The sequence below is a fragment of the Humulus lupulus genome, chromosome 5 (assembly GCF_963169125.1).
Source record: "Humulus lupulus chromosome 5, drHumLupu1.1, whole genome shotgun sequence".
In the NCBI taxonomy this organism is placed as follows: Eukaryota; Viridiplantae; Streptophyta; class Magnoliopsida; order Rosales; family Cannabaceae; genus Humulus; species Humulus lupulus.
The window spans coordinates 16,706,057-16,778,145 of record NC_084797.1 but is presented as its reverse complement, the minus strand read 5'-3'; the positions used below and the strand labels follow the sequence as shown (position 1 = coordinate 16,778,145).

Here is a 72,089-nt window from a genome sequence, read left to right as displayed (position 1 = left end):
ATGCTTAAAGAAAACAAATAATTTGTTATATGTACTCATTTATATACTTAAACCCGAAATAATTTTTTTTTTTTAAAAAAAAAAAAGTTAACAAATCACATAAATAAAAATCGACTATAAATATCCTAACTAAATCAATAATAAAATATAACTTAAAAAAACAAACAATTTTAATATATACCTATTTAACCAATTAAACCCAAAATTTAAAAAGTTAACAAAATATGAACAAAAATTTACTAATAATAATCAAACTAAACAATTAATAAAACGAAACTTATACAAAATATATACATTAATATATATATATACTCATTTACATAAGTAAATTCGAAATTAAATTAAATTTAAAAAAAGTTAATAAAAAATAAATAAATTATAATAAAATAATTCTAAAAAAATAAAATATTAAAATGAAAAGTTTAAACCTAAAACAATTTCATAATCATTAATATAAAACTATCTAAAAGTTAAAAATCCGAAATATAGTCAATTTATAAAAAAAAAATTACAAAAATTAAATTTAAATCATAAAAATTAATAAAATTACACTTACTTGTGGTAATTGAGCAATGTGGGTTCTTGAAGTAGAAAATCCCAAAAAACCAATAAAGATTTTGGGTTTTCAAATTATAATCTTCAAAAAACAAAATCTATACAAAAAATTAAAAAAAAACTATATATAAGTTTCATAAACATATATAAACCATTATTTTGACATTAAAATTGAAAAAAAGGGATAAAAACGTACTTAAATAAGTAGAAGTTGGTTGGGGCGCCGCTGGTTTGTGAAGGAATCGTTTCTAAATTTTTTTGAGGGAAATGGGGTCTCGGTTGGGACAATGAGGGTTTTGGTGAAAAGGTGGCCCAGTTGCGTCAGTGGCCCACTGACGCCGTTAACAGCCTGTTTGCGTCAGTGGGGCACTGGCGCAAACGGTCCCATTAAACAACGTCAGTGTATGTTATGACACAATTGGAACCTCATTTGTGGCAGTGCCCAACTGCCACAAATGCTAATTCTTGGTCAACAGCGTCAGTCAACTGCGTTGACTGACGCGTTTGACTGACACAATTGCCCTTTTTTGTAGTAATGATAGGCAAGCATAGTGAATCATGAAATCAAGCAGTTCCCTTGAGCTTCTTAGCAATGCCAGCAAAGTACTTCCCCTGATGAAAAGCTTGATATAACTCTAGCTCAGATGGTTGTCTAGTGCCATCCCCAACAACAATAAACACCAAACTTAATTACACCTGAGAGAGAGAGAGAGAGAGAGAGAGAGAGAGAGAGAGAGAGAGAGAGAGAGAGAGAGAGAGAGAGAGAGAGAGAGAGAGAGAGAGAGAATATATTTTGGATTTTTAATAATATATATTCATTATGACAAAACAAGTTCACCCTTAGCAATTAATGAAAATTGAGTAAGACTAATTATATATTTATATATATGCATGTATATTAAAGTGTGATATAGATATAGTAGTGGTCACACTGTTGATACTCATCAACAACTTTGGCATTAACTTTTTTGATAAATTAAATGTAGGGTAAAGTGTGTGTAGAGAGCCTTGCTTTGCTGTGCATTTTTAATAAAGTTATAATGTGGAGTGAGTGACTATATGGCTAGCTAGTTGGGAAGCAAAGAAAGAAAGAAATAAATAAATATGGCTAGCTCAACTCCATAATTCCTCAGCTAGGCCACCATGGTTTCACTCCTAACCACCATGACCACCATTCGACCACCACAACCACCACCCTCACCACCATTGGCCTCCATCTGTGACCACTCATAGTGGCACCTCCATACACGACCAACCACCATTCTCAATCTTTAACCACCACCAAACCATCTCAAATCTTAAGACCACATATATTAAACTATCCCCGACCCCTTAATGTATGTTTCTAGTTCAAAAACACTAATTAAATCCATACAAAACAGGCCACAAATTCATAGCCAACCTAAGAACATAAATGAAAAATAATTGGTACCGTAAACTATGAAGGAAGGTCACGGATTTGTACCGACCTATTGTGCCTGGTTTCTTGTGGTTCCTTCTTCTTCTTCCCAATTTAGTCCACACTGCTATGAACGTAACCAAACCATTCCACATGAATTTCGTACTCAGAATCTAAGAGAAAAATCACCGCAAAATAGGTTCAGAATTAAGTTTTTCCTTCAAGAATACTCTACAATTTATACCCATGATACAACGTGGTGTGTGAGAATAATATATAATATTTTTATTATGTTTATTGTTTTAAAATATTTTTTGTTTTGCTAAAAATAATAGTAGTAAGAATTTTCAAAATTTAGTACAAAGTTTATTTTTTGCTACCAAATAATTAGTAGCTAAAATTTCTTATTTTGCTACCAAAATAAAATGGTAGCCGGTAATATAAAAAGAAGCAGTTTTATATTTTGATCTCAATAAATTTAGCTACTAAATTAAAATTGGGAGCTAAAAATGTTACTTAGCTACAAAAAATTTGGTAGTAAAAATATTTGGTCATATTTTATTTTTATTTATCAACTAAATTATTTTGTTACTATAATTTGGTAGGAAAATATGATTAATTGCTACCAATTATATTTGGTAGCTAAAAACTTAGTAGCTAAAACTCTATTTTCTTATAGTGACAGTAATACAAAACATGTTCATGCTTGACTCTCTTTTTATATATAATAGATATATATAATCTGACGATGCTTAACTAATGTATCATTAATCGTAATGTTCCTGCAGGCTCTAGTTAGAGTGATGATGTTAGAGTGACACAAAATAGCGGTGTATGTATTGTTGCAAAAACTCTTCAATTTGCTTCAGCTCGCGATAAGAAACCATTTTGCGGAGTCATTGAAGAAATATGAGAGCTTGATTATCGTGATTTTAGGATGGCAATGTTAAAATGCAATTGGGTAGAAGACAAGTATGTTATATCAGATGAGTTAGGATGTACTTTAGTGGATCTCAATAAAATAGGCCATAAAGAAGAATCATTTATATTAGCAAGTCAAGCAAAACAAATATTCTATACTCAAGATCCATTAGATTCAAGATGGTCAATTGTACTTGCATCACAACCAAAATTCATAGGTGAAGATGATGATGATTATGAGATTGGCGAACTTCAAACTTTTGAGAAAGAAATTGGAGATATCAATGAATTGAGGGAATCGAATCAATAGTTGGACCATATGTTCGAAGAGATTGTGATGGAATTTGGATTGTAAGTTTGTATTAAAAATATATTTTCTTTTATAATTGGCACACTTGGTGCCTAATTGAGACTAAAAGCCTCAATAACAAGAGATCCTAGGTTCGAACCTTCGAAGCTGGGTCTCACCCCAATTCCCAACCCCCATAACCACTAGACCAAACCTAGTGGCTTTGTATTTAAAATATTCTTATCATTTGTTTATTTTATCTACTAATCTTTATACTTGTTTTTTCTTAATAGGATCATGGAAAAAGTTTACATAATTAACAAACCAAATTTCATCATTAAAAGGAAGTGAAGTGAGTTTGCCTACGATAGTTTCACCAACAAGTGTGACCCATACGCCAATGGAGGTGGTAAATGAGTCTTTAGTTTCTTCAAAGGTATTTTATTCTTCACCTATTCATATTATTATTGAAGAAAATATCTATTATAACATAAATATTATTTTTTCCTCATCTTGAACTTGTAGGATAATCAGAAGTCTAAATTATTGGCAGAAAATGGTGATACTGTTGCTATTGGACGAATAATGGCAACGAGCGGAAAAATTCATTGTGCTGACTTAAGAAAGGGTAACTATCTTGTGCAAGTGCATGAGTGCTGCAATGATGATGCTAAACTTATTTTTCCTATTAGGGATGAAATTTCTTTAGTACGTCAAGCTGTTGGCCACTATGTTGAGTGGCCATCTCATATGATCATTCCTTACGATTCAGATTTGGTAAGATATTGAGAAGCAACTATATTTAGTGATTAAATTATTTTTCATGACTAACATGTGTTACTTTCATGTTGAAGCTACCTAAGAAGAAAAAGAAGAAAAAAAGGAATGGTTCACCAATACCTAATGCCCCAATGACACAAGAGAAGTCTCATCCTTCCCAAAGACTTCCTAGTCAAAATGAAGTAGTGTCAAGTAAAGCTAGTGCCCCGATACTCTTCAAGATTTCTAGTGGGGTTCCTATATTTATCAAGTGTCTATTAACTACCGTGAAGTATGTGGAACCAAGTTTCATGGTCAAAGTTCTGATGGATTTCGAGATATTAGGCCATGAGAATGATTTATATATATATCTCACAAGAAAATATAGTCCATGTTGGCTTAATGGAAAAGATTGGAGCATCATGTGTATCATTATATATCAGGTATTAAAGATTTTTAAAATAATTATAAGTTTGTAGATGACGTATTTTATAAATTTAACAAAGATATATATATTTTTTATGTAGAATTTTATACTTCCAATTAGTGAAAAGAGAGATCAGTCACTTTTTTCGTTTTTTTGAGCCAATTTGGTTATCAAATGTTGGATCCACTGAAGAAGAACGAGTTGAATGGGTATCAAAGCGTATGATTGATTCAAATTCGGGTTAGATGTGGTTGTTGCCTTATCATAAGGGGTAAGTTTTTCACTTTTAGTATTTTGTTAGTGAATATATATAATATTAATAATGATTTTTTTGTGTGTTTTTGTTAGAAAGCATTGGATGCTTATAATAATTTATTTTGATCACCAATTGTGCTATTTCCTGGATTCTCTTCACAATTTTCCACCAGATGAAATCAAATCTCTCATTTCTCGGTAAAAATCTAACCAATTAACTACATACTCTTAAATTCATTTAAAAATTAACAACATCTAAATGTTTATGTTTTTATTGCTTAGTGTCTTTCAACATTTACGCACAAATAATACGAAAACTAAGGAAGTCACGTGGAGAACTATTAAGTGTCCTCGTCAACCATTATAATGAGTACAATGTAGATTCTATGTTATGAGGATAATGAAAGATTTCGTGACAAATGAGTTTTCAATGCGATGGCTAACTAGTAACGTAAGTGAAAATATTCATTATTAAAGTTCTAGCTTTACCTTAATATTAAGTATATTAATTCAACTCAAGCAATGAATTTTGTTTTAGTGTGGCGGGAAGAACTCTTACACAAAGGACGAGATCAATGGCGTACGTGAAGAATGAGAACAATGCGTCATGGATTTGATGAGTACTACATAGGTCCACTCACTTTTGTTAACTTAGACTTTTAATGAGAAATACTTACAATGTTAACCAAGACTTTCTTGAAGATATACACACTTTTATTGCCTAACTATATTTTACAATGCTTATATGAGTAATTTTGTAATTAACTTAAGACTCATTATTTTGGATACTTAGTTCAAATTCTAGCATTTTATATTACTGTGATATATGTTTTGTTTTGTTTTGTTCAGTTAGTTTGTATAAAAAACAAGATTTTTTTTCGGCATAATACACTTTTTAATAAAAAAACACCATAAGCCGGTTCTACTAAAACCAACAACAGATGTCTACACTATAAGTCGGCTATGAACCGACTTATCATGTTTTACACTAAAGGTCGGTGTGCCACACCGACCTACCATAATTTACACCAGAGGTCGGTGTGCAACCGACCTACCATGGTTTACACCAGAGGTCGGTGTGCAACCGACCTACCAGAGGTCAGTTGGCGCCAAACCGACCTACCATGGTTTATACCATAGGTGGTTGGCGCCAAACCGACCTACCATGTCTTACACCAGAGGTCAGTTTGGCACCAACCGACCTACCATGTTTTTACATCATAAGTCATTGTATGGGAAGTCAGTTTCCAACCGACTTATGAACATTCAGAAGTCGGTTTTTAACCAACTTATCGTGTAATTTTTGTAGTAGTATCATAGTAAAGATTTATTTTTTAAATTGAAAAATAATTTTAGATGCATTTTAAAAATACTACTAAACTATATTAAGTACATTTAGAAAGCTATTACCAGTAATAAATAACCATTGTATTCTTGCAAGGACTATCTCACCAAAATGTTCAAGGGCATTTTATATATATATATACCTCTAAATAAAAAAAACTAACTTAATAATACAAAATATTATAATTACATTTATGCCATACAAAACATAACTAAAGTAAATATTCATCACTAATAAATGCCACTAATCTTCCAATTTCCACTTATAAATAATGACAATCGATTATGTTAATCAATAGATGTATTATATTTGCATCCAAAAAATATATATAGATACCCCATTAATTAAAAAATTTTTTTTTAAAATTATTTCTAATACATTTTCTCAATATTTTTTTTTTCACATTCTTTAACTTTTTTTGTTAATTTCAATCATTTTATTTTATCTGGTTTTTATAATATTTTTTTAGAAAAAAACTCTTATTTTAACAAGTTTTTATATATTTTTTGTTTTAATTTTTTATTTAAATATTTAAAGATATATTATTTATATGTATTTTTTAGAATATCAAAAAGAAAGAAAATTAGAATAATGTAAGCACAAGTAGAATATATATAATATATATTAATTTTTAATAAAAATAGGGTGTACTAATAATATCCTGTTTAATATCATGCATATTAATTAACAAATATTTGATACGCCTTTCACATCGATAACCCATCATTTACGGTTTGCCACTTTTCCCTTCTCTTGAACACCATTTTTTTTTGGCAAGACATTATAAGTTTCAATCCTAAATATAAACAAAAACATTTATAAACTTCATAAACACTAAAGATATTGACTCAAATTAAATAAACCAAAAGATATTTATTATTAAAAAGATTTATAACAAACACAAAATAACAAACAAAATCCCAAAACAAATTAACAAAACAGTTTGTAACGGATATATAACAAATATAATGTAATGAAAATAAAGAAAACAATTTATGTGCTATAAACATTAAACAATACAAAAAAACAAACCTAAAGTGTTTATCAACATCATAAACATTAAACATATTGATTCAAAATAAATAAGCAAAATGGCTGATTCTTAGAAAGACTTATAACATTAAAAAATTAACAATAAAAAACCCATAAAAAAATCAACAAAATAGTTTATAGCAGAATGAATAACAAAAGTTATATAATGAAATAAACAAAACAATTTATAACGTATAAAGATTAAACAATAAAAAAACAAACCTAAAATATTTATTAACATCATAAACACTAAATATATTGATTTAAAATAGATAAATAGAATGATCGATTCATAAAAGACTTGTAACATGGCATTGTCAAGTGGGCCTCATGGGCCCTCAAAAGAGGTCAAGGCCCAGCGAATACTGAGCTACTAGGGGCTCGGAGGTCCAGACCCGTCTTAGGCTCAGCGACTGGTGAATAACCGTATAGTAAGAGCCCGGACCTGAGACATAAGCCCGAACCAATTTCGTGGGCTCACCAAATCTCGGCCCTCCGGGGTTTAGACCATTGTGGTAGACTATCCATTCCAAGGAATGGATCCCACCATGTGGGATCCGGATGAAGTGTCAAGGTTCATCCTCTCGATCCAACTTGTTACGAAGGATCTTTCCTTTGATCCGTCATCGTTAGCCAATGTCCGTCTTGGTAAAAGAACCTGGACCTTGGTAAATGACCCCGAACCTGGGTAAATGAACTTGAACCTCGGTAAATGGACCCGGACCATACATCCGGGTAGAACAAGACCAGTTCTTTGTACAACTGGCGTGTCCCCGAAAAATCCGGCAGTTGGTCTCCATAACTAACCTATAGAAATGGATACACACGGTATGTACGATGTTCCTAGGACAGTACTACCACTACTCTGGCAGATCTTGTCCCCAGGATCTCCCTGGTAGCCCACGCGGATCAGTCAGTGCCAACGTACAAATGGCAGCTGTAAGGCTTTACTATACTTAAGCCGGCTCAATAGGCCTAGAATAACAACTTGTAATCATGTTACACTCTTGTATTATAGCTCCGTTAGAGAGCACTTATGATTATATCCTTATTGGGCCCGAGTTAGTCCGGACCAAGCTACATGACCACCTATAAATAGGGTCATTTGTGCACTGTAGCAAGGATATGATTTTCTCTTGTATGCAGAAATGCTGCTGAACTTTGAAGAAAACCTCAATTGTTAAACTCTCTAAAACTCAATACTATTGGCTCGTGGACTAAGGTTCATTAACGCCCCGACCACGTAAAAACTGCGATCTTGTTCATTTCTTTGCCTTTCTTTCTAGCTCTTATTTCTCAATATATTTTTAGTTTATGAAAAACTCGGTAAACATTTTGGTACTTTCATTGAGAGCTGAAAAAAGCTTGAACCAGTCCTTGTCATCTACAAAGATGGTGAATACTAGACATACTGTGTTTAATCGCGCTCAACAGCAGCAGCAACAAGATAATGGAGAACCATTGCAAAACTAGCAACTTCCTCAAGACCAACCAAAGGATGTGCCTTATCACGGGCCCTTGCCTGACGACTCCCAGAACTTTGAAGAAGGGGGTGAATATGACAAAGAATACTACGAGGAAGACGGAGAGAGGTACGAAGACCATGAGGCTGAGAATCCCATCAACCTGGAGAAAATGATGTGGAACTTGAATAGGAGGACCTGGAAGTAGTTTGTCTGAGACAACAAGTCCTCGATCAAGAAGCAAGGATGGAAGAACAACAAGAGACCACCCTCCAAATGCAAGAGCCCCTCCTGGCTCTTCAAGCAGTTATTGCCGCTCAGGGATTTACAGTTAATTCCACATCCATTCCTCCCCCAGGAACTCAACCGCCTGTCCCACCTACAGGGACTGACGCTCCCAACAACGCTACAACCCCTATTCCTGCTCTGGGACGATCCATTCATCCCGGTGCTGGTTGTTCCAACCTAGCTTAAGAAACAGGGAATGCCAAAGTGGCCAATCCCATTGAAAAATCAAACCCCCAAAAGAAGACTCCTCCCGCTCCAAAAACTGGGGTTAACCCAGGGCATTTCCCTAGGAAAGAACGGGTGAATCCTGTCCCAGGACGGAATCACCTGAACAATCTATAGGGAAACGCCCGTAGGGCACTAAGCCCCAGAATGTCCCGAGACATGATGACCAAGGAAGGCGTTTTTATCCCAGGGCATCCGTGAATAAGGATCTTTGAGGGCACAAACGTGGGGATGAGCCGGAAGCTGTTAGTTTGGGAGATGACACATCTCGCGTAGATTTGCGAGACGGCCTCAATGCTCGAAATGAGCAGGAGTGTAAAGAAAAGAATTGCCCTCGAGGAGGAGACTTGAGGAATAACCTTAACGACAGAAGGTACGAGAGAGTTCCCATTGATGATGGAATGGCTAGGCAGTTCATGGAGCAACTAGCCGTTCTCAAAAAGTTCACGGACCGCTTAGTCTGAAAGCAAGAAGGCAGAGGTTCCGATTCGGAAGAGGAAGAAAAGAAACTGTGTGCAAAACACATCCTCGATGTCGTGTTACCCAAGGGGTTCAAGATGTCAAATATACCCACCTATACTGGAAACACTGACCCTAGAGACCATCTTGTTGGTATTAAATGATTAAATCAAAGGTACACATCAGAATATATGGACCCATTTTAATAAAAATTAATACAAACCAGAATCATATACATATATAAATATTAAATCACATACAAATAGACCAGGGATTACCTCTTGTAGCCTATCAAGTGTCCTTGAGTCTTTTTGTATAAATCATCGATCTTCCTATCCAATGTTGTGATATCTCACACCCTGATATTTCGAACCAATCCTCAAATACAAAAGGACGTGTGTGGGCACGTAGGATTCAAAATGTTGATTTATGTGACTCCCTAGATGTACTCAACACATGAGATCTAGAGAGTTTTGACAGAGAGAAAGTTTTGAATAGTTTTCAGGTTTAGAGAAAACTATCGCTTTAGAAAGAGAGTCTGATCATCCATTCTTTTCTGAATATCACGTATATCAGATTTATAAAGTGTTACACCTAGATTTCGAGACAAGAGGTTATGACCCCAAAAATTGGGCTCGTCAGGTGTGAGCTCGAAATGTATGAAAACATCATAAAATCTCTGAAGTAAAACAACGACCTCGAAGATGTGTAACCTCGGGATACTTTCTGAGTTCGAAATGGCACGACACTAGGATACATCTGTTACTGATTGTCTTCAGATAAAACAGTCCGAGCTTGGGAAGTGCAAGCTCGGGTGAGATAGCTTCGACAGTATCTACCTATCCCGAGCATGGTTTGAAGTTGGGTGGAGAGTTCGTAACAGTTCCATAAGTCTTGACAGTCACAATGCCGATTGATGATCTTGAAGACCTGATGAGTCACCTAGGATAGCCCATTACGTATGAACATATTTATTGTTGTGTAATCCCAATATTTAAGGGATACCATTTAGTCTGTTATCTATTCCCGATTATTATGGGACGTTTCCATGTACATAGGAGATATTGCATTTAATGTCATTATTTGAATTGATATACAGAATATCTTCCCGAAATATGTGGGAATGAACTCTGTAACCTTCCCTATAAATAGAGGAGGAATGCCCACTTGTAAAGGATCGATTTTTGATTTATGGAGAGAAAGCTCTGGGTAATTCATCTCTGAAGAATTTCCAGAAAACTCTAAGTCTTAATAACATAGACTTGTGGAATAGGCAGAATTAACTGCTGAACCACGTAAAACTCTTCTTGTTTCTCTTCATCATCCATTCACTTCATATTTTACATTGTTTAATCGCTCTACGATTTAAGTTGAAGAAAAACGGCGTCAACAGTTTGCTGCTCTCGTTGAGAGCATTAAGCAGTACGTGCGTGAGTCTATTCAGTCGAAGAAGCCTCCTTGAATCAACTATGGCCGCGAATGATCCCAATGTTCCTGAGGAGGAAATCTTAGAGGAAGTTGACTACCCCTGGCGCCCTGGGAAGCAGCCTATGGTAAATTCGGACCCTGATGAGAGGAGTGGGTCCTATAACTCTCGAGGACCACTGACACCACCAGCCCCCAGGGACGACGAGGACATGTACTATAATCCAGAACGATATGTCCCAATAGTGGAGCTAAAAAATTGTCAATTGTGAAAGCAGTTGGCAGAAGCCAAGAAACGTAATGAAGAGCTGGCCAGACTGGCTGCTGAGGCCCAGGCGGCTCAGCCCCCGCCTCTGCCAGAGGCCCAAGCTCCGCCTCCACGAGATGTTCATGTTCCACCACGCAGGCCTAGTGGGCGACCTCGAAAAAATGCTGCCACCCGAAGAAATGAGCAACCTCTGCCACCTGCAGAACAGCTTGCTCCCTTAAGGACCCGGAGAAGTACCTGGGCTAGAGCTCCTGCTAACTCAACTGCAGAGGTATCGGTCGAGATAGGGAATAACCGAGCCCCCATGGAGGCTCGGACCCAAAATCCTGGTAACATGCAGAACGTTCCTAAACCAGCTCATGCAAACTCGGGACCTTCCAGGCCCTGTAATGGATGGCAGCCACCATCACCCATAAGGCACCCACCATCACCAATAAGGTATCCCTCACCAACTCGGAGAAATGCACAACTGACTCGGGGTGATAGGGAAAGGCGAGCTGGGAAAAAACATGGGAATGGGGAGACTGCTAGGGAGCATTGAGGTACCCAACCCACGAGAAGCCAAATGTCTCGGTCTCAAGATATTGAGATGAGGAAACCAGAAAGGAACTCATCTCAAAACAACCACACGACGAGCCATGTCAGTGAAGGCTCGAGAGACACTAGATCGGTCAGTATGTATGACTAGGGATGCAGAAATACTGGGAATCGAAGGGATCACCCAGATTTACGAGAACACCTGAACCATAATCGGGGTAATGATAGCCCCTCGAACCTAGATCTGAGGGATCACCTTAATGGATGCAAGAATCCTATGCGGAGGCGCGAAGTTGGGATTGTGATCAACGATAACCAGTTTCAAGTCAGACCCTCCGTGGATCCAGTCCAAGAAAGGATTGAACAACTGGAAAGAGCATTCAGGCTCTTACAAAATGAATGAGGTAGGGATCGGGACGAAGAGTTCGACGAGGAACTCGAGCCCTTCGCCCTCCATATTTCCAACACCCCGTTTCCTAAAGGATTCCGAATTCCTTATGTTCCACCATTTGATGGGATTCCGACCCATACAGTCATTTGAGTACGTTCAATACAATTATGAGAGCGAGTAATGTGGGCTACGAGCTCAGATGCATGCTGTTTCCAGCCTCACTCACAGGACCAGCAAAAAACTGGTTTGAAAAATATAAGAGGCATTCGATTGCTTCTTGGGATCAATTGTCTAGAGATTTCAAGAAGCAATTCAGAGCCATGATTGGAATAAGGTCCGAGGCGTCTGCCTTGACCAATGTCCGTCAGCAGCCGAATGAAACATTGAAAAGTTACCTTACAAGGTTCAATTTGGAAGTCTCCCAAGCTCGTGACGTAGATGACAGCGACCATTTAATGGTTGTCCGAGCCGGAGTAATGCCTGGAAGCCCTCTCTGGGAAGATATGCAGAGGAAACCTATGAGGTCCTTAACTAAGTTCAATCGACGAGCTCAGAGGTTTGTTAATGTAGAAGAGGCAAGGTCAACATTGAATATGGCCTCTCAGCTTGTAACTACAACAACAAACGTAAACTCTGCCTCGACCTCGGCGGATCCTACAGCCTCAAAAACCCCTGTGGATAACCCTTCTAAAAGAAAGAAGAATGAAGGGAATAATCCCGAGGCGGAAGGGGGAAAGAAGAAAAAAAGGGAAAGATATTTCTCCGTGTACAAAGTGTATACCGAGCTCAATGAGTCTCAAGAAAATATCTACCTAGCTAATGAAAACCAGGTCCCTTTCATGCGTCCGGACCCCATGAGGAACCAGAAAGCAAAGAGAGACTCCAACAAATACTGCAGATTCCATAGAGATATCAGACATACAACCAATGAATGCAAGCAACTAAAAGATGAGATTGAAGGCCTGATCTCGAGAGGGTATTTCAGGCAATATGTAAGGAACCAAAACCCCAATCAGGCTTCTACTAGCCAGAGGGCAGCTATAGCACCGCCTGCCCAAAACAGTAACTCCCGAACAAGGGAGGACGAGCGACCCCCTCCGATTGATGGAGAAGATGTCGCAACCATCTCTGGGGGTCCTCATACTGCGGGATCGGGTAGGAATGCCCAAAAACGATACGTGAATGAGTAGAAAACTGGTGACGGGTCCCCTTACGAACCCAAACCCAGAGCTCCAAAACACTAGAGGGTTGAATCTCAACCTATAACTTTTACTGAGGACGACGCGTCTCATGTGCAGTTTCCTCACAATGACCCGCTGGTCATCATCTTTCAGCTCGCGAACAAGAGGGTTCACCGAGTCCTGGTTGATAAAGAGAGCTCAGTGAATATCCTCTATAAGGCCACCTTAGAAAAGATGGGACTCACGTTTAGTGACCTAAAGGCTTGTGCAATGACATTGTACGTCTTTTCAGGAGAAGTGATTGCCTGTATGGGATCCATCGAACTCCCTGTAACATTGGGTGACTTCCCGGTCTTGACAACCAAGATGATGGAATTCGTAGTAGTGGATCTACCATCGGCCTACAACGTACTGCTCGGGAGACCCGCCCTAGTAGGGCTGGGGGCAGTTTCGTCTATGAGGCATTTGGCCATCAAGTTCCCGACTTCTAGTGGCATCGAGACACTGAAAGGAGACCACCTCGCAGGAAGGGAACGCTATAGCATTTCCACTAGAGGAAAGAAACAGACAAGTGCACAAACACTTGTCATAATTCAGAATAAGGATGGGACAGTCTTCGAGATAGACGAAGAAATTGATTCTAGAATAGAGGAAATAGCTGACCTCGAGCCATTAGAAGAGCTCGAAGAGGTCAAGCTCGAAGAAGTAGACCCCCCGAAGACAGTGAAGGTAGGGAAAAACCTTCCAGAAGAAACGAAATAACAATTAATTTGCTTTTTGAAAAAGAACCAGGATGTTTTCTCATGGTCACATTCGGACATGGTAGGGATAAATCCGAATGTGGTAAGCCACACTCTAAATATTGACAAGAGCTTCCCCCCGAAGCAGCAAAAGTGAAGACTCCTGGACGACGATAGGAAGAAGGCCCTAAAGGAAGAGGTCGACCGGTTAAAGGCAAACCGATTCATACAGGATGCCTTCTACCCCAATTGGGTCGCCAACCCGGTGCTAGTTCCGAAACCTAATGGGACATGGCGAACCTGTATCGATTATTCAGACCTCAATAAAGCTTGTCTTAAGGACTGCTTCCCCTACCTCATATCGACCAGCTCGTAGATGCCATAGCTGGGCACGGGCTTATGTCGTTTATGGACGCTTATTCTGGATATAACCAGATTACCATGCATGCCCCAGACCAAGAGCATACGAGTTTTGTGACAAATAAAGGACTATATTACTACAATGTCATGCCATTCAGACTCAAGAATGCTGGAGCAACTTACCAACGACTCATAAACATGATGTTCTCCGAACAGATAGGTAATAACATGGAAGTTTATGTTGATGATGTGTTAGTTAAATCTAAACATAACAATAACCATGTGGACGACCTTGAAGAGTGCTTTGCCGTGTTACAGAGGTACAATATGAAGCTTAACCCCCAGAAGTGCTCTTTTGGAGTGTCATCAGGGAAATTCCTAGGTTTCATAGTGAATGCCCAGGGAATAAAAGCTAATCCTGACAAGATCCAGGCTCTAATTGGCATGCCCTCACCTCGAAAGCATAAGGATGTCCAAAGTTTGACTGGACGGATGGCGGCATTGAGTAGATTTATCTCGAAATCTACAAACCGTTGTCTTCCATTCTTCAACCTTTTGAGTGGAGGCAAAAAATTCTAGTGGACGGAGGAATGCGAGCTAGCTTTTCTGGAGCTCAAGAAGCACCTCGCGGAACCCCCTATCTTGTCGAAACCTATCACATGAGAGATTTTGTACCTATATCTTGCTACGACCGAGCACGCTATTAACGCTGTGCTCGTTTGAGAAGAACAGAAGGTGCAAAAACCAGTATACTATGTCAGCAAAAGGTTACTGGGGGCAGAATCGAGATACCCCTTAATGGAAAAGTTGGCTCTCAGCCTAATTCACTCATCTTGAAAGCTCCGACCTTACTTCCAGGTGCACCCCATCCATGTGTTGACCGATCAACCACTAAGACAAGTCTTTTCCAAGCCAGAAGCCTCGGGCCGATTACTAAAATGGGCCATTGAACTCGGACAATTCAAGATCACCTACCATCTGAGGACAACCATAAGAGGACAGGCCTTGGAAGACTTCATAGTGGAATGCACTGGAATGATTAACGATGAAGTTATAACCCTAGCCCGCGAGCTGTGGAAACTTTATGTTGATGGGTCTTCCAATGAAAATGGGTCGGGGGCAGGAATAATACTGATCACCCCAACAGGAAGTCGATTTCACTCCGCTTTGAGATTTGACTTCGAAGCATCAAATAACGAGGTTGAATACGAAGCTCTACTGGCAGGACTTCAATTAGCCAAAGAACTCAAGACTAAGGCGATACATTGCTACAGTGACTCCCAGTTGGTGGTCAACCAAATCTTAGGGGAATACCAGGCTCGTGGGATGAAAATGGCTGCATATTTAGAAAAAGCAAAGGAAGCACTCGAGCATTTCAAATTTTACACGATAGTGCAGGTTCCCTGAGAGAAAAATTCCAATGTAGACGCCTTGGCCAAGCTCGCTACATCCACTGAGTTCGACGAGCTGAATGTCGTGCCAATCGAACATCTATCGACACCCAGTATAAGCGAGCCTGAACAAGAAGATGTCTGCATGATTAACTCCGAGCCAACCTGGATGACCCCGATAATTGAGTACCTTGAAACCGACATTCTCCCAGAAGAACGGACCAAGGCTCGAAAACTGATGTATCAGATTCCCAAGTACACCATTGTGGATGGAAGGCTATATAGAAGAGGATACTTTATGCCATTACTCTGATGTGTGACTCCACCCGAGGCTTAGAAGATCTTAGAAGAGATTCATGAAGGATTCTGTGGAGACCACACTGGGGGGCATAACCTATCTAAGAAAATCATACGCCAAGGGTACTTCTGGCCTACCATCAAATCAGATTCGTTTGATTACGTCAAGAAATGCGATAAGTGTCAATGGTTCTCCACAATCCCTCGAGCTCCACCTTCCGAGTTGACTTTGATGACCTCCCCATGGCCATTTGCGGTCTGGGGAATCGACCTCATAGGCTCACTGCCAACTGGCAAAGGCAGAGTCAAGTACGTAGTAGTCGCAGTAGATTACTTTACAAAGTGGACCGAGGTTGAACCTCTGGCGACAATTACCTCAAAAAAAGTCTTGGACTTCGTGGTAAAGAACATCATCTGCCGATATGGGACGCCAAGGAAGATAGTGTCCGATAACGATACTCAATTTGATAGCGACTTGTTTACCAGCTTTTGCGAGAAAAATGGGATAATAAAAAGCTTCTCCTCCATGGGCCATCCCCAAGTGAATGGCCAAGTCGAGGCTATAAATAAAACCCCGAAGAGTTCTCTGAAGAAAAAGTTGGAAGAAGCTAAAGGGAAATGGCCCGAAGAGTTGCCCCTAGTTTTGTGGGCATAACGAACCACTGCCCGTACTTCAACGGGACATGCCCCTTTTTCTCTGGCATATGGATGCGAGGCTATGATACCAATCGAGGTTGAAATACCCACCATTCATACCCACGTTTATGATCAAGCCTCGAACCAATCCCAGCTCGAAGTAAGTCTGGACCTGATTGAGGAAAGACAGGTCGAGGCTCAACTAAAAAATGCAGCATATCAGCAGCGAGCTACCCGGTATTTCAATAAAAAGGTTCGAGATAGAAAATTTGGTTTGGGAGACTTGGTGCTAAGGCGTGTGTTCTTAGCTACGCGGGACCTGGATGCTGGCGTACTCGAGCCTAATTGGGAAGGACCTTATCAGATCAAATCAGTTATCTGACCTGGCGTTTACAAATTGGCAAGATTGAATGGGAATTTGGTACCACGAGCATGGAATGGTGAACATCTGCAACCTTACAATCAATAGTGTAGGAACAATGACACCTGTAACTATGCTTGTTTATCTTTGCTATGTTTCTGTTAGTAAATTGTTCAATTCTGAATAAACTTTATTTTCATTTCAATATGCTGTATTTTTTGCAAACTCACTTGATTTAATAACCTATGGTCACACTCATAGGATATTAAGGGGGCATTAGTGGTATATATACCGTCAGCTTGAAAAAATAAAATAGCATATACGAAAAGCATAAAGTGTTTGGATATAACCAAATACGCGAGCTAAGATAATTTGGACATAACCAAATTAGTGTTTGGATATAACCAAATACGTGAGCTAAGATAATTTGGACATAACCAAATTATTAAAAATAAAAGTATTTGGATATAACCAAATACGCGAGCTAAGATAGTTTGGACATAACCAAAGTGTTTGGATATAACGAAATACATGAGCTAAGATAGTTTGGACATAACCAAATTATTAAAAATGAAAGTGTTTGGATATAACCAAATGCGCAAAGCGAAGTAATTTGGATAAAATCAAATGCACGATCTAAGACATAACTAAAAGTGTATGGACTACGAACCAAAAACACGACCTGAATAGGTTTGGAGCAAACCAGCTAAAACTAATCAACAGTAAGTTGGAACATAAATAAACCTACTTCAAGTGGAGTTGAGATCGAAGCTAAAATATCTTGCAAAAAGATAGTTTGGACCTCATAACCTTGGGGAGCTACCCAAGGACGAGGAAAAGTAACTAAAAAAGCAAGATATAACTAAACCACCTACGTTACACGCTATATAAGTACTTTCGGGTGCATGGTAAAAGTAAGTTTCGACCTTGACAAATAACGAGATCGGACACGGATATGTCGAGTAAACTATGCATGAATGCATCGAAGCTCGAGCTTAAAATCCACCACATGTTTGTATGAATAAACAAACATAAGGACTCTTTAATATAAATTGCTTGAAATGTTTCATCTTAGGAAATGTAAAGCAATATTAAAGTAAAGTAAAAAATGGTATCATAAATATCGTGCACAAAAGAAAAAATAGCTCTTAAACGAGCTATAAATTGTCTTGGCCACAAGTGGCATAAAAAAGAAAATAAAAACTATTACAAAAGGTTCAAAGGGACGTAGCCTTGGGTCGAGATTTAGGAAGGAGGAGAATCCTCCTTAGCCTTCTCAGCATCCTCCTTGGGCCTCTTTGCCTCCTCCCGAGCAGCTTCCTCCGCGTCGAGTCGAGCCGAGCCTGCCATTTGGCCACGAGTTCTGCCTCGAAAGAGCCTAGGAAGCTGGTATCGAGATCGGCATTACTGGCCCAGATCCTATACATGGCCAGGTCGACCGCCCGATCCTTCTTCTCCTTAAACTCTACAAGGAGACGAGCTTTTTCGCCCTCCACTATCTCGAAAGTGGCCATTTTCTCCTCCTCAAGCTCAGCGAGCCGGGCATTCACCTTCTTGAGCTTGGTTGTCTTGGCCTTCATTTGTTCAGCTTCAACCTCCATCTTTTCCTTTGCGGCCTTGAGCTCGTCAGTAAGCTTAAGTTGGAGATTCTTCGACTCCTGAGCATAGGACATGCTCGAATGGACCTCATTGTTCTACTTATAATTAAGCTGAGCAGAGATAGCAAGAGCCTGACACACAAAGAAATCAAGTTAGGACATACACTAAGCACAAGTACAACTAAAAAAAAAAAGAGTTGGTGGTTACTCAAAAAGTGATATTTTTGGGAAATGTGCAATTTAAAAACCCTAATTTTGTACCCAATATCTTGGTGTACAAGATATGTCATCCGAAATTCAAAAACTCAGTAAAAGAACTACATTTGGGTCTTATACACAGAATCTGGGTTTGGAATCGATGATATTAGAACTTAAGACTAATATTTATTAGCTGAAACACTCTAGTGTGCAAAACTAGTGAGTGAACCAACAGTGCAACAATATAAACGTGCATGAAAACAATGTATATACATGGGCATACAAAGCTATGAACAGAGACTTACACAATGCAGTCGGTGAAAACATAGAGATTGATGACCAAATAAGCGGTTGCAAAAACGATCTCACAGAGTTGAAGAGGCCAACGTTGCTTTGTCTTCTCGGCTAGGAGAACATGCAAGAGCTGGGCAAAGAAATCTTTGATTTTTTCTTCTTTTCTCTCTCTGAAAGCTTGAACGTGAAAGTAAAGTGGGGAAGACGAATGGGGATATATTTATAGACCCATGGGAATGTTAAAAGCCAAACTAATCTGGGCCATTGGCCAGATTTCCTATCCGATCTGACGGTCAGGGACCAATGAAATGATAGTACCATAAAGTTGGCAGGCGGATGAACGTGAGCAGGGTTCCAAGGCACTCAAGTACTTTGATTGGTCAATGCCTGGTTGACGCGTGTCTGCACTCAAGTTTATTTGATGGTACAGTTTCCAAGAGGAGCAGTTCCAAAGTTTCCTTCTCATATGATTCAAACTGATACTTTTGTGGGGGCAAAATGTTACACCCAGATTTCGAGACAAGAGGTTATGACCTCGAAAACTGGGCTCGTTAGGTGTGAGCTCGAAATGTATGAAAACATCATAAATCTCTGAAGTAAAACAACGACCTCGAAGATGTGTAACTTCGGGATACTTTCTGAGTTCGAAATGGCATGACACTAGGATACATCTGTTATCGATTGTCTTCAGATAAAACAATCCGAGCTTGGGAAGTGCAAGCTCAGGTGTGATAGCTTCGATAGTATCTACCTATCCTGAGCATGGTCTGAAGTTGGGTGGCGAGTTCGTAACAGTTCCATAAGTCTTGACAGTCACAATGCCGATTGCTGATCTCGAAGACCTGATGAGTCACCTGGGATAGCCCATTACGTGTGAACATATTTATTGTTATGTAATCCCAATATTTAAGGGATACCATTTAGTTTGTTATCTGTTCCCGATTATTATGGGACGTTTCCATGTACATAGGAGATATTGCATTTAATGTTATTATTTGAATTGATATACATAATATCTTCTCAAAATATGTGGGAATGAACTATGTAACCTTCCCTATATATAGAGGAGGAATGATCACTTGTAAGGGATCGATTTCTGATTTCTAGAGAGAAAGCTCTGGGTAATTCATCTCTGAAGAATTTATAGAAAACTCTAAGTCTTAATAACATAGACTCGTGGACTAGGCAGAATTAATTGCTGAACCACGTAAAAATCTTCTTGTTTCTCTTCATCATCCATTCGTTTCATAGTTTACATTGTATAATCGCTCTAGGCGTCAACATAAAGACATTTAATCTAATTAAATAATCTTTATTTAATTAAAATATAATTCAAATTAAAACTGATTAGATATTTTCATTTAATTATCTATTTAAATAATATTTAAAAAGAATAATTAAATAACCGATTAAACAAATTTATTTGAAATTCGAAATTCAAAATTCAAATCCCAGGGATAAAATCCCTCATGCTAGGCACCACACACTGTACTATACAGTGTGTGTTACCCAGCCTTATTAGGGTTGCCCTAATTTTCTCATTTGTTTATTTAATCAATTTTTAAGACAAGATATTTATTCCAACATAAATTTCAGTTAACTCAAAATTAACATTATCTTAAAATATCATTTTTGAATTAAATAAATAAATATCATATTATAAATAAGATATTTATTATTTTATCTCTTTATATTAATCCAAACAAGATTAATATTAATTTTAACCTATAGTTTTTCAAAATAAAAACTATATTTTTAATTAATTAATTAATTCACAATCAATAAATTACCCATAATTATCAAATAACTATTTCTTTGCCCTGGAAAATTAATTCCTTTGCAATTTAATGCTTTCGCTTAACAAATCTTTTTTTTGACATCCTTACCCTTGACACTATAGCACAGAGGTGATATAGGGACCATGTACCTATAATACGAAGCTCTAATAAACCCGATAATTAAACTCTTTAATCTAATAATCTTATTTATTAATTCCATGATTACTCCACTATAAATATGGAATTGCACTCTAAGTATTTATAGAATTATATTTAAAGAGTTTTCTCTAGTAGTCCATTGATATAATCAATATATGTAGTGTTGTCCTCCATTATTGGTTCGTTAATTAGAGCTGGTCAAAATTAGCGTTTTACCCTTCTAATTACATCTTGATCCTTAAGTACCATTAATTCACTAGAAAATAATTAATTTATAATCTAATTATAGATTTGAGCTCAATAACTATTAAGTTCCAGAATCAACCCTTAAGGGAACCAATATTCGATCTGTTAGGATAACATGGATTCCAATATTGTAATTCATGTTCCCAGCCATCCATGATATTGAATCTCCAAAACAAAAGTCATTAGCCTCATTATTCTAAGAGACCTTACCGAGTAAATCAAAAGATCCAATAAACATAAACAAGAGTTCATGAATACTCAGGATTTAGACTGATCTACAAATGATCATTTATTATGACAAGAATTAAATCTTTTCGTCAAAAGACAAGTTTATAAAGATAATTAATTCTCATCGGTCCTGTCATATATAATCTCTATTATATACAACACCTTTACTAAGATGTCTATCTACATCAGTAATCTGAATCTAGATCACTTGCATCTCGTATGCTTAGCAAACCGTACTAGTAACCATTCAGTAAAGATTCCTTATTTTAATATGTTACTGACTATTTTTTTCATTATATATGATCTTAATTCTCTCGTACTAATACAAGATCATATTCTCATGAATGAATAGGGAATTTTCTTAATATTATTATATAATTAATTCAAACAATAATTATAACATTCAAATATAATAAAATTGTACTTTTATTTAAAACAAATAAAATGTCTTTACATGCTTTTAGGGCATTAATCCTAACACATCTATCCCGCTACAATCACCTGATGACTGTAGCCCAAGACAATGGAAAATGCCTATGCTTTTCGATCACTTTGTCCGGACTCGCGCGAAGAGTGGTGGAAAAGGCTCAGACTGGATCTATCCAATCTTGGTCTGGATTGCGGTCGGATTTCTGTAAACAATTCATAGTCGCCCAGAAACTAGACATGGAGGTCAGTGCGCTGGCCAACATTAAGCCCTTAGAGCTTACATCCAATGCTTCACGAAGGAAGCTTCAAAGACTAAGGTGGAAGATGGCCAACGCTTAGTAGCTCTCCACTCCGGGATCAGAGCTGGATCCCCTCTCTGGGATGACATGCAACACAGTCATGCGGCCACTCTTGAAGAGTTTATAAGGAGGGCTCAAGGCTTCATCAATTGGGAAGTAGCTCGAATCCAAGCTTTTGGTTGGCATCTAGCGCTGCAACCAACAACCCAGACCATTACCGGGTACGGGGCACAATACCCAGAAAATCCCTATCTGGCACCTTCAGCAATATCCAGGATGCAGTTCATGACCCCGACTGTCTATGCGCCCACTGTTGGTTTTTATGTTCTAAATCAGAGAACAACAGAAGCAATTTAATATTATTCAATTAACCTAATAAAGAAAATCCAAAATTACGGGATCCCATTGTTTATACGTAAAATCATAAAGAAAATTAAACCTTTATTTTAAATGTTCAAATACTAAATGCAGAAATCATAAATACATAATTAAAAGGCTCAAATGTCAACGTCATCCTCGATCGATCCCATTAGTCCATTCCTTTAGTCCTCACCCAACACACATGCCAAAGCCACCTCAGATCCGTTATTCCTTCCATGTTTGTTGACGGTGAGAACTCGTGAACAAAGTTAAGTTAGAAAAATAGAAATGTAGAGATTATCAAATGAAAAAACTTCAACGATCTAATTGGAAACTCAAAGAACAGTTGCAGAAAGAAAATGGTGAAATGAACTTGTATTTCTTATGGTGTAGTGCTACAATGTTTTTTCCAACCCCCTTCCATGTGGAAGTGTGGTTCCTTTTATAGTGGGCTCTAATGGCCCCTGATACATTGTGGTTCAGGGGACCAGATGGTACACAAGTACACTGTCAGGAGAGTGGTCTCAGGGGTACTGGTGTTGGAAGAGTGGGGGTTTGCTCTAGTACGTGTCAGGGGTCTGCAAAAGTACTCCTGTCTTGGTACCATATTATGCCTCCACTACTTGTTGGGTACGGATCTCATAAGCATGTTGAGGGAATCCTGACCATGTACCATTCTTGTACTATCACTACCTGTCTAGCATGGACACCGTACCATCCGTATTCTAACTCTTCTTGCTCCCTGGTCATCACATGGACACCCCTAAGGACGAGGCTGGTGTGTGAGAGGAGGCCACCACGAGGACCACGGCGTGACTGTTGCGCGTGGCGTCTTGGGGGCCACGAGATGCTTGTCTCCTGGTGGTGTTGCGAGGCGCGAGGGGCGCACGGGATGCCTGGGTTCTTTACCAGTGTCCGAGGTGGAGTGGTCATTTGGAGTAGGGTCGATTTTAGCACTAATTTGAGGGATCAAATGGACTTCAAACATGGTTGCTTTGGACCTTCCAGGGACCTTAGGCATGAGATGTGGGTTCTTTACCGGTGTTGAATTTTTAGTATTCACACTTGCCCCCCAGTCTATGAGAGAGTTTTCAGGCTTTCTTGTAGACTTTTCTCTTTGATTTTTATAAATAGGCCTTCATGCCTAGCCTATTATTTACACCTTACTTCCTTAGCTTAGTGGTTTTGAGATTCCTTCTTCTGTCAAGAGGTGAGGGGTTCAATCCCCCACTATATCATTTTTGTCATTGTTTCCTCCTTTTTTTTATATATATTTGAGCTAATTTTTGGTATGTTTATATCCCTTCACATATTGAAGGCTAACACATCTTTTCTGTTTATTTTTGCAGACACGTACTTTCGACCACTTGCCTCTATTTGACCGTGACGACGCTTTTGGCCCTCGACCTCCTTTTGACCATGTCAGCGCCCAATTTTACTTGCTTGAGGTATACTTTCTTTCTCCCTTATGTTTATTGGGTCCAAATTAGCACCACTCGGAATGGGGTACTTTGGCCTGAGCTCGTCGTGAGTTAGCCTTGATGCTTGCCCCTTTATTCATACCCCGTAGTGGGTCATTTAGAGCATTTGTGCCTAGAGGTTTTGAGCCCATTCCTTTGTGTTTTGTAGCAATCCTCCAATTCATACGTGAACCCTTTTTGCTTTCGGGATGAGTTCTCATGGCAAGTGAAGGTTCGTTCGACATTCCTTCGGGGGTTGAGTTTGTTGACTTGTCTTCAGACTTAGAGCCCCCTGAGGAAAATCCTTACCGTGACCATGTCACCTTAAGGCAGGCCCGTATTCGTCATCTCGAGCACATGGCTAAACTTAGGCGTAAAATTTGGGTGGTAGAGAGCGAAATTGACTCGGTGTTGAGGGGAGACGGAGTACCTTTCCCTCCTGACCTTAGTGACCATGTAGCGAACCTTAGGGTGACCTTTTTAGATTTGTAGGTGGAGTTGGAGTTTATGGAGGGACATCTTCCACCTGAGCCTCCTAGCCCGTTCTTGCTTGATGACTGTCATGGGGCCGCCCCGTCTTCTCTTCAGCCCTTATTTTTGATCTTCCTTAGTTTAGCGCTTTCGCAACCGGTGCCCCGGTGGAAGACTCTTGCTAGGAAGAAAAAATGGAGGGTAAAGTGTTCTATCTCCTCCTCACCTTAATCTATTGGTTTTGCAGATATGCCAAAGAGAGGACGACGACAGGTGTCCGTTGATGACCGGGAAGATGCCCCCTATTGGCATCCACCCTAGTGTCCTACATGTCCGAAAATAAATTGATGGAAATTGTAGAGCACTACCGTGTTCCCTCGGAGTACGCATTATACACCCCTTCGGACAAGTGCCGGGATGACTGCCCTAATACTGGCTTCATGGCCCTTAGCGAGCATATCCTCAAGGCGAATGGTACAATCCCATTACACCCGTTCTTCGTTGTGGTTCTCAACTATTTTGACCTCGCTCCACTTCAGCTGGCACCCAACAGTTGACTGACCTTGAGCTACCTCTTTATCACGTTTATGGAACTTGTTTGTCGTGCTCCTACAGCCCAAGAGGTGCATTTTCTGTACAATCTCATGCCCTCTCCCAAATCCAAGGGCTTTTATTTCCTGCAAAAAGACAGTACTGCAGTCCCCTTGATAGATGGCGCAGTGTCCAACCCGGGGTCCTGGAAGCAGGACTTTTTCTTTGTGTAAGGCCCCCTTTCTGTTAGTGAGCACTTTCATTATGCTCCCAGTAAGAATTTCGAGCCACCCCTTTTTTTTCTTTTTGAAACTTATTGTTTTATAACTTATGTTTGTGTCGACAATGGTGTGAATCGTGCAGGGCAGTTTTCCATACCTGTAGTTATTGGATCGGAGGCGGATGCTATGAACACATTCCTCAGTGTTGACCGCATCGTGAGAAAGGCTACATACCTCTTCACTGTGGAAAAACTCCAACTTCACAAGCATTCCCCAATTTCAGATCCCGGGTTGCTGTGGACTCTTCCTGGGTCAAAGAAGATGAAGGATGCCTCGGCTGAGCCTTGCCCGGGTGAAGGTGAGGCCGAGTGTGTGCTGGACGGAGTCTCCCTTGGACACGGGCAACCTCACCAGCCATCTCCGTCCCCTGGGGAATGCCCTCCCTTTGCTCCATTCGACCCTGACATGGCTTCCCAATCTTAGGACCTACAGGCCATGCTGGGGTATTTTGTTTGCCTCGATCCTGCGGACTTTGACGGTTTTCCTCAGGCTCCCCTCGACCCCGGTCCATCGAGGGCTTACTTTCCCAATCTTTCTGCACCCCCTCCTGATCTACCCGGGGCTCATTTTTTCGATCTTCTTGCGCCCTCTCCTGTTTTGGCGAGCAGGTCGTTTGTCCTCACCCAGCCAGGTACCCTTGGCTCAGAAGGGGCGCCCTGGGTTGGCCACATGGCAACCTCTTACGGGCGGCGGTATATCCAGATCGCCTCAGGCCTCCCCGAAGCTGATTGGAGTGGTCTTGGGAGTTTCACTATGTCAGACCTTGGGGAGACTCTTACGCGCTCTACTGCCTGGGTGAGTTCAGGCATCTTATGTCGGCCTTATATCTCTTTATTCCCTTCTTTTTTTTTTTGTTACGTATCACTGTTGTTGTTATTTTTCTTGTGCAGGTCTATACCGTGGCTTAGCGGTTTGCCGACTCGGCTCACAACCTTTCCACGTCGAATGCCGAGAGGGACTGTCTTGCGGTTCGAGTCCAGGAGCTCGAGGGGAAGCTTGCTGAAACCAGGTCTAGGTTAGAAAAGGCTTTGGCGAAAACTTTTGCCTCATTGAAAAAGAAGAAGAGGGCGATTGCCAAGGCCACGATGTTGCAGGAAAGAGTCACCAGCCTAGAGGCCGAACTCCAGGGTGCCAAGGCTACCGCGGCTTCGTTGTAAGAGAGGGTCACTTCCTTGGAGAGAAAACTTGAGGGTGCTAAGGCTGCTGCAGTCACGTCGCAGGAGAGGGTCACTTCCTTAGAGCCAGACAGGGCAGCTATTGAGTATTGGTCCATAGAGCGCGCCCTTTACGGTGTATGGAGGCAGGATCCAAACTTCGATTTCTCCTCCTTTGGCGAGCACGCCGTTGCCCGGGTGGCTGGGTGGAACGCCTGTAGCAGGAGGCCTTGAGATCATCACTTCATAATTTTTTCCAGTTAGTTCGTTGTGAATGTATGCTCGTTCGAGCCTTATTGTGCTTGTAATAATTTTTTTTAAAAAATCTTGCCATGTTACCAAGACTCTCTTTTAATATATACATATGCGATTATTCATCTCTTATTCTTCTGTGTTTGAGGTCTTTTTGAGCTCGTATGATGGGGTTTGGTAGGTTCCCCTCTTTTATTTATCAGGCTAGAGATCCTTTGGAGCCCATGTGAAAGGGTTCAATGGGTCCTTTTTTGGTACCTCTTGATTATTCTTATAAGGATATATTGACCCCTTGGGTTCTAGCTATCCTTTTATATATTTTTGCGCGCGCTTATTATTTCTTGCGAGAAGCGTCCTTCTCATCATTATTCATAGTACTATTTTTGCAAGGGTCTCTTTTAGGACCCTTTTTGGCTAGACGGCTTGGTGGCCGCTCTAGGCTTATTGGCGGGTGCTCTTTCTGGGGCTTCTCCCTTTGAGAGAGTATCTGCCTTTATTTGGAAGCTTGTTTTTGTTTTTTTTTTATAAGACCTTTTGGCCTCCTTGATGTTCGTAAGGGTAGCTAATCCTTGTGAACTTCAAGAGATGCCTTGCAAGCTCTTCTCCCTGTTTGTTAGGGTTCACCAAGCACTTTTTTTTTTTTAAAGAATTCGTTTAAGGCCCTAATACAAGGGGTCCTTTTGGGTTCCTCCTGATAGAGGGTCGTTTTTAGGATCCTCCTTTTTAGGAGCTCTTTTTAGGATACGAGGAGTCCTTTTAAGGAACTCGTTTAAGGCCCTGATATAAGGGGTCCTTTTGGGTTCCTCCTGTTAGAGGGTCCTTTTTAGGATCCTCCTGATACGAGGAGTCCTTTTTAGGATCCTCCTTTTTAGGAGCTCTTTTTAGGATACGAGGAGTCCCTCTAAGGAATTTGTTTAAGGCCCTGATATAAGGGGTCCTTTTGGGTTCCTCCTTTTTAGGAACCTCCTGATACGAGGAGTCCTTTTTAGGATCCCCCTGCTTGCTGTATGCTTTGCCTCCTGTCCTACCCCCCAAGTGTCTGGTGAAATTTATTTTGGTAGGCACTTTGGTTGATGCTCGCATAGAGAAGAAAAATAACATGCGAAGTTGTGAACAGTTTCATTCATAGTAGGCAGGTTACAACGATATATATATATATAAAGTTTACATCTACTTGGGAGGTTATCTAGGCAACCTCTTTGATTCTTGTCTACTAAGCTAACATAACACGCAACGAACTAAGCATAGATACTGCTTGCATTAGATGTGGAAGTCTCACTGGTAGTACTTCTTGAGGTGTTCTGCATTCCATGCTCGAGGCACGATGGTGTCGTCCGTGTGCGCCAGCTTATAGGTGTTTGGTGGTATGCACTGAGAGACCTGGTAGGGTCCTTCCCAGTTCGCCCCCAGTATCCCCGCCCCCAGGTTTCGTGTGTTGGGGAGTACCTTCCTCAATACTAAGTCTCCTACCCTGAACTTTCTCTCTCGCACCCTTGAATTGTAATACCTCGCTGCCCGTTGCTGATATGTGGCTAGCCTTAGTTGTGTCCTTTCTCTCTTGGCTTCCAGCAGGTCCAAGTTCCTGACCAACGCTGTGATGTTTGCCTGATCATCGTATGCTTGCGTGCGGAAGGAGTTAACCTTCATTTCTACTGGAAGGATTGCTTCACAGTCGTAGGCCAAGGCGAAAGGTGTCTCCCCAGTGGTGGAACGGGGGGTGGTCCTGTAGGCCCAGAGCACATTTGGGAGTTCCTCGACCCAGGCCCCTTTCAACTTTTCCAACTTAGTTTTTAAGTTCCTTTTCAGGATCTTGTTGATGGCCTCTACTTGCCCATTGGCTTAGAGGTGTACTACTGTGGAGAAACTCCTCCTGATTCCTTTTGCCTTGCAGTAGTCCTCGAACACCCCTCCTTCAAATTACGTTCCATTGTTGGAGATGATCTTGTAAGGTACTCCGAACCTGCAAACAATATATTTGTTGACGAAGGTGGTGATCTGCTTAGCCGTTATGTTGACTAAAGGCTCCGCTTCCACCCACTTAGTGAAATAGTCGACTGCTACCACCGCATACTTAACTCCTCCTCTTTCGGTTGGCATTCCCCTATCAAATCAATCCCCCACACAACGAAGGGCCACGGGCTGGTCATGGTCACCAGCTCAATTGGTGACTGTCGTGGGTAAGTTGCCTGCCTCTGGCACTTGTCACACCTTCTCGCGAAGTCACTTGCGTCGTTCTCCATGGTAGGCCAATAATATCCCTGGCGGATGACCTTTTTTGCCGTGGACTGCCTCCCAGCATGGTTTCCACATTCCCCTTCGTGTATCTCTTGTAAAACTTTTGATGCCACTCCCTTATCAATGCACCACAGGAGTGGGGTAGGAAAGCCTCTCTTATACAAGATTCCATCTACTAGGGTGTACTGGGTGGCTCTGTAAACTAGTCTGCGGGCCTCTTTCTTATCCAAGGGCGAGGTCCCGTCATTTAAGTACCTCCTAATGGGTGCAAAAAATGGCTCCTTGAAGCTCTTGACCGTGTTGATCCTCTCTTTGGCTATGCTTGGCTTGGGGAGATATTCGATCGGTATAGACTCAAGCGTATCTTCATCTCGTGTGGAGGCGAGTTTCCCGAGTGCATCGACGTTCACGTTCTGCTCCTTGGGGATATGTTCCATCGTGTATTTTTCGAACTGATCCAAATACTTCTTCACCTTGGTAAGGTATGCAGCCATTTTTGGACCTCTAGCTTGGTATTCGCCCTTCACCTGAAACACTACCAGCTGTGAGTCACTAAAGACATGCAAGTGGGATACCTTTAACTCCTTTGCTAGCCACAGCCCAGCCAACAGCGCCTCATATTCTGCCTCATTATTGGAAGCCTCGAATCCAAATCTCAAGGCACAATACATCTTGCGCCCTTCAGGTCCCGTCATCACTATGCCAGTGCCAGCTCCCCCTTCGTTAGACGCCCCATCTACATGGAGGCTCCATTTTTCGGGGTGCCTTTCCTCTTCGTGCACCGGTTCATTCTCCTCTATTTCCCCCTCCTCTTAGGGTCAGTAGGCGAACTCGTCTATAAAGTCTGCAAGTACCTGCCCGTTGATTGAGGTCCTTGGGGTGTAAGTGATGTCAAACTGACTCAATTCAATCGACCACTTTAACAATCTCCCTGAAGTTTCTGGCTTGTGTAAGACTTGACGTAGGGGGGGGGGGGGTGTTGGTGAGCACCTCAATCGCATGAGCATGAAAATAGGGCCTCAATTTTTGACAAGCCACTATCAGGGCATATGATAACTTCTCTATTTCTGGGTACCGGGTTTCTGCGTCTACCAACTGCTTACTCACATAGTAGACAGGTTGCTGGTGCTTCTTTTCCCCCTTGACCAAGGCGACGCTTATGGCATGCTCTGATACAACTAGATACAGGTACAACTTCTCCCCTTTTTCTGGCTTGGCCAAAAGAGGTGGCCTTCCAAGGTGTTCCTTTAGTTTGGTGAATGCATCCTATCATTCGTCATCCTAAGCGAACTTTTTGTTCCCTTTTAGGATGTTGAAGAAAGGGAGGCATTTGTCAGTCGACCTAGAGATGAATCTATTGAGGGCTACCACTCTCACCGTCAGGCATTGCACCTCTTTTTTTCTTCGTGGTGGGCTCATTTCCAACAAGGCCTTGATTTTTTTTAGGATTAGCCTCGATACCTCAGGAATTCACCATGAAACCCAGGAATTTTCCTAACGAAACTCCGAAGGTGCATTTGAGTGGATTCAGCTTCATTCTATACCTGCGAAGGGTGTTAAACATCTCCATGAGGTCACTAGTGAGCTCTTCCGCTTTCTTTGTCTTAACCAGCATATCGTCCACGTACACTTCCATGTTCCTTCCTATTTGATTCGCAAACATTTTGTTCACCAACCTCTGATAAGTGGCACCAGCGTTTTTTAAACCAAAGGGCATCACTTTGTAGCAGTACAACCCCTTGTCCGTTATGAACGAAGTGTGCTCCTCGTTAGCAGGGTTCATGGGTATTTGGTTATACCCTAAATATGCGTCCATGAAGCTAAGTAGCTCGTGTCCCGCTGTGGCATCTACCAACTGGTCTATCCTAGGAAGCGGGAAGCTGTCCTTAGGGCAGGCCTTGTTAAGGCTGGTAAAATCCACACAAGTCCTCCATTTTCCGTTGGGCTTCGGGACCAGCACTGGGTTTGACACCCATAGTTGGTTAAATGCCTCTCGAATGATCCCGTTTGCCTTCAGCTTGTCAACCTCCTCTTTTAGGGTCGCGTATCTCTTTGAGTCTAGTGCTCTCCTTTTCTGCCTCACCGGCCTTGCTTTCGGGTCGATGTTCAGATGGTGGCACATGAGTGCTGGGTCTATCCCTACCATATCCTCATGACTCCAGGCGAATACATCGAGGTTTGCTTTTAAGAACTCTACTAGTTTCTCCTTCATGTCACCGGCCAAGTTTTTTCCTACCTTCAACTTCCTCAACAGCTCATTCATGACCATTATTTCCTCAAATTCCTCTACCGGTTCAGCTCTGGGCTCTTCTGTGACTCGTGGGTCCAACTTGCTTGGGTTCGCGCCTTCATGCACAACCATCGCCATAGGTGCTGTCGACTTTGTGGCTGTGAGGAGGGATGTGTTATAGCATTCCCTCGCTTCCTTCTGCTCTCCTTTCATGCATGCTATTCCCTCGGGAGTTAGGAATTTCATAGCTAAATGGTATACAAAAGTTATCACCTTCAATTCTCTTAGGGAAGGTCTCCCTAATACCGCGTTGAAGGCTGAGGCGCAATCTACCACAACGAAGTTTTCCATTATGGTGGTTTGTCTGGGCTACTCTCCCATAGTAAGGGCTAACTCGATTGCCCCCAGGGGCTGTATTGAATCTCCCGTAAATCCACACAAAGAAGTAGTGCAAGGCTTTAGGTGGCAGAGGCTTAGTCCCATCTTCTCCAGCGCTGGGCGATACAAGATGTCCACAGAGCTTCTGTTATCCACCAAGACCCGATGCACCCTCATGTTAGCAAGCTGGACAGTCAACACTAGGGGGTCATTGTGGGGGAAGTGTACACCTGAAAGTCTTCTTCGGTGAAGGTTATTGAGTCATTTTCACCCTTGAAAATCTTCGGGGGGCGCTGCTCCAGACTTAGGACGCACGATGGTGGACTTTGTCTGGCCTCCTTGACATATCTTTCTCGTCCCTTCCTTGATTCGCCCTCGAATCCTGGTCCTCCAAAGATGGTCCTGACCCTTCCTTGCATTTCTGGGGCTACTTCTTGCGCCCGCAGTGATGATGCTCCTTACTCTGGCCTATGGTTCTCCTTGCACACATATCTTCCCAAATGCCCCCTGCGGATGAGCTCCTTAATTTCCACCTTCAAATGGTTGCATTCCGCAGTTGTGTGGCCTATATCTTTGTGATACTGGCAATACTTGCTGGGGTCTCTTTTAGACCGGTCTTTTTTCATTGGCGGGGGCCTTCTGAAAGGGACCTGGTTTTCGTTTGTAACTAAAATATGCTCTCTCGCATGGGTGAGGTCAGTATAAAAGGTGTAGGGGCCTTGTCTACGCTCGTCAGAGCGCTGATGCTTCCTGGGTTGATCATCTCTTGCCCCCTCATAAACCCTCTTTTTCTTTGCATTGCCTTGGCTCTCCCAGATTGAGGGCTTCAGTGAATTCTGGCCTTTTCTGGCCTTGAGGCTCTCGTGACCATCTTCCACTCAAATATACTTTTGCGCCTGCTCATAGAAATCATCCAAGTTCGTGACCTCCCTCTTGAGCATGTTATCCCATAACTTTGTTCCTGGGCGCACTCCAGCTGTGATGGCCATTTTCAGCTCTCTGCTGGTCAAGCTCCCTACTTTAGCTGCCTCCATATTGAACCTGTGAATGTAGCTCTTTAGACTCTCATTTTCTCCTTGCTTTACATTGGCGAGGCTGGTGCCTGGCATCGTGTAGTCCCGCACGGCATGGTGCTGCTGGAGGAATTCATCAGAAAACTATTGCCAAGATCTGATGGACCCCGGTCTAAGTCTTTTGAACCATTTGTACACAGGTCCTTTCAATGTGACAACGAAGCAATGACATCTGACCCCGCTACTAATTCCCCTTAGCTTCATCAGGTCGTTAAATGCATCCAGATGGTATTTCAGATCTGTGCTTCCTTCGTAGGGGGTCATATGGGGCTCCTTGAAGTTGGTCGGGAGCTGGATGGCTTGGATCTCCTTGATGAAGGGTGACTCATGATCAAACTCATCCTCAAAGGCTTGACCTCCGGAGGCGGTGATGATTTTTCTTCGTAGGATCCTCATTTTGGTGTCCAGGTTTTGCCTCCTCTTGCTTAGGGAGTCTCTTAGAGCGGATGGGTTAGGATCCCTCTTTCCTTTGCCCTCCCGGGGCGCAATAGGGGGTGTGGTCCTTTTACCCGGCCTCTTTTTGTTGAGTTCTTCTCGTAAATCTGAGGGTGTTCTCCTTGAGGTGACCTCGTCATCGTTACGAGGGGCAGCATTGGCCTTCGGCTCTGGCTTCTGGGGCTGTTTCGGTGGTCCGAGATGTTCACATTGCTTCGTCTGGGGGGTGTTACTAGTGGAGAGTCGGGTACTTCCGTCATCTACTAGGACGGTGGTTTCTACCCCCCTCTGGTCTTCCTCTTTCCGCTTAGGGAGTGTCACGTTTGATCTCCCTTGCAATAGCCCATTTAGCACCTCTTGCATGTTTTCCAGGGTGGTTTCTAGCTTCTGATTCTTGCGGTGAAGTTCTCGTATCTCGTCTTCGTAGAATTGAGACTTCGAACTCGAGCTGACGGAGTGGACCCGAGGGTGCTTGTCAGCCTGACGCTTCGACGGGCCTGGATCCTTCCGACCGGGGTTTGGCACCTGTGACGGCCTTGGAGGCAAGAACTCATCGGCACCTCTTGCTGGGGCAGCCACCGACCTTGGGCGATCCTCCTTAGGTGGGACTGCTGGGGACGAGGCCTCCCTTTTGTCTCTGGGAACCTCAGGCTCCCTTGGGGCCTCCATGTTTTCAGGTTGAGGAGGATCCTTCATGGAGGCTTTTAGCTGATCTCCGTCAAGATGGACCTCCACCTCGCGCGACTCTCTCAACCGTTTCGAACATTGTGGCATTTTTTCCTATCAGAATCGATGGAAGAACAGTGACTTGCAATCTATCCTTCCCACAGACGGCGCCAAACTGTTGACAGTGAGAACTCGTCAACCAAGTTAAGTTAGAAAAATAGAAATGTAGAGATTATCAAATGAAAATACTTCAACGATCTAATTGGAAACTCAAAGAACAGTTGCAGAAAGAAAATGGTGAAATGAACTTGTATTTCTTATGGTGTAGTGCTACAGTGTTTTTTCCAACCCCCTTCCATGTGGAAGTGTGGTTCCTTTTATAGTGGGCTCTAATGGCCCCTGATACATTGTGGTCCAGGGGACCAGATGGTATGCAAGTACATTGTCAAGAGAGTGGTCTCAGGGGTAGTGGTGTTGGAAGAGTGGGGGTTTGCTCTAATACGTGTCAGGGTCTGCAAAAGTACTCCTATCTTGGTACCATATTATGCCTCCACTACTTGTTGGGTATGGATCTTATAAGCATGTTGAGGGAATCCTGTCATTTGGAGTAGGGTCGATTTTAGCACTAATTTGAGGGATCAAGTGGACTTCAAACATGGTTGCTTTGGACCTTCCAGGGACCTTAGGCATGAGATGTGGGTTCTTTACCGGTGTTGAATTTTTAGTATCCACAATGTTCATTTACCTGAACAATCTAAATAAAAATGAATGAGCCTAATGCCATTAAGGAAAAACTACTAAAGCATAAACATAAAACATAAAAATGGACTACAATATTAATGGCCAGTAACTCATTACCGTCGTATGTGATAGAAACCGCTATAGTCCTCTTGCTACTATTTAGAGGTAGGTTTAGACACAACTATAGTCTACAATAATGACAAAAATCTTGGGATTTTCTATCTAAGCAACCATATTTCCCAAGCGATTAAAAGACATAACAAAAACATACAAATAAACACATAGCACATAAATCTAACTTATTATCCTTACCAAAAATCGGGGTATTGGAGACAAGTGCGTGATTGGAAACTCCTAAAACCAAACAGTAAAACCATAAGTTTTCTAGAGAAAAGAAGATCAAAACCATCAAGATAATAACTTACCGAAAACCTTAAGTTTCAAGGAATCAAGCACCTAACCAAAAGCCTTTATAACGAGTTAGAATTTGAAGTAAAAGAAAAGAATAAGAGGAATAGAAATGGACTAAACCTGAGGATTAATAATACCTTAGATAGCTTAGAGCTTCGATCTATACCTCAATACTGAAATCACATTATAACTTACTTCCCAAGTGTTTAGAGAAGCTTAGATTTGAAAGCTTTTAAACCCAAAACCCTAGTGTTTCTCTCTAGAATGAAATTGGTATCTTGGAGGCTCTGAGAAGTGTTTAAAAGATGATGAAAATGGCTAAGTGAAGGGTCCTATTTATAGAGTTCAAGGAGTGAAACTAACTCCCTTTAAAATGAATAAATAAATTAATAAAATGGAATTTTCTGCTCAACAGATGCCCATAACTCGATCAAAATTGTTCAAGAGCAAGTCCAAGATGTTGAGGACTGTTTCTAGTTTCGGATTCCGCGGATTTTCAAAATAGGATGATGGAGCCGATATATCGCCCCCTGTAGGAAATATATCGCCTACCCCATTTTCCCGAGGCTCCATGGTTTCTTTCGTGTGAAGTCGACGTGTTTTCTGTATCAGTATAATCGATATATCTTTAAAGCCCCACGTCATTGTGGCTGCTTCCTGGAATGACAACTAGCCCTACAAACCAACACGAGTCTTTCCAGTATGCTTTGTCCTCACTTGCACGCTTCCTGGGAAAACTTCCCAGGAGGTCACCCATTATGAGACTACTCCAGGCCAAGCACGCTTAACATTGAAGTTCTCAAGTGATGGGCTACCGAAAAGAAGATGCATCTTGTTGGTATAGGTAGTACCCATCAATCCATTTAAGCCCTCTTCAACTGTGTAGTCCCATACCTACACAGTCTTAAAATCATCACACTTGACCTTCCCCAGGCGATGTGGGATTGCACAGCTTTACCCGGTCTTTCCCCCTACGGATCATGGGATACTAAATGTCACAATCACCCCCCCCCCCCCCCCCCCTTAGGAGTCTGACGTCCCCGTCAGCCACACTTCCGGCTAGGTTAAGGCTCTTATACTATTTATGGCTGCTTCCTTGAATGACGACTGGCCTTACAAACCAACACGATTCTTTCCAGCATGCTTTGTCCTTACTCGCATGCTTCCTGGGAAAACTTCCAAGGACGTCACCCATCATGAGACTACTCCTGGTCAAGCACGCTTAACTTTGGAGTTCTCAAGTGATGGGCTACCGAAAAGAAGATGCATCTTGTTGATATAGGTGGTACCCATCAATCCATTTAAGCCTTCTTCAACTGTGTAGTCCCATACCTACACAGTATTAGAATCATCACACTTGACCTTCCCCAGGCGATGTGGGATTGCATAACTTTACCCGGTCTTTCCCCCTACGGATCACGGGATGCTGACTGTCACAATATCAACCCCTATAGCTGCGATATATCGACTTATGCTGATATATTAAAGCATGCTTTTGCACTTTTTAAGCACACTTAAGACTGTTTAAACCACTTTGACTGAGTAATATGAAATCCTAGCATCTGAGGGAATGTTCTACACTTCCTAGGTTTATTCTTAATTATTTTATTCATCTAAAATCCTAAAATCCTTAATAAACATACATGTGACAATTGTCACCTTCTTAATTATTCTATCTAAACCTTAGGTTATAATAAATAATATTTATAGGACCAGCTTCAATAATTAAACCTTATGATAAAATTAATATTTCTAAACTATAGGCTAAACTTACAAAATCAATAACTATCTCTATGAGTTTCCAAATAATTCCCGGCTTGAACCAATATCCACGAAAACTAAAATACAACATAAGATACTACTATCTAACTAAGTAAAATTTCGAGGCACTACATTGGCTTTTCTTTAGCAGTTTTTCTGATGTATTTCTCTACTTGTTTCTTAATTGCAGGGGAAATTAGTATATGTAACGTCAAGGCTTGGAGCCACTAGTACCTATTGATCTTGAAATTGAAAAGACCTAGAAGAGAAATAGAAGGAAGAAACGGTTAGAGAGAATGGCTCAAATGCCGAATATTGGGGTAAATAATGCTGTTGAAGCTGATCCACCATTAAGAAACTATGTACTCCCATTGTTACAGGGATACATTCATGCATTCGTCTGCCTACTATAGAGGCAAACACTTTTGAGATAAAGCCTTCTATTATTCAGATGGTTCATAATTGTGTGCAATTTGGGGGGCTGCCTAATGAAGATCCTAACCTACACAATACCAACTTCTTGGAATTATGTGCTACATTCAATATGAATGGGGTGAGTAATAATGCAGTCAGGTTGAGACTATTCCTGCTCTCTTTAAGGGACAAAGCTAAGAGTTGGTTGATCTCATTACAAGCCAACTCGATTACTACATGGGAGGACCTTGCCCAAATGTTTCTTACCAAATATTTTCCTCCTGCTAAGTCCGCCCGTTATTGTGGGGAAATTAATAACTTCCATCAGCTGGATGGAGAATTACTGTATGATGCTTGAGAAAGGTTTAAGGAATTACTTCGAAAGTTCCCACATCATGGTATTGAGAAATGGATGTTGGTGCACACTTTTTATAATGGTTTGGGGGGAAATACAAGGACTATTATAGATGCAGCAGCGGGATGAGCCTTTATGAGTAAAAGTGCCAATGAGGCTCATAATCTACTAGAAGAAATGGCCACGAACAATTACAAATGGCCAACTGAACGTGAAAATAAGAAGGTAGTTGGAGTTCTTGAGGTTGATCTGATTGCTATGCTTACTGCACAAGTGGCGTCGTTAACAAAACAACTACAACAGAATAATATATCCGCTCAGGCTATGCAACTGCAAAATAAGTTTGTATGTGAGATGTGTGGAGGTCCGCATCCTTATGATCAATGTCCCACTGCTGCCAGTTGCTTTGCTGATGTCAACAATATGCCTTTAGAGCAGGCACATGCGATTGGGAATTTTCCAAGACCATCAAACAGCCTGTATTCCTTGTCTTGGAATACATGGAATACAAAACCATCCTAACATGTCTTGGAAAAATAATCAAGGAGCACAACTGCCATACGCACAAAACCAGCTTCGATATCCACCGTTCAACCAACATATGGGCTAAATTCTCAACCGTATTATGATCCTCACCAAGCAATGCCACAAAATCCTCAAGTGAACCCACCTAAAGCACAGTCATACACGTTGAACAAATTTATGACTAAAACAAGGTCTTCAATAAGGAGTTTGGAGACACAAATTGTTCAACTAGCGAAGTTAATGTCTAACAGGGCTTAAGGGAATTTACCAAGCTCTACTGAGGCAAATCCTAAAGAGCAATGTCAAGCGGTCACATTGAGGTGTGGTACTAAGTATGAAGGGCCTACAATTCTAGAGGAAGTGGAGAAGCCACATGATCACAAGGTAGCTAATCCAGAGCAAGAGAATGTTACTGAAGATCTTCAGAAAAAAGGGAAAGACAAGCCTATAACAGTGGATCATTCCTCAAAAATACCGTATCCTCAAAGGTTTCGAAAGGTGAATCTTGACAAGCAATTTTCTAAATTTCTCGAGGTATTCAAGAAACTTAACATCAACATATTGTTTGTAGAGGCTCTAGAACAAATGCCTAGTTATGTGAAGTTCATGAAGGATATACTATCTAAGAAGATGATAATGGACGATTATGAGACAATAGCCTTGACTGAAAAGTGCAGTTCCATATTACAGCGAAAGCTTCCTCAGAAGTTAAGGAATCCAAGGAGCTTTACAATACCTTGCACCATTGGTAATTTTGAATGTGAAAGAGTGTTATATATTTTGGGTGCAATTATTAATCTGATGTCGCTCTCTATATTTTGAAGATTGGGACTAGGAGAAGCTCGCCCCACCATAGTCACACTTCAATTGGCAGACAGATCAGTCAAGCATCCTCAAGGTATTATTGAAGATGTTCTTGTGAAGGTGGACACATTTATCTTCCGTGCATATTTTATAGTACTTGACATGGAGGAAGATGAGGATGTTCCTATTATCTTAGGGAGGCCATTTTTAGCCATTGGGCAAGCATTGCTAGATTTACAGAAGGGGGAGTTGAAGTTAGGGGTTCAAGGTGAAGAGGTGGTCTTCAATGTGTTCAAGGCCTTGACTTATCCTCAGGCAAGTTACAGTTATTGCAGTGTGAATGTTTTAGATGAAGATTGTTCAAAGGGGAAGCCTACAGAAGATCCTCTTGAGTTGAGTCTGATATCGAGTCTAGAAGAATGTGATGGCACTAAGGGCATTGAGTATGTGAAATGGTTGAATGCAGTTTGGCAAATTTACAAGAAAAAGTATGAAGAATTGGGTCAAGGGTCTGAGCTACCACTTCCATCCATAGAGAAGCCACCAGCTCTAGAGATGAAGTCTCTACCTGAGCACCTTTGCTATGCTTATTTGGGTGAGAAAGAGACGTTGCCTGTCATTATTTCTGCTTCTTTATCTACTATGGAAGAAGAGAAATTACTCAGAATATTAAGGGCTCATAAGTCAGCCACTGGATGGACGCTAGCTTAAAGGAGGCTGAATCCCTCAATGAAGGAGGTGGTAAGAAAGGAAATCTTGAAGTGGTTGGATGCGTGAGTGATATACCCAATTTTGGACAATGCATGGGTTAGTCCGGTTCAAGAGTTTCCTAAGAAAGGAGGAATGACGATGGTCAAGAATGATAACAATGTGGTCATTCCAACTCGTACTATGACGGGGTGGAGAATATGAATTGACTCCCAGAAGCTTAATAAGGCAATAAGGAAAGATCATTTTCCTTTGCCTTTTGTGGACCACATAATGGATAGATTAGTGGGCCATCCTTACTACTACTTTTTAGATGGGTACTCTAGTTATCACCAAACTTCGATAGCTCTCGAAGACTAAGAGAAAACTAAATTTACTTGTCCCTACGATACATTTTCCTTTTGAAGAATGTCGTTTGGATTATGTAACGCTCCAACCACGTTTCAACGCTGTATGATGTCCATGTTCTCTAACATGGTGGAAAAAGGTATAGAGATTTTTATGGATGATTTTTCAGTCATTGGTTATTCATTTGATGGATGTCTAAAAAAGTTGGAGATGGTGTTGAGAAGATGTGAAGAGTATAATTTGGTCTTGAACTAAGAGAAATATCATTTCATGGTGGCTGAGGGAATTGTGTTAGGGTAGAAAATATCTAGCAAGGGCATTGAGGTAGACCGTGCAAATATCTCCACTATAGAGAACCTACCTCCACCAGTTTCTGTAAAAGGTGTTCAAAGTTTTTTGGGTCATGGTGGGTTTTATAGAAGATTTATTAAGGACTTCTCTAAGATCTCAAAGCCTTTATCAACACTACTTATGAATGAGGTGACCTTCAACTTTGATGATGACTGCTTGAGAGCGTTTAACACCTTGAATGAGAGATTGATCACTGCACCGATTGTGGTATCATCAAATTGGGATTTCACTTTTGAACTTATGTGTGATGCGAGTGATTATGCAGTGGGGGCAGTGCTTGGGCAACGAGTTGACAAGGTAGTCCGCATGACTTATTATGTTAGTCGAATATTGAATGATGCTCAACTAAATTATTTAACTAGAGAAAAAGGAACTTCTTGCTATTGTGTTTGCTTTTGACAAGTTTCGACCATATTTAATTGACAATAAGGAAAAAGTTTACACTGACCATTATGCTATTAAATATCCTATGACCAAGAAAGATGCCAAGCCACGCCTTATTCGATGGGTCTTACTGTTGCAAGAATTTGATATGGAGATTTGGGATAAAAAGGGGAATGAGAACTTAGTGGCGGATCACTTATCAAGATTAGAAACTACGGAAGGGCACAACGAGAGAGAAATATAGATTGATGATGACTTTCCAGATGAGCAACTATTTACCGTGAGTGATAAAGCAGTGGTACCATGGTTTACGAATTATGTAAACTTTTTAATGGCCAAGGTTGCACCTCCAGACATGTCAAGACGACAATTAAAAAAGTTTTATTCAGATGTTAAACACTATTATTAGGAGGAGCCCATCCTTTATCAGCATTGTGCAGACCAGGTGATTCGTAGAAGTATGCCTGAAGAAGAGATGAACTCCATTTTAACTCACTATCATACTCTTCAGTGTGGTGGTCATTTGGGGCAACCAGAACAGTGGCAAAAGTATTTGTAACGCCCTAGATAACCAAGGCCGTTACACTGTGTATTTGAAATAGTGCAGGACTTGCTAATAAAGTCATTTGGACAAAAACGTGATCCTAAAGTCAATAATCAGGTTAGGGTTAAAAGATTTTGATCATAAACGGTTATTTTTCATTAAAATTGATTTTTGGTACATGGGATCCCAAAAATAGGGTTTAAGAGACAAGTTACAGTTTTCAAAAGTTATATACAACCAGTGGCCATTCTAATGGCAAAATACAAGTTTCAGGCTTCTGTCCCTGTACTTTTCCTCGGTCGTGGTGGTCGAGCGGCTGACTATGTACACCTCGCCCCCAGAGCTCTCCAACTCATGGTTGTTCCAACTTACCCTAGCCTTTATCTGCACCACGTAGCACCCGTGAGCCAAGGCCCAACAAGAAAACCAAAAACAACAAACACATGAAGCAGTAAGAACATTCAATCAAGTTTATCCAATTCAAACATAAATCAGAACATCAATATTCAACTAATCAATAGTAAACACATAATCTCAGGTTCTCAAATAATTGGGGTTGGCACACTTAGGTCGAGCCCCTGTTGCACTAGCTGGCCCCGGCTCGCTTAGGTCGGGTCGCGCTCAGTACGCTTACCATTAGCTTCGACTCCCTTAGGTCGGTCATTATTGTATGTCACATCAATCTTATAAGCACATAGTACAAGAGATCTATAATTGGGAAACTCAGTCCCGTTCATAACCACACAAGGGTTTAGTTTTCTTACCTTGAATTCTGAGTGGAAGATACATAACGGTCCTGAGCATGATCCTCAGTCCTGAGCCTTGGCGATAAACCTAGTCACAGTGGCCAATGGATAATCATCAATTTCTAATCTAAATAAATACTTAGGAGACAAAAGCTAGCCTCTGGGACCTTGATTTCCACTAAACCAGGTAGTAGAAATCGTCTTGAGCACCTAGGTTCAAACCCCCGAGCCTCACTATCCTTAAGAACCAATCTAAGGCAAAAATCCCAAGGTGGGTCGTGACCTGGCCCTAAGGGTCGCGACTTGCCCCCAAGTCACAAACCAAAAACCCCAAGCCTCAGGGGAGGTGGGTCGCGAATTGCCCTTTAGGGCCACGTCACCCCCCAGGTCAGAGAGCACTCCCATGCGTTTTGGGCACGCAGGCAGCGGCGCCCACAAGCTGGATCGCGGCGCGCCCTCTTTTGCCCAGAATTTTCTGGGTTTCTACAACATTCTTCCCAGCTAATTTTCCCAGGATTTCACCTTAACAAACCTCCCAATGAAAAGCAAGTTAGCTATTAATTTAACACCTTAACTCACATATTTTAGGCACAATATAACCCAGCAAACTCTACTGAAATTGCTTACAATTCATCACTTAGAAACCTCAATCAACCAATTCTATAAACCTAAATTCTTTACTGAAGCTAAACAAAATTCTTACCTTAAATAGATGCTAAACCTTAAGTTCCAACCTTCAATCTTTGAGCTTAAGTCCTAGCCTCTTTTCCTTCAGTAGCTCAAGCGCTTCTCCTTTAATTCCCTTCCAAAAATTCTTAGCTTATCGCCTAAATTCCTTATGTTTTCCTTATTCCTTAGCTTCAGTTAAGAATTTAGGGAGAGTGGGAGAGAGAGAGAGTACGTGAGAAAGAGAGAGGTGAGAGTTCTAGGTGATTTCGGCTAAGTTTGGAATCCTACAGAATATTACCTTTAACCTCTAAAAAGACCATTTTGCCCTTCTAAGCTTATTAATCTTCCAAAGGTACTAAGGGGTAAAATGGTCATTCCGCTCCCAGTTCCTACTAATTCCTCAAGTATTCATACTATTAAATAATCAACCCCGTCGTGTCCAATTAATTACCAAATACTTATTCAATATCTATAAATCCCAAAATATCCTCTAAATTCCCAAAAATACCCCCAGGCTCCCACCGAGCTGGGTATTAAACCCCGCTGTGACTATTTCGCTAATCCTCTCACTAGGACCGTCTCGAGCCAAATACTACAGTTATATCCACATAATAATGTGGTCTCAACCATTTATCACATTTAATCACGTTTATGCCCTTAATAGGCCAAAATTACAAATATGCCCTTATAAGCTATAAAGGGCCCACATGCATATCTAATACTCATAAACATGCATATAATCATGCATGCCACATAGTCACACATTTAACCGTTTAAACATACACATACCAATTATGCCCTCCCGGCACGATAATCAATGCCTTTATGCCTTATAAGTGATTTTGGGTCATTATAGTATTGCGGTTGGGGGTTTATTGGCGTACCTTGTTCAAGGATGCCAATTTATTTGTTAAAATATGTGATCGCTGTCAGTGGACCATAAATATATGTAGAAGGGATCAAATGCCTATGACTGGAGTTATAGAAGTGAAATTCACTACAAGAAAAAATGCTTTTAATAACACCAAAAATGTGTTATCAAAACATACCATGACACTTTTTGATATGTTAAGACCGACTATGTTATCGTAGGTCAGGGTACTTCACATAACACTTTATCATTGTTATACAGATGTGTTATTATACTGTCAACGACAACACACTTTCTGTGTTATTTTAATAAATAGATAAGTGTTTAATTATATTATTTATAATCGATTATATAACACATTTCAATACTTATAAATTTGTGTTATACTACACTTTAGTATAACACATTTTTTGTGTTATACTACACTTTAGTATAACACAGTTTTTGTGTTATATAATGAAGTTTGCATAACAAAATTCTTTACTTATAAAAAAGTGTTATTGTAATAGATATTATAATACATTTTTCATATTATTTTAATATTTAGATAAGTTTAAATTCTCATTATATATTCATTTATATAACACTCATTTATTCTATTATATTTTTATTTTTTATTTATATAATTAAAATTAGTTTTCTAATATATACTAGCATCATCAAATGAACTTGATTTTCAAATAACAAAAAGTAAAAAGCATTCAACATTGTATTAACAATCCACAAATTAGTTCAAAACATTCAACATTGTCATCAAATTATATTATAGCTCCTAGGAGACAAAGACCCGAAAACTTAAACCAATAAATCTTAAATCACATGGTAAAACTAACATGCTATACAATTTCCAACCAACATACAAAACAATGAGTATCTATCCTAATAACCACCAATCTAGTGCTAAATATTTGATACTGTCGACTTCCCCAAATATCATATTTATCCAGATAATGAGATTTCAGGCAACATTGCACCCATGGTGGATATCTAGCATCTTCCTCCACTTGCTTTCCATCATCATTTGTAGCCACTCCAAGCAATGCATTTTGCTTCTTCGTCAGTACATCAATGGCAGGTTGATCACCAAGTTGAAAATAATACAATCAATTGAAGATAACAATGGTAAGGGTGTAAAATAAGAGTAATGCATGTGACATTTTACATAATAATAATAAAATTGCACAGCCAGCCATATGACTTCAAATGACAGGTTCTATTTCGAAAAGGAAATATATATATATACATATATATATATGTGCAACATTATGTGGTGCAAGATTTTGGTATGAAACATGTGTCCCTAGAAAATTCTAGAAAATAAATAAATAAATAAAATAACATAGAATGCAGTGTGACAAAGAGAAGAATAAGTTTTTCTAATGGCAAAATCATTTTTCAATGCACTAGAAGTTCCAAATTTTATTTTTTCAGTCCTAAGACAGTAACTGTCATAGGGTCAATTTTTTAAAACTAAAATACCACCATGTTATGTTGATGGCCAAAGCTTTAAACATAGGTCAGCTAACCCAACAATAAAAACAAAATGCATAACCAAGTTTCAGTTCAATCAAATAGATATCTGAGATGATGGCCAAAATGCATAATGTGTAGCAGTAGGCTTGCAAGTTTTGAAAGTGTGTATGCATATGTATAGATAATGATGACACTAAAGAAAACTCAAGGTTATCCAGGTCGAATTTCCAAGACTGGCAGGATGAGGGGTAAAAAGGCCAAGAACTCCAAGCTAAAGCTCCAAATAAATAGTGGTGTTACAATAACAATGTGGATATGGACAGGAAAGAATAGAAATCAAAAAATTAAATCTAGAAACTCCTGAAAGAGTAACTGTGTAGCTACATCACTAAGGTAAGCACATTAGTTTTCATAAAGATTTCCTAGGCAAGCAACTTAAAACTGAATAGTTAAGAAAAGGGTAATCTCAAAAGGCATTATTTATTTGTCAATCATGTGCAGCCAGTAACAAAGGTGGATTATTTTGTTAGCATAAAAGTTCGCATTACAACTAGTGTGCAGCAGGACTAGTAAATAACCATTGAGAAGAGAGTTTAAAGCCATAGACATTCTTTAACCTACCCTCATTTCAGTAGGCATGAACATATAACGAAGAACAACAGTAGCTGGAATAGACAACTTTGCATCATCACGACCACCTGTCATACAGATGATGGTTTAATGGTTGATGAAACCAAGAAAGAATATAACATAGTTTATAAAAAGACTACTTCCAAGTATATATCATGAGCAACTTAAAAGACGATAGTGTTTCACTAAAATTTAGGGAAGTCCAAAAGGCAACTCAAATTGAAGCAATTCAGCACTTATGAAAGAGAAATTAACTTGCAAGCCAATATGCACAAGGATCTGAAGCACTAAAATTTGACTCTAAAACAATATTGACCAACACTGGAAAATTTTCAACAGTATCGTATCAATATTAAGAAAGGAAACAGAGTGAGAACGTAAACAACATGCAATATAAGGTCACTGAACTATTAAATAGAGCATTTAAGAGTACCATAAAAAGCTTACCCCATCCAAGCATCTTATCTTCCACCTTCTTAAGTTTCTTTTTCTTCTTGTTGTCAACTTTCTTGGAAATAAACGTATTCCCTGTGTTAAGAAAAAAATGAGATTACATTAATGAGTCACTGTAAGCCCCATAAGGACAACAAAACTAGTCATTTAAAGACATCTCAAGCAACAAAGTTCCTTTCTAAAACACTATGTTTGGTGTACAATGATGCATTATCATCGAATACAGAAGATGGAAAATGAAGCATCTTCAAAGATTAATGAAAGAACTAGTCCTTGGTCCCAAAAATCTATCAGCAACTATAAATTCCATCAGAAAATAAAACCAAGCAAAATCTGATAGTTACACAATGCACCCATCAGAAACTGATCACAAATTTTAAAGTTAAAGCAAAATAAATAAATAAATAAAAAATAAGGTGAAACCAAATGATCCTTCACTGAATACCATGGAGTAATAATGATTCCTTTTCTTTTCAATAAAAAGAAAAGCATGCAAGTAAAAAACTGTGTTTTTTTTAATAAAGTAAAAAAATAAGCAGCTGAATTCAACTGGGGGTCAGAAACTCTGAATTTGGTAGATTAATTAGAGACCAAAATACAACAAAACTCAACAACTATTATATATATTTTTTAGAAAAAACAAGATATGGAATCATGCATTACCTCTCAAGAATAAGGCAAAAGACATAACATTTATGGGCTAACCAGTTTAACAATGAACTAAACTACTCATGAAAATCTATTTATTAAAAAGAGCAGAGCAACGAGACCACAACAAGGTAAAACTAATGAAATAATATTTAATCAATTAAAAATAGAATCTAAAGTCATTCTTCCAAGAACTAGCAATCAAAATAATATATCAATACTAACAGTATCATTTTAAAGCCAACTAATTTTTTTTGGATAAAACTAATAAGTAACTAAATGAAATAATAGAACAAAAATAAAAAATCAAGTAAAAGAATAAATAAAACAAAGTGGTATGTTACAAAGAGTGCCAAAGTACATACCTGATTAGCAGTTGAAGCAAAGACAACAAAAACATGACTTGCAGTATCTATATATAGCTCCTTTCCAAGACACAAAATACTCGGTACAATCTTTTGATTCAATCTACAATCATTTTTCAATATAAGAAGTTAAAAGTAATTCAGATATAGAAACCATAGTTTATGCATGAATGTATATCTTTAATTGGGACATTGTTACAAACAATAAAAACAATGCAGAAACAAAGACATGACTTAATAACTTATAGTTTAGATCATGATGCACAGACCATAACATGACTCAATCTCTCTGCTTCTTGTCATTGTTCTTTTCTCAACAAACCATAACCTTCCAATCATCAGTCTGAAAAAAGAAAAGTGATATACTCTCTAGAAGAACAAAAATAACTTTAAAGCAAGGTAAAAAAACGGAGCTGAAATGAAATGACTAAAAATAAATCAAAAGAAAACAGAGTTATACACAGTTATCCATGTATATTATATGTACTAGAAACCTAAGAACTGGGCAACATGGTAGTGCTTTAATATTAACTAAAAGAGAGCGGTATTAATTGGTAAATTATTTAAAAATAATAATAACAAAATATCTAAATAACAGCAAATTAAATTTAATTACTTTCTGTGTAAGTTAATCGTCTAGAATATAGATAGATATAGATGATTAGCACATACTCACATACTATCACTTGGATAAAGCTTTCTATACTTTAAAGGCTGCATACAAGATTCTCACTCAAAAATAGGGGACCATGCTGTAAAATGTAAGATGGCCTCTAAGCTCTTGATGTAATTAATTCTAAACCACATATGACCTACAATTCCAATGGCTGAGAACCATTATTTTTGATACAGAAGTTTGTGCCTAAAGCTAGTCTAGATGGCTTCTGTTGCCAGCCTAAAGTAATAATTGTAAGATATACTTTATAAATTTAAACTAAAAGCATCTTCCCTTAGGTACATTTTGAAGGGGCTCCCAATGACCATGATATAAAAAGAGTACCAAAAAATAAAATTGAAAATCAAAGATGCACAAGTTTATCCACCATCCAGAAATAAATAATCTTGATATATTACTCTTATCACAAACAAAAGTCAACTCATCTAATCCCACTATGAACCTAATTCCATTAGCAAGCAAATACAAGAGTGAGTAAAAAACATTCACAACAAGTGAGTTGGAGTATGTTATCATTTATTTATTAAATCTATTTCAAATCAACACTTACAAAGCAGAATTGTTTAAACAGAAATAAAAACATAACAAGTAAAAAAATTGCCATATTTTACTCACAAGTTTATATAGTGATAACCCTCAGAAAATTATATCTAAATTACAACTAAGTAACAATTAAAGTTAAATACAACTAGCAGCTAATAACTAAATTACAGACTAATTGACTAATTGATTACATCAGAAAGGCTGAATACTTTATAGATTGGAAAAGAAAAAGTTATATACAAGAGGAAAAGGTATCATCATACATAATTACATAATTATAGCCATGGTTACTTTTTGAAATTAAACAACTTACCTCAGTTTTAGAATTGTACATCTGTTTTAGTTGTCCTGAGGTAGACAAAAAGGTCAGCTTTAAATCTCTAGGTCCAACTTCAATGGTATCATTTTGTGGATTCTTTATCTTGGAGAGTAAATTCCTGTTTACTGCAATAGTTTGGAAAAGATACCAGAGAAATTAAACAATTAATGCCTCTTTATGCATACTGTATGATAAGATATAAATAAAAAAACAAAATCATAGATAAATGAATAACTTCAAAAGGCTGGAAAAATGTGATAAGAATCTGAAGTAGATGACTCTAGAGTGAATCAAAAGAATGCTTCTCCACAAATTTTTACTTTTTGGAAAAAAGGATCACTATACAGATAGGAAAGAGAAGAGCTGACCTGAAAAAGAAAAAATGTGTGAGCAACAAGGTAAACAACAGCCATACCATGAGATAAGCGCCAAATTGCTGGATGCGGTCTAATCAGAATCCTGTATGAATTTATGTCAGAAAACAACATACAGGATTCAACTGAATACCCCTTGAAACTCTAGGATAAACCAGACATAAAATAGTTCACATAAAATAGTGAATAAGAATTTTGAGCTCATCATAGTGAAGACTTTTTTTTCCTACAAAAATTGAAAATGATAACTCAAAACGGGTCTATTTCATAAGAGGATTATATTTTAATATTAAAAAAAATTGGCAGTAAGAATAGCCAATTAAAAATATATAGCTTCCCTAGAGTATTTTAGTGGCAAACTTAAATGTAGTCAAAGCTCAAAGGCCTCCAAAGATAGGGAATATCACCACAAATAGAATATAGATTAATATGAGGAACACATCAAAGGATTTAAACAAAAATTGGGTCACGGCTTGATTATCACAATTTCCAAGTCCAAGAGCTAAAACTAAGAAATAAGCAAAACAAAAGCCCAAAGCTGGAGGTCAGCCAAAGCCACATTCAAGATGCTAAGATATATTAGAGCTTTGTTTTGTTTGAAGAAAAACAAGAATTCACTATATACTTATCGATGAAGTAAGAACAAGAATTGCCAAAAAAAAAAAGCCTCTACCTTTGATTTTGGCATACTGTAAAGGAAGATTATCTGAAGTTATATTTATGTACTAGGATGGGTCATCTTTAGTTGCTAACTCTAAATATTTCCTAACAAGCGAAAAGGAGCTGGAGTGGTATTATAAAATAAAAAACCCATGTCCTAAGATCTAAACAAACCCCAAAAAATTTTGACGCAACTTAGAGACCTTCCAAATATCACATTTATGTGGTTTTCTTAAAAAGTCAGATCACTCTCAAATTTATTTCAAAAATATAAATAATTTACTAAGAAAAACAACATAATGAGATTATTACCACAAATGTATCATCATGTTCTAAGAAGCAACTCTAAATAGTTTTTAAGATGAAAATGCAAAGACATAATCAAACTTTAAAAAGCAAGTCTTTACCAACATTAACTGGTTACAAGGGGTTCTTCATTGAGTCACTAGTATCCCCAAACAATGCCAAAGTGCATAATTAAAGCACTGTAAAAAATCAAAAACCAGAACAGAAACCTACAAAGCAACTTAACTGCAAAAATGGGATGAGGAAACACTGGAAAAAAAATCATTAACTCACTAAGAGCAACTTAATTTTATTAGTATAACAACACAAAACCAGAACATAAACCTACAGAGAACTACTTTACTATAACCAAAAAGTGGAATTTATGGAGAACTTTTCGAGCCCTTAACATGTAGAGTCCAAGAACTTTACTTAGCTAAGATAGATAGTAGTATTATAGTAATTATAGTATTATCTTTATAACTGTGGATTTTTTGTTCAGACCAGGATTTATTTGGACACTCATAGTAGTACTTGTAGATTTTCTAAGTTTAACCTATAGTTTAAGAATATTAATTTTAACCTATGGTTTGATTAATATGGCTGATGTTGAGGATAATATTTATTATACTATAAGGTTTAGATAAGAACCAATAGGATTTTAAGCACATGTTATGTATGGGTGATTAAGGATTAAGTATTTTGAGGATTAAATTTAATAAGGGTAAAGTTTGAATGCTCTAAGGTCAGTCAGCAGCTTTGAATACGTTTGAGGGCTTAGTCAAGGCTGTTTACCCAATTTGAATTAAGCTAAAAATGTGTAATTTCGTGTTTAAATAATCAGCGAATGCCGATATATCGCAGCTATAGGGGGCGATATATCGCAGCACGTAGATACGGAAAACACGAAACGATGCACGTTTGCCTCGGGCATAGTGGTCCAGGCGATATATCGCCTATAGGGGGCGATATATCGCCTCCTTCAACATATTTTGAATATTTTTGAAATCATTTTCCATTCAACCCTTCAACCTCTTGATAAGTCCAGCACCTTTCTGAACGAGTCTTCAGCCTCTGCTGAACTATAATTCAAATTATTTTCACTTAAAAAGCCATTATTTTTATTCAAGTTAAATTAAGATCCTTTCATTCCTAAACTCTATAAATAGGACCTAGTACCCAGCCATTATTCACCTTTTGCTCTAAGTTCAAATGCTACAAGTTGCTAGGTGAGTGTGAGGGTGTAAACACTTGGGTGGGGAAATCATAAGCTTGATAATTATAAGCTTATCAAACACTTGGGAAGTAAGGTTCTATAGCATTTTCGGTTCAAGGTTTAGATTGGTCTTACAAGTCTTCAAGGTATTTCCACACTCTAGTTCATTGGTATTATTTTCTTTAAGTTCTCATAATCTTTTACCAGCCTTCTAACCTTATTCTTATTTTGGTTAGGAAATCTAAGAACTTGCACATAAGTTTTTGGTAAGTATTTTTCTCAATGGTTTAGTCCTTCCATTCCTTTCATTTCTCTTCTTCACTATACTCACTCTTTTTCAAAATGGTTCTTAGGAGTGTTCCAAAGTCCCAACTCTGTCCTCTTATCCCGGTATTTTTGGTAAGGAAAATAGGATAGAATTCATATGTTATATGTTTTATATGTTATCTTATGTTTTTATGTTATGAAATGTGTTTTGATATGTATGTATGTAGGCTTGGGCATATGACCCATATGACTAACAAGCCCCAAATAGATTATGGGCATATAACCTGCTTAGCTAGTAGGACCCCACTAATCTAGTGGGCATATGACTTGTTTAGTCTATGGGACCCCAAGTAATAATGGCCATTATAGTATGTGTATGATATAAGTGTTATGTTATGTTTTATGTTTCTTATGAAATTTATGTATATGAACTATGTGTTAGATTTTTCCTTGCTGGGCATTAGGCTCATTCCTTTTTGTTTATATGTGCAGGAAAATAGTCTTAGTGGCGGGAAAGGTTCTTGGAAGCTTGGAGAATGTGTATTGAGGCGGAATGGATTCAAGAGCCGAGAGTTATTCGATTCGAGGATGTAGTTTTGTCTTTATGTTTTTTTTTACATGTATTTTTCCGCACTTGTTATGTAATCCCTTTTTATTCTAAATAATGTTATGTTATGTTTTGTTTTTAAAACAATGGGATCCCATATCCTACTTGATATTTTATGTAAGTAACTCTTATTTTTACAAGTTTCCTAATAAAGTTATGGTATTTTCACTTGTAAGTTTTATTAAGGATTAGTATGTATAGTTTTTGTTAATGGTCCAAAAGTCTAGAGTAGTTGGGTCATTACATAACAAAAACCATAACAAACTTCAACCATCAATAGAGGAAAACTCATGAAGCAAAAACTAAGATGCTACAGTATTAGTGAACTTCTAACTTGAATAAAAAAAATTCAGACAAATAATCACAAACAAATTGCACTATAGATACGATAGAGAAGTTAAACAAAATTTATATATGTACCATATATACGATAAGGCAAGGAACATCTATATCTTCACGCCAATTCAAACACACAGCTCAATGAATGAGGAAAGACTCATCCTAGTCTTTCCTGTTATTTCATGCAGTGCCAACGACTCTGAATTCGAAAAACAAGGCTAGTATCAATACCTAGCACACATTCATCAAGAGAACAAGTTACCCCAACTTGAAGCCAAACTCAACCATTTGAAGCAAAAACATAGATAGATAAAAACATAAACAACACAACAAAATCATTTGATTAGGGGTTAGTTGGATAGAGTATTTTCTGATTAAGAAATTGCGTGAAAAACTGAAATGAATGACCCTCTAATCAAGACTAAAACAATTTTTTTTTTTTAAAAAAAAATACCAAATCTAAGTCTCCTATAAGACCTTTGGGTGGTGATAGAGATGTACAAAGTTATTTTACAGGCAAACCACCATAAATAGTTTGAAGAAAACAAATATTAATTCAAATATGGTATCATATATATAAAAATATGTGTAGCTTACTGGCCAGGTCAGTCAACTAAAGGCTACTGTATTAACATGTGGCACAATATATGTAGTCTAAGCTAAACCCATGATATTCCTCCACGAGAAAATAGTTTATTGACAAAGTTATACATATTCTTATTCATTTCCATTTATAAAAATAATATGACCATATTAATAAGGAAAGCATCTCAGAAGATTAGAACCAAAGTTACATATATATATATAATATAATATCCTTTCCTCTCAACAATGGCCTAGATAGATACCATGCAAGAATAAGCAACAAGTTTTGCTGTTCTATTGATATGAATCATGATTTTTTAAATACCATTTAGCAGAGGTTTATTATAGTATTAGTATAATATATATACATACATATAGATATATGGTATGTCATTAAAAGGGTTTTTTTAATACCTTGGTGATGGTCGGCCACCATTTTGTGAGTGACCTTATGCAAAGTGATGCAGCAAAGGCAAGTCTTTTCAGCTAAGTAACATCATAGGCCCCTCCCAGCTTTGGATCAATCAGTTTTTCAATTTCTCCTTGTTTCAATATTGGTTTGGCCTGTTCAATTCATAATTAACAATTATTAAATTCAGTTCAATTACATGTGCTAAAATATTTTGTTACCAAGACTAAGTAAAGTCTAACACCAATAGAAAACTCCAATATTAGACATTTACCAAAAGAATATGGCAAATTAGAAATATAATAAATCAAGTGGCAACTTTTTTATTGTATAATCATAAGGAAAAAATGGGACTTTCTTTCATTACCCAAGTGTGTAAGCTCTGGTGAGAACCATCTTTAATATGTCTCTAGTGTTTACTTGTATCACAGAAACACCACTGAAATTTTTTGCAAGTGTCTCGCTGAGCTTCTCCCGTTCATAGTCATGCTCTGCAGCTTGTAAGATAAAATACAAATAAATTAAGCTAAAACCACTCACACAATATCAATAGCCAAGAACAAGAAAATTACAACTAATCAACTAACCGAGAATAAAATTTAGTCAACTTAATACTAACAAATACAACTACTGTTATATATAATAAATATACCTTAACTATCCATTATTATTTGGAGACACATATTAAAAATGAGAGAATAATGAGAAATTGATTTTTATTATTGAAAATGAACCAAGTGATGAGTACAATTGGGTTAGCCAATTAGCTTTATTTATAAGCTGGCTATTTAAAGTTCCTTCCTTTTCTCCTTACCTGATTGAAGTCTGTAGATATTTAAAGTATTTTTTATTAATGCAACCAATTAAAATACCAAAATGCTTTTTAGTGGCAAAAGAGTAAGCATACTTTATTATAATTATAATGAAGAAATAATCAAAGAGTAAACATATATATATATACATATTAGATCCCAACACCACTTAAAGACAGACCTGCAGTTCTAGAGTTCAATTTGATTGTAAGTGTTCTAGAGTTCAATCTGATTGTAAGTGTTCCAGAATCAAACTGATTGTAAGATGTTAGAATAAATGAGAGGGGTGTGTGTGTGGGCAGGCCGATTATCTCACTGAGATTTAGCATGGCCCTAGGAGAGAATCAGGTGTCTCGAATTACCTGAGTGAGTTTATCAATAAAAAAAATCACTCTCTAATTTCACTATTTTACTGTTATTTATATGTTGAGTTTATGACTTACTTTTTGACATGATAAAGTTTTAAGATCCTATCACAAACTTGGGTTTTCTAGTGCTACAGTGCTAGAGAGCATTATGCGTGGCCCTAGAGAGCATTATGCACCAAAAACACCCTGTTATCAAAATAAAATAAGAACACGTAATCTACCGAACATATCTTATACTAACATCAATATTAAAAAAAATCAATCTTACCTTGTTGAACTATCGCATATCACTTGTCATTATCTCAAGTCATGGAAATGGACATTTAACCAACAAAAATCAATACACTAAATTCAAAAATCATTTGAGCACTATTATCAAACGAGTGGTGTGCGGTTTTCTATACTAAACAGAAGAACAAAAATTAAAGCAATTACCAAAACTTGTTCTTGAAAAATGAGATTGAAGAACATAAAACTAAATTTCAGATTGCATATCCAAAATGATCATCAAATATTGTGATTAATCTCGAAATCTTAAAGGAATCTATAAAGATTTAGGGTAAAGATTTTTACCCAACTCAATCAAATATCACTCACAAATCCAAAATTAGCTTAAATCAAAATAAGGCGATGAATTAGGAGATTAAAAGATTGGTTGAGTTTTATAATGGTAAAACAAAACAATCATAAATAAAATTAATAAAATCTCAAACAACATACAGACCTACATACCTTACTGAGAGCATTAGGGCTTCGTCGAGGAGGGAGAGAGAGGCAGAGGAATGAAAGTGACGAAAGAGAGAGGGGGTCGAGGCGAAAGAGTGGCGTGGAGATGAAGAGAAAGAAAGTGAATGAGAACTGAAGAGGTGGAAGAGTGAAAGAGAAAGTAGTGTATATCTAGATAGAGAAGATGGAGATGGAGAGAAACAAAGGCTATGATGGAGGTGGATGTTGACTATCGGGCTGTTTTTGGCGAGAGAAAAGAATGAGAGATAATGAATTTTTTTTTCAATTGCCCCTTAAAATTTTTAGTTTCCCACCTTTCATTTTCAGAAATCCAATTTTACCCTTTTGTTTCTAATATGACTTATTATAATACTTTTTGAAAAAGCTTATCTTCATGTGTTGTGGAAGGGTAATTTGTTGTAGTGATTGTTCGATGTGTGGGGAATCGACTTCATGAGACCTTTTTCGTCATCCTTAAGCAATAGGTACATTTTGCTGGCTGTGGACTATGTGTCTATATGGGTAGAGGCAGGAGCAACTCCTACTAATGATGGAAAGGTAGTTTTAAATTTTCTTCACAAACACATTTTCACCTGGTTCGGAACACCTTGAGCAATCATTAGCGATGAAGGGAGTCATTTTTGTAATAAGAGCTTCTTCGCTCTTTGTGCTCAGTATGGAGTTCATCATCGTATTGTTTTGGCCTACCACCCTCAAGCTAATGGGAACGCGGAAGTATCAAACTGAGAAATCAAAAGCATCCTCGAAAAGATTGTCGATACTTCAAGGAAAGATTGGTCAAAGAGGCTCGACGATTCCCTCTGGGCTTATCGGACAACATTTAAAGCTACAATAGAGATGTCACCCTATCTGTTGGTATTCGGGAAACCATGTCATTTTCCAATGAAATTAGAGCATCAGGCATACTGGACTATTAAGAAGTTAACTATAGATTTGTTTATGGCAGGACAAAATAGACTCATGGAATTAAATGAGTTGGATGAATTCTGCAATGAGGCTTATGAGAATGCGAAGATATATTAGGAGAAGACAAAGGGTTTTCATGAAAAACAAATTCTTTGCAAGGAATTTCAACCAGAAGACAAGGTGCTTTTATTTAATTCACATATGAAGTTGTTTCCGGTCAAGCTGAAGTCGAGGTGGTCGGGACCATTCACAGTGGTTGCATTATTCCTGTATGGCGCAGTACAAGTTCACAGTGAAAAGACGGGACATTTTAAGGTGAAAGGTCAACGATTAAAGCATTACATAGATGGTTAGGTGGATCAAGTCAAGTTCGTTGTGATACTTAGTCCCATTTAAGTGGGAAGGCAACGTCCGGCTAAATGACGTTAACGACAACGCTGTAGGAGGCATTCCTATAATTTATTTTTGCTTTTGTTTTAATTTTTTCAGCTGAACAATTTTATTTAATTTCATTTTGGAGTTGTAAAGATTCATTTTTATTTTAGTTTTATAGTAAGTTGTATTTAGGAACCGTGCAAATCGTGCAAAATGACTGAGAAAAAAATCGCTTAGGGGGCCAAGTCACGACTTTCTTAAGTTGAGTCGCGACTCCTGGGAGTTACAAAATAATAGGAAAAATTAGGAGTTTCTGAAGGAATTAAGGTCGTGACTTGCCTTTATAAGTCACGACCCTTGCAAAATTCAGAGAGCACGGATTAGGAATGGGTAGAGGTGGGTCACGACTTGCCCTTATAGGTCGCAGTGCGCTTAGAAGTCAGAGCCAATATGCTTTTGGAAAAAAAGAGGTGCACCGTGACTTGCTAAAGCTGAGTCACGACCCCTGAGAGTTATACAATCGTAGAAATTTTTTGGAATTTTTGTAGGAATTAGGTCGCGACCTGCCCTTAAAAGTCACGACCCTTGCAAAAGTCAGAGAAAATCCCCTTTTGAATGGGAAGATGCGGGTTGCAACTTGCCCTTATAAGTCGCGACGCGCTTGGAAGTCAGAGACAATCCCCTTTTGGATGAAAGAGGCGGGCCACGACTTGCTACAACTGAGTTGCGGGCCTGCAATTAGGAATTCGAAAAAAGAGAGGCGGGTCGGGACTTGCTATAGTTGGGTTACGGCGAGCCTCCATCAGGAAAAGAAAATTCAGTATAAACCCAATTTTTCTTAAAACACAACCCATATTCCAAACATTTCCTCCTTCCAAACAATTTTTTTTTCTTTCAAATTTTCTTCCATTCTCTCATCTTCATCCTCCCTAAAACAACCATAAATGGAAACCCCAAACCTTCATAGATTCATCTTCCATTCCATTCCTTTTTCTAATCAAAACCCTAGATAGCCTCACATGTGGCATTGAATAAATGAGGAGTATTTGAAGATTGTGAGCAATATCAACAAATCAAAGGCAAGTAAGTCTCTAATTTTCTATGTTCTACAATTTCTGGGATTGAATTAGTTTGGTGATTGGTTGAAAAGAGATTTCATTGGAATTTTGGGACAAATTGCTAGTATATACTGTGTTCTTTAAGTTGGTGTTGTGATTTGCCTATTTCTGGGGTGTTCTTCATTTGAGGGAAGAAATTTAAGGGGATGTGTTGCTGGATTTTGCTTAAAAACAAGAATGAAAAAAAATTAATTGTCATGGGGCTCAGGAAGAACCCAACTAGAGCCGCTTCATCAAAAAAAGCCTCACGACCCTCTTCATCTAGTACCCCATCACCACCAGAAGCACAACCACCTCCACCACCACAGGAATATGACCCGACTAAGTTTATTAGTAAGGATGCTTTTGAATAAGAGGTTATGTTTACAGTCGATGGTTTAGGAGAGAGGGATGGAGTACCAGGATACCCCATACCCTCAATATCCCTATGACCTAATTCGCGCTGAAATTCAACGAAGAAATTGGAAAAGTTTTGTAGATAGGAATATGACGAAGGCCAATTTTTCTTTGGTATATAAATTTTATGCTAACTTCCCGGGCCAAGTGGATAGGAAAGTGTTTGTGAGACAGGTAACGGAGGAATGCGACATTGACAACATCGACGGATTATATTGGGTACCCATGTTGAGAATCGAAGATGATGAATATTATCAGTTGGCTTTTTGTAGTGAGGTTGATTGGGATGATGTGGCTGAAACCTTAGGCATTCCTGGCTCACGGTTTGTTTTCAATGAAGGTGAGCCTAAGTATTTAAAGAGGTATCAAATGAACCAAATGGATAAGGCTTGGACTTTATTTGTGAATGCTCGCTTAATGCCTAAAACTCATCTTTCTGAGGTTGGCCCCGATCGATGTCTTTTAGTATATGCGATAATGAAAGGTCTTACGATAGACATTGTTCGGGTGATCCGCACGAGTATCAAGGATTTGTGTAAACTCACCACCACAGCAGGCTTGGGGCATGGTTCCATGATAATTGATTTATGTAAGGTGTGGGAAGTACTCATATACCCTAGTGATATATGTAGGAAAGCCACGAATCCTATATCTAGAGCTACTTTACATAATTTTCAGCCACTCTCATTGTCGACACAATGAGAAGACCCCGTGAGGCCAGAGAGGCAGGCGATGACGACCAAGACCATGGGCAAGCAAATGTTCAACCAGATGAGCCTCAAAAAGAAGGGCAAAGGAAAGTAGAGGAGGGGAGGAGAGAAGCTTACCCTCAATTTCTGGCAATTGAGGCACCACCGGATCCAAACTTGGCAAAGTTGGATTACATTATCCGGCAAAACCAACACACTGATAACTATTTGGGGAAACTTCACAATTATCATCGAGCCCAAGTAGACCGAGAAAATGAATTGGTTTACCAATGGTCTAACCAAGAAGCAAACAAACACTATTTTCCGTATCCACCACCATGGCATCCTTTCCAAGACCCGCCTCCATTTTGACATTCATAGCAAGGTATATTTTTTTTTTCTTTCACTTTTATTGTAACATTGGGGACAATGACTAGTCTTAGTTTGGGGGGGAGAGAGTTAAATTTTCTTACAATTTAGTCGTATTAGTTTAATTGGTTTTGTGTTATATTTTGTGTTTGTTAGTATTGAGTATAACGTGAATCTATTTTGACAATGATTGCCGAAAAAGATAAAATGAATGTTAAGTTGTATAATCCAAAGAAAATGAATTCATTAAAACCTATGTTCTTGGTTAGACTCCTTTTGTATTCCATTTTAGTTAGTCAATATCTTTGAATACCTTTTTCATGATCTTTAAATATTGCACTTGAGTTGTTTATGCATATTGAATAGGTTTGTGGACTGTTTTGGTAGAAATTTATAAATTCTAGATCTTGCTTACTTGTTGTTTGAAGCGAAATAATATATTATGATTGCTCAGAAAAATGATTTAGGCCATCAATTGGATCACTTGCCTTTCTAGCCGACCTTGCATTTGTTTATCCTTTAATTACCCTTTTTGAGCCGAAAAATTAAGACCTTTTTATTCTTTGTCATTATCTAAGCCTAAATGAAAATATTGTTAATATATCCATCCCTAATGTATTATAAGCATATGATTTCAAAATACTTGGTTGAAGAAAAAAAAAAGAATGGAGAGAGTATATAAAAAAAATGAAAGAAAAAAGTTCACTCAAGAACTACACTCCCAATTTGAATATCGAAAAGAAATGAGTTTGGGGGAGTGTAGCTACTATTATATATATATATATATATATATATCTAAAATAAAGAATAAAATAGGAAATTATTGGGTTGCATATTTCAGGATTGAAGTCGGGAGTAGTTTGGTCTTATGGTATTTTTGAGCTAAATATAATTCTTCTCATCTACCTTTACCTAAGGCTAACATTATGATTTTTAAGCATGTTTTTTATTTATATTAGTGGAGAATGACAAGTAAGTGAGCATATGGAAGAATTGGTCAGTTTGGTTTGTTGGACGAAAATTTGGTATGCATAAATGAGTTAAGTGTTTTATTTGTTGAGCATGACTAGGTAATCTTGGATGTGAATAGTTTAAAGTGGTTTAGAGGAGTAGTTTATTGAAATTCTGGGTTGTGCATAATGTTTAGTAGTTTTCTAAGAATTATGTGACCTACATTCATGATTTGGCAGTATTTTTTGTTCATTGGGTTCATGTTAAAAGTGTTGTGCAATTTTTGTGTCATGTGAGTTTATGTTATTTGCTCAAGGGAGAACAAGGATTGAGTTTTGAGGAATTTGATAAGTCTAGTTTAGGGTAGTTTTAGAGTATGCTTTAGTCTTAGTTTCGAGTCAAATTGTGAGTTTTGTACAATATTATGCTTCTGTTTGTTTTTTTTTCAATTTTTTTTCTACGAATTTGAGAATAGAGAGGAAATGAGCGGATTTGAAGATGAAAATGGATATTTTGGGAGTCTTTGGCCAATTTGTGTGAATTCGGGAGAGCTGGGAATATTTGGATGACTCTGGTGGGAAACGAAGGTGAAAAAAGTGAAATCAAGAAATGTGGAATAAGCAGTCGCGACTTGCCCTTATAAGTCTCGGCTTGCATGAAGACAGGGCGATTCTGGTGCTTTCATTGAGAGATTGATTTATTGCTGTTAAGAAAACCAATGGCGAAAGCAGGAAAGAAAACTGGGCAGGCGGCCGCCGCTGCACCGTCTAACCCGCCACCTCCTCCTCCTCCTGCGAACATGGTGGAGGATGAGCCACAACTGGACTTTGAAGAGGAGGAAATGGACGATGCGACGCTGAAGAGTACTCTGGGCGCGTTGCAAGAAGAGCTGGCTAATCTGAGAGCCAGTCAGGAGACTGCCGCTGAAGTTATGGCACGGCAGTAGCAGGAGATAGAAAGGCAGCGCGCGGAATTGAGCGAAAGACAGGCGGAGGTGGATCGCCGCCAGAGCGAAGCCATGGCAGCCCTGGAGGCAGCCTTGCTGTTGGCGAGAAATCAGGCTGCACCTGCCTCGCTGCCTGACCCACCGGTGAATGGGCCAACCCAGAGAGGTCCTAATCCGAGCCCACCGATTCAGCCTTCAAGTCCGCAAAGGCCCGAGCAGCCTCAGATGCCCCATGACGATGTTCCACAGGATCCTGAGGCGCAGCCACCATCCCAAGCTGCTCAGGGTAATCCCCCGCAACAGAGGCAGAATAGGGTCGAGCATCAGCCTCGCAGCCCTAGACGCCATGGGGATGATGGGCCGAACCTACCGAACAGAGGTCGGTACCCTCCTGGCAACAGGAGAGATTCAGAGTTAGGTTCTGCGGTCCGGGCCCCCCCCCCCGACACGATGGTGCACGGGGACACCATGACCAGCGCAGACCACCCTCTAACGCTCGGGATGGTTCAGCCAGGAACGGGATCGGGGGAACAGCCGATCTCACCATAGCCAGTCAAGGTTCAAAGATGGGCACGGATACAATGAGGCTGACTCAGGCAAGGGAAATGCCGGTGGGAGGAATGGAGAAAGAGGTAAAAGTAGGAGCCAAGTACCTCAAGATGACCAACCAAATAGACAGGATGCTGGGGGGCAGCCTAGACAAAATAATGTCTTCAACCGGCTCGGTGGTAGCGAGCAGCGAAGAAGAGAAGAGGACCTGAGAGATGTACTCAATGATCGTCGCGAGAGGCACGGCGAGAACATCCCCCCAGCAACAGAGGCCACCGCTGGTAAAACTTTATGGTAATTAATTAATAAGTAAATTAATTTTGATAACTCAATTGATTGTTTTAGATATTGATTGATTTATTTATTTTAGCAATTAATTTATTTATTTTGGGAATGAATGTAATGATACATAAAGATGTGTAACATGTCATATAGGTTTTCATGTTAGGCCCATCCAATTAATAAGAAAATTAACATATCTAGAATCATTATTAAGTTATTTTTTGCTTTTGGGCTTTAAATATAAGTATAATGATGGCCCAATTTTTTTTGTTTTGAAAAATGTGGGAAAAATCAAATAAAACTTTCATAAAATGTTAGGTTTTATTTGGGCCCAATTGAACATGTAAAGTTTAAATTCCTCTCTTGTGGGTGGTTCCACTTGTGAAGGCCCATTTGCTTTGCATTACTAGATTGGACTTAATCAATTGAATAACAATTAATAAAACGAAGGTTCAAATTCCTGTCTTTTTGGGCTTTGTGTGGAAGTTAGGGAGCCTTAGTAGTGGGTCCGACATACTGAACCCAGCTCTCCTCCATGCAAGCTCGAATTGTTAAGGCCCATTTACCTAAGTTGGACTTAATTGTATTAGGTTATTCCTTTTAGTTGGACCTAATAATTGATTAGAAACAAATTAATTCTAATTGTTGGATTAATTTTCAATGGGTAATTTTAGAATTAATGGGAAAATTATAAACTATGGTTTATTGATTATTTTAATAATTTGGCAAACCTAAGTTGGTAATTTTCAAAAGAATAAAATACTAAATCGAGAAAATTAAATAATGAGTTTTTTAAATTTTGAATTCGATCTCCACCGTTGATTTAACGAGGTTAGGGTTTAGTGGGGCCTAATGGCGCTTTGATTTCGTCTCCCTACGGAAGGTGTTCACTAGACTCTTAACATGGTTAAATTTCTTAGGATAGATGGTTGTAGATGGACCTTCTATAGACTCATCCCTACGGTGACTATAGGAATTAAGTCTATAATAATCAAAATCGTGGGTCAAACTCATAAAGTAAGAAATATTTGTGACTCTCGCCTACCGGGACACATGTGTTTTCGTTACTTTGATCGAATGGATAGGTTATTAATAAAAGTCTGGGATGTTTTATTAATTGAGTTGTTTCTCTATTTGACTAAGTGAATATTTGTGACTCTCGCCTACCGGGACACATAGGTTCATGGCTAGTTGAAAAACCTAAGAAATAGAAAGATAAGATTTTAGTATTTACTTATCTTCAAACATTGTTTATAAGTTATGCTATTTCTGAAACTTGTATGAATGAATGTTTGTCGAACAATGCATTGATTTCTCCTTTATTGATAATTGTAGCTCTATGGCCTCCAACCCCATTATCTCTCTTCTGTCCAAGGAGTTGTTAACCGGCGAGAACTTCATGAAATGGAAATCTAATATCAACATAGTGTTGATCGGCGACAACTCAAAATTCGTGATGACTGAAGCTGAACCTGACTTTCCTGGAGAGAACGCCTCGAAGGCAGTGAGGGAGAAGTATGAACGTTGGACTGCTGCCAACAACAAGACCAAGGCCTACATGCTCGCCAGCATGTCAGAAACGCTAAGGACTAAGATGGAAGATATCGAAACTGCTTACGACATCATGGAGCAACTCCAAGAAATGTTTGGACACAAGTCAGCGCAAGCTAGTTTCGAGGCTACCAAGAAGTATGTGAACTGTAGGATGGCACCTGGCCATGTTCGTGATCATTTTATTAAGATGACGAACTACTTCCAAGAAGCTGAGTTGCATGGAGCAACAGTAGATGAGAAGACTCAAGTTGGAATCATTCTCAACAGCCTTGCACCTAGTTTCCTTACGTTCACCACGAACTATTTTCTTAACAAGTTGGACTATGGAATGACTCAGTTATTGAATGAGCTCCAGATGTATGAAGGAATAAATGGTGGACCGAGTAAAGGACCTGAGAAGAAGGCTGCTACTACCGGGGGTGCTCAGGGTGAGGCTAACCTAGCCTCTTCCTCGAAGAGCAAGAAGAGAAAGGCAAGGAAGGACAAAAAGAAAGCTAAGAAGCAATCAGCTGGAAAGGCACCGACAACTGAAAAGCCTGTTGGAGCAAAGCCAACTAGCAAGAAGGCTAAAGGACAATGTTTCCATTGCAAGGAGGAGGGGCATTGGAAGCGTAATTGCCCCGCCCTCAAGGCAACTGGAACCCAAGGTAATAATAATTTATTAGTCTTGGATGCATGTGTTTTAGAGGATGATTCTTCTGTTTGGATAGTTGATTCAGGATCCACTAATCATGTGTGTATTTCTTTGCAGCTACTTAGCAACTGGAAAACGGTGAAGGAGGGCGAGTTAAAACTTAGAGTTGGAAATGGTGAATTCGTGGAGGTCAAGGCGAAAGGACAAGCCCGTTTAAATTTTGGAAATAAATTTATGTTGTTGGATGATGTTTATTTTATTCCAAACTTTAGTAGGAATTTAGTTTCAGTTTCTTTATTACATCAACAACGATTTGCTGTTACTTTCACAAGTTTTAATATATCTATTTCATTTAATGGATGTGAATTGTGTGTTGGATGTATGGAAAATGGCTTGTATATTTTGCGACCTAATGAATCACTCGCGCTTAACAATGAATTGTTTAAGGTAGCTAATCCTAGGACCGCCAAACGACAAAAGATCGATAATGATCACATGACATATCTTTGGCATCTTCGCCTTGGTCATATTAACTATGATAGGATTAAAAGACTTACAAAGGCTGGGCCTTTGAAGGAACTCACAATGGGTGACTTACCTGTCTGCGAATCTTATCTGGAAGGTAAAATGACCAAGCGTCCATTCTCTGCAAAAGGAGAAAAGGCCAAAGTACCCCTAGGGCTCGTTCATACTGACGTCTGTGGACCGATTAATGTTCAGGCAAGAGGTGGTAATGAATATTTCGTCACTTTCATTGACGATTATTCTCGATATTCATGTCTTTACCTAATGCAAAGAAAATCTGAAACTTTTGACAAGTTTAAAGAATTTTTAGCAATGGCCCAAAACCAGTTAGGTAAAACTTTAAAGATCTTGAGATCTGATAGGGGTGGAGAATATTTGGATAATCAGTTCCAAGATCATCTTACTTAATGTGGAATTCTGTCTCAACTCACTACCCCAGGAACTCCGCAACAAAATGGTGTTGCTGAGCGTCAGAACCGAACGTTGTTAGAAATGGCGAGGTCAATGATTAGTTATTCAACTCTATCACCGTCTTTCTGGGGGTATGCCATTCAGACTGCTAATGACATTTTAAATGTTGTACCGTCTAAGGCTATCTCCAAAACGCCTCTAGAACTATGGAATGGACGTGAACCTAGTCTACGCCATTATAGAATTTGGGGGTGTCCTGCTCATGTCCTGAGGAAAAAGGAAGGAAAGCTAGAATCGCAAACTGAGGTTTGCTTGTTTGTAGGCTATCCTAAAGGTACTCGGGGTGGTCTGTTTTATAGTCCAGTAGACAAGAAAGTGTTTGTTTCCACAAACGCTACTTTTCTAGAAAACGACTACATGAAAAAATTCAAACCTCGGAGTAAAATATTGTTGGAAGAAATGCAATCAGCAGGAAATGTTCAACCCATACCAATGCAAATCAACAAGAACGTTGAAGAAGAACAGACAGCTGGTCCAAGTCAGACAGTTACGGTGCCTCTTCGTAGTGGGAGGGTTTCTCGGAACCCGGAACGCTACGGGATGGATGGTGAAACCAATATGGTAGTAACTGACACTCGTGATGATGATCCATTGTCCTTTAAACAGGCAATGGTTAGTTCTGAAAAGGATTTGTGGGTCGAAGCCATGAACCAGGAAATGGAGTCCATGTACTCCAATTCCGTCTGGGATCTTGTAGAAGCGCCGATGGATTTTAGGCCCATTGGATGCAAGTGGATCTACAAGAAGAAAAGAGGAGCTGATGGAAATATTGAGACATATAAAGCTCGACTTGTGGCAAAGGGTTATACCCAAAGAGAGGGAGTTGACTATGAGGAAACTTTCTCTCCAGTGGCCATGTTAAAATCCATTCACATACTTTTATCCATAGCTGCAGCTCTTAATTATGAGATTTGGCAAATGGACGTCAAGACAGCATTTCTCAATGGCTTTCTTGATGAGACCATTTATATGGATCAACCAGAAGGATTTGTAGTAGCTGGACAGGAAAAGAAAGTATGCAAGCTCAATAGGTCCATTTATGGTCTTAAACAAGCTTCGCGCTCCTGGAACTTAAGGTTTAATGAAATAATTAAGACCTATGGTTTTGAGCAGAACGTCGATGAACCCTGTGTTTACCAACTAAGGGGAAATGATGTGAAAGTGTTCTTGGTACTTTATGTAGATGATATTTTACTCATTGGCAACAATGTCAAGAAATTATCAGACATAAAGAACTGGCTCGGGACCAAATTTCAGATGAAAGATTTGGGTGAAGCTAGTTACGTTCTCGGCATCCAGATCATTCGGGATAGGAAGAACAAGATGTTGGCGCTATCTCAAGCAGCGTACATAGATAAGGTACTTGAACGTTTCTCTATGAAAAACTCGAAGAAGGGACTGTTGCCATCCCGACATGGAGTTTATCTTTCTAAGAAGCAGTCTCCACAGACTCCTCAAGAGGAAGAAGAGATGAAACAGATCCCCTATGCATCTGCAGTTGGAAGTCTTATGTATGCTATGTTATGCACTAGACCAGACATCTGCTATGCAGTGGGAGTTGTAAGCAGGTACCAGTCAAATCCTGGTAGACAACATTGGGCAGCGGTCAAGCACATACTGAAGTATCTACGAAGAACAAAGGATTATATGCTGGTCTATTCGGGAGGTTCACTAGACCCGATAGGCTACACTGATTCTGATTTTCAGACGGATGTCGATGACAGGAAGTCTACTTCTGGAATGGTGTTTACTCTTGGGGGTGGAGCTGTGATTTGGAGAAGCGTTAAGCAGTCTGCCATTTCAGATTCCACCATGGAGGCTGAGTACATAGCTGCGTCTGAAGCGGCTAAGGAAATAGTCTGGCTGAAGAAGTTCTACACGGATCTCGGTGTTATTCCAGGAATGGATAAACCACTCATATTGTACTGTGACAATAATGGGGCTATAGCAAATTCGAAACAACCTCGAAGTCATAAATGAGCAAAGCATATAGAGAGGAAATACCACATCATTAGGGAATATGTGTCCAGGGGTGAAGTCAAGGTGATGAAGATAGCGTCGGAAGACAATCTGGCAGATCCTTTTACCAAGACTTTGGCTGAGAGTGTTTTCGTGAAGCATGTAAAGGGAATGGGTTTGAAAAACATGTCTCATTTGTTTAAAAAGGGCAAGTGGGAGTTTGTTGGGTTTTATGCCCTTAAAAAACCATTTTTCTTATGTAACACGTTATTATTATCAATAAAAGAAGTAGAAATCATTTTGTTTATTCAATTGCATTATTCGCTTGTTTTATTACATGCTTATTCAATTAATACAAACATTCATAAAATCCTGAACATATGGATAGTTACAATTATGGTGACTAGGTCACAGTGGATTATAGTTGTAATTATATGTTCAAAAGAACAAGTCCTAGATTAGATCAGTGCATTGGATTTTCACTGATTAGGAAATCTACGATATGATCTACTTACACATTAGGAGTGTGATGTCTTGTCCAAGGCATTGACCAAGTAGATATGATCGGATGTATTTGGTTACATCGGACTAGGACCGATATTGATTATTGATTGATAAATAAGTATCGTTGTTATCGAATCTAATCAATATCACAACGTTGACCATAGGTTAAGTCGATCTTAATTCTGAGTGATAATATTCTGCTAATTATATTATTTAAATCTTTTGACTTGTTCGTTACCAGCTTACCCTACGGTCTAGCCCATACTTACATCTTGGAGATTTAGTAATGAAATTGAGTGGGAGTATTATTCATAGATATGAATTCTATAACTTCTGTATGAGAAGTGAAAAGATGATTTCCTTAATTGCTTTGTTCAAAAGGTTAAATGATTGAGATCTCATTTCTGTGATTAAGTTCACGGAAATATCATTTATAAGGAACTTAGTGGGAGTTAAGGATAAAATACTGATGAGGGGTAAAACGGTAATTTTCACCCAGCTTGTTAGTAAGTCATTGATAGAGGATTGACTAACTGTAATGGTTATAACAATGGATAACGTATTTATGCTTTGGAAAATACGTTCTATGAATTCAAGAGTTCAATTCCAAGTCTATAGTGGAGTCACGAGGAATTAATAAGGTAGTGAAATTATTCGTAAATAAATTCACGGTAACTTATTGGAGCTTGATTTCATGGATCCATGGTCCCCGCATCACCTTTGAGTAAATCATCTAGAATGTCTCAATTAATTGATTTAATTATCAATTAGGATTTTTTTTAAAGTTGACTAGGTCAATTTTGGAAAATTTATAGAGATATGAGATTTAGAGAATAAAAGAGAATCTTTGGGTAAATTTATTAATATTGATAAATTGGTGTCAATATAAATAAATAAAAATTAAATCAAGTTTCAAATTATAATTAGTTAATTTGAATAAGGATTTAGTTAATTAATTAAAATAAATAAATAAATAAAAGGTTTTGAATTTAGGCCCAATTGGGATTTAAATTCAAAATAAAAGTATTGGGCTCAAGTCCATTTGTGGGAGCCCAAGGCTTTTATCTTTTTGTTTATTAGTTTAATTAATTCAAAATTTAAATTTAAATAAAGCCCATTAAGTTGTCTATATAAGGAATATGATATCTAGGGTTTTCATAAGTCAGTATCAGTTAATTTATTGGGTAAGTGAAAACCTAGACACTCTAATCCTTTCTTAGCCACTTTCTCTTCTTCTTTTCTAGATCTCTCTCATGTGTTGAGAACCAGCCCACACTAGTTCTAGATTGATCAAAGGCTTGGTGAGGAAGACTGTGTTGCTGATCTAGTTCAATCTCTTGATAATACTCTGCTACAGAAAGGAATCAAGAGTTAGAGAGATTGAAGGAAGGAGTTGTTCCAGTTCTGCTGCGTATTCGTAAGTTTCTATATCATTGTGTTTATGTTAATTTACGAATCTAATGTTCATATGTATGTCATGTTATTCTATGTTTCTATTATGTGTTTGGAAAAATAATAGGAAGCATGCATCTAGATTTAAATTTTAAGATCCTACAAAAACAACCCAGGAGTTCTTGGACCGAGCTGATCGTTACATAAAGCTCGAAGAGGCCATTGCTGATGATGGAAAACCCTCGAACAAGGGTAAGAAAGCCGCCGAACCCGCCAAAGCCGCCAATGGTTCCAAACCTAATGGCAACGGCAAAGGCAACGAAAATGGCAACGGTAATGGCAAGAATGGTGGGAAACGGCCGTATAACGAGCCTTCCACCTCCGACAACAAACGAGCCAAGGGTAATCGTTATGAACCTAGGTTCACTAACTACACTACCCTCGTTGAGTCTCGGGGAGAGGTTTACCAGGCCACAAGCTCTAGTGTGCCTTACAAGAAACCTGGACCCATTCGAAAGGACATTTCGAAAAGAGACACTACCATGTTCTGTCGTTACCATAACGACTACGGACATGACACTAACGAATGCAACCAGTTAAAGGACGAAATCGAGTTTCTTATTAGACAAGGACACTTGAGAAGGTACGTACGGGCCTCGGGAAATTCCCAACGAGAAGCTCCAGGTGGCAACGAGCAGGCGTCCACACGCCAACGCTTGCCACCATTACAGCCTGCCCCTGTGGCTGGAACACTCTTAATCATCTGTGGAGGCCCGCACCTCGCGAGAAATAGCGGAAAGGCCAGAGAACGATATGCTCGGACTCTGCGCCATGACCAGGACATCAAGATGATGACTGTGGAGGACCGTGCACCGAAAAAGGGTCGGTCAGAGGAAGATGAGATAACCTTCTCTGAGGACGATGCCCAGCACGTCCGGTTCCAACATTCCGATCCGCTGGTCGTGGACATCCAGATGGCCAACATGATGGTAAAGAGAGTATTAGTCGATACAGGAAGTTCGGTGAACATCCTGTATAAATCAACACTGGAACACATGAAATTGTCCGTAAAGGACATGGAGCCCTACAATCAAACGATATACGACTTCTCTGGAGAAGGACTCGCCCCAGCCGGAATGATCAAACTTCCAATAACGACGGGTACAGCGCCTGCAACAAGGACATTACTCGCCACCTTTGTAGTGGTCGATTGTCCTTCGGCGTACAATGCCGTTATCGGAAGGCCCATACTGGTTGGTCTACGGGCCGTCATCTCTATGTGGCACTTAGCCATGAAGTTCCCAACAGACGCGGGGGTAGGACACATTTTGGGAAACCAAAGGGAAGCCAGGGAGTGCCACAACGCCTCAATCACAAAGGCGAAAAGTGGAACGTCGAGGAGCACTACCCCAGACCGATTGCAGATGGCAATAGATACGCAAGCCCAATCAGGTGGTGAAGTCACCAAATAGGGTGTTGCCCAAAGGGAGGATGGAGATTTGGATCCTCGCTTTGGGGATTTTGAAGAGAATGTTGGACCCGTCGAGGACCTGGAGGAGGTCCAACTCGACAAAAAAGACCCGACCAGAATCGTGAAGGTTGGGAAAAATTTAGAGCCTACCACGAAGCATGCACTGGTGGAATTCTTGCGAAGGAACCAGGAAGTTTTCGCCTGGTCGCATAAAGACATGGTGGGAATAGATCCTGCGGTAATCAGCCATGTCTTGAACATAAACAAAACTTTTCCACCCGTGCAACAAAAGAGAAGGCTGCTCGATAAAGATAGATCAAGAGCTTTAAAGGAAGAAGTCGAAAGACTTAAGGAGAATGGGTTTATCAGGGTGGCGTTCTATCCATCGTGGGTCTCGAATTCGGTGCTAGTCCCCAAGCCCAACGGCAAGTGGCGGACCTGTGTGGATTTCACAGACCTCAATAAAGCCTGCCCAAAAGACTGTTTCCCACTCCCAAGGATCGACCAGCTGGTCGATGCGACTGCAGGACATGAGATCCTTTCATTCATGGATGCATATTCAGGCTACAACCAGATTAGCATGCATCCCCCTGACGAGGATCACACCAGCTTTCGGACCGATACGAGCTTATACTATTACAAAGTCATGCCCTTCGGACTGAAAAACGCAGGTGCGACTTACCAACGACTAGTCAACCACATGTTTAAAGAGCTGATCGGTGCAAACATGGAGGTATATGTGGATGACATGCTGGTAAAGTCTAAGAAGGCAGAAGGACATGTGAGGGATCTACAAGAGTGCTTTGATGTGTTAAACAAGTACCAGATGAAGTTGAATCCCCTCAAATGTTCCTTTGGAGTCGGATCAGGGAAGTTTTTGGGGTTTATAGTAAATTCAAGAGGAATCGAAGCCAACCCTGACAAGATAAAAGCCCTGATCGACATGAAGTCGCCAGAGAAGATCAAGGATGTACAAAGTTTGACTGGAAGGATCGCTGCCCTGAGTAGATTCATCTCTAAATCAACTGACAAATGTGTCCCTTTCTTCAATCTACTCAGGGGCAATAAGAAGTTTGAATGGACGGGAGACTGCGAGCAAGCATTCCAGGCTTTGAAAGCTCATATGGCGCAACCTCCCATTCTGTCAAAACCGATTGAAGGAGAAACTTTGTTTATTTATCTGGCAATTACTGAAGTTGCTGCTAGTGCGGTACTAGTACGAGAGGAAGAAGGCGTACAGAAAGTAGTCTATTATGTTAGCAAGAGGCTAATCGGTGCAGAATTAAGATATCCGCCAATCGAAAGGTTAGCATATTGCTTAATACTAGCCTCCAGAAAGTTGCGTCCTTACTTCCAAGCCCATCCTATCACAGTTCTAACCGACCAGCCCCTTCCGCAAGTCCTCCAAAAACCTGAGGCGGCTGGGCGATTGTTAAAATGGGCAGTCGAACTAGGGCAGTTCGATATAACTTATGCACCGCGAGCAGCAATAAAGGGACAAGTCTTGGCCGATCTTGTTGAGGAATTCACCGAACTCGCAGACAGTGAGCAGTGTGAACAGCCTGAAGCGCCCATGCCCCAAGACAAAAATCCTTCGTGGAAGCTATTCACGGATGGTTCATCCAACGAATCCCACGCAGGAGCGGGAGTGATATTGATAACGCCGGAAGGGCATCGATTTCACTACGCAATCAGGTTCGACTTCACCGCGTCAAATAATGAAGCAAAATACGAAGCACTCCTTGCTGGATTAAGAATGGCCAAAGATATGAGCATAAAGAAGCTTGATATCTATAGTGATTCACAGCTAGTCGTGAATCAAGTCCTGGGA

At 39.3% G+C, this 72,089-nt stretch overlaps 1 protein-coding gene across 7 annotated transcripts; it reads right to left on the bottom strand.

Annotated features, from left to right (window-relative positions):
* Nucleotides 1–44,052: 44,052 nt before the first annotated feature.
* On the bottom strand, nucleotides 44,053–55,388 carry LOC133834535 (probable alpha-mannosidase At5g66150). Of its 7 annotated transcripts, none has more exons than XR_009893363.1 (11): nucleotides 55,153–55,388; nucleotides 53,608–53,737; nucleotides 53,246–53,395; nucleotides 52,328–52,477; nucleotides 48,914–48,957; nucleotides 48,493–48,623; nucleotides 47,230–47,303; nucleotides 46,961–47,063; nucleotides 45,942–46,022; nucleotides 45,486–45,562; nucleotides 44,053–44,440 (listed from the first exon to the last, which is right to left on the bottom strand). XR_009893363.1 is itself a non-coding variant. In XM_062264181.1 (7 exons), the coding sequence occupies exons 4-7, from the start codon at nucleotides 52,351–52,353 to the stop codon at nucleotides 46,965–46,967; spliced, it is 300 nt and encodes a 99-aa protein (XP_062120165.1). In that variant the 5' UTR covers nucleotides 52,354–52,477; nucleotides 53,246–53,395; nucleotides 53,608–53,731; nucleotides 55,153–55,388; the 3' UTR covers nucleotides 46,603–46,964. The 7 variants fall into 7 exon arrangements, 1 of the variants encoding a protein (XP_062120165.1); XR_009893364.1 differs by having other exon boundaries at nucleotides 48,867–48,957; nucleotides 53,608–53,731; XR_009893366.1 differs by having other exon boundaries at nucleotides 44,053–44,443; nucleotides 53,608–53,731.
* Nucleotides 55,389–72,089: the final 16,701 nt, after the last annotated feature.

What these genes read in the sequence shown, in the direction of transcription:
- LOC133834535 (XM_062264181.1), bottom strand. Translation starts at nt 52,353, where the DNA reads ATGTTCCTTGCCTTATCGTATATATG. An exon ending in CTTGCCTTATCGTATATATG is followed by an intron (nt 48,958 to 52,327) that starts GTACATATATAA and finishes AAATTCATACAG; the next exon opens with GATTCTGATTAGACCGCATC. An exon ending in TGTACAATTCTAAAACTGAG is followed by an intron (nt 47,064 to 48,492) that starts GTAAGTTGTTTA and finishes AAATGATTGTAG; the next exon opens with ATTGAATCAAAAGATTGTAC.